Here is a 62,018-nt window from a genome sequence, read left to right on the forward strand (position 1 = left end):
CATATACACCATGGAATACTATGCAGCCATAAAACAGGATGAGTTCATGTCCTTTGCAGGGACATGGATGAAGCTGGAGACCATCATTCTCAGCAAACTATCACAAGGACAGAAAACCAAACATCACATGTTCTCACTCATAGATGGGAATTGAACAATGAGAACACTTGGACATAAGGTGGGTAACGTCACACTGGGGCTTTTCAGGGAATGGGGGGCTAGGGGAGGGATAGCATTAGGAGAAATACCTAATGTAAATGACGAGTTGATGGGTGCAGCAAACCAACATGGCACATGTATACCTATGTAACAAACCTGCACGTTGTGCACATGTACCCTAGAACTTAAAGTATAATTTAAAAAAATAAATAAAGAGGTTTTATTTTCGTAAGAAAGCTTAAATAGAAATAATTTCATATGAGAAAGAATCTTGTATGGTAAATTCAGTCCTAGAGTGAAATGAATGGTTCTTTAAGAAAGATGGATGCTCGGGACCAACCAGAAAGTCCAAGCATATCATGAATGGTCTGCATAAGCCACAATAGGATGATTTATTAAAGAAACAAACAAAACAACTTGTACATGACCAAGTAAAGGGAAATTAGAATAGCCTTTCTAGAGATTGGGTTTGATGTTAAAAAAAAAAAAGCACTTATGCACTAAAGAATTGGTCAGAGTAATGAAATTTTTAAGGGGTTGATTTTATTCTTAATAAATTATAAGAGATATTAAGTTTTTTTTATTTTAACCTCAAGTTTAAATTTTATTGCATCTCACTAGTTTTGGTTTTCTCCCCCCTTTTAAAGTTGCAAAACACTAACACTCCCCATCAACTCATCTTCAGCTCATATAAATTTTTTATTTTTTCTTCCTCCTCAGGTTCTATTTTTGTGGGTGTGTGTGGCCTGATGCTACCAATGTTTTCTTAAAGTTCTACAGGAAATATTTTCTTCCAACATTATATTCTGTGCACTGCAGAATGTATTTTCTTTTGCCTTTTGGTAACTGGCCTAACAGATTTTACATTTTATTGAAACAATTCCTATGACATCATTATTAAGTTTGGTATGCTTAGGAAAAACTAATATTTAAAAATTTTTAATTAAGGTTATTACATCCTTGTATCTTCCTGTATGTGCTTTTAAAGTGCTTGTGACATTGAGTTACAGGGCTTGGACTCCTGGGTATAAAAAGTACACCAAGACCTACTAAACTTTAAACACTGACAGCAATTGAAGCCTCATCTTTAGGCCTGGAAGAAGCAAAATAAGCTGTCTTCATGAGACACAGGGCAACCAATTAAAGCAATCTTACCCTTCAAGGCCCAGGGACTATCACAGAAGAGGTGGGCATGTGAGATGGTAAGGGCTGATTTTGGGAGATAAAATAAGTTCAGTTTCTCTATAAATTAAACATTAATGTCAAAGGCACACAGATGCAAGACCAGCATATGGGCCCTGTGTCAGATTGACAAGGTTTTCCTGAAGCTTTAACTGACTCCTTAATTAAAGTTATAAAGGTTATAAAGTCTGGCTGGGTACGGTGGCTCATGCCTGTAATCCCAGCACTTTGGGAGGCTGAGGTGGGTGGATCACAAGGTCAGGAGATTGAGACCTTCCTGGCTAACACAGTGAAACCCCCATCTCTACTAAAAATATAAAAAATTAGCCAGGCGTGGTGGTGGTCGCCTGTAGTCCCAGCTACTCGGGAGGGTGAGGCAGGAGAATGGTGTGAACCCAGGAGGCAGAGGTTGCAGCGAGCTGAGATCACACCACTGCACTCCAGGCTGGGTGACAGAGCAAGACTCCATCTAAAAAAAAAAAAAAAAAACAAAAAAAAAAAAACAGAAACAAGGTTATAAAGGCTTATATCTTATGATTAAGATAAAAACTTTTTACATTGTTTATAAAATGTTGGAAAACAAATTTAATTGGCTTTATGCTGTTTTTAGTAGGGCTCACTGTTTGTAAAATTAAGTCTCCTCTCTCAAAAAATGAAGGTTTTTACCTTTTTAAAAAAATCCTTGAGTTATAACTTTGATTAAATGAATGACTTATTTTACAATGACCTGTAATTCTATTTTGTAACATCAAGTAATATCAAGTGCTTTAAATACTTGATATTTGACAAACTTTCCAAAATGAAATTATAAATTATATCTTTTTCTGACCTAATTAATCTTTTAAGATACTATTAATAGGTTCCCTAAAGTCCAAATAATAACATATTGGCTTATTTTGTATAAAAATTATACAGGAAGCCTTGTCAAATATCATATGGTGTTTGGTTTTCTTTGGGCTGTATTTGTATAAATGTGTTATTGGTATGTGTTCCAAAATTATGAGAAACTCCTATAATTCTGATATGACTTACTATACATTATCAATAATAATTATAAGTGTTATGTTAAATTATTGTGTGCCACAGAGGTGACAAATTTCCTTGTTAATTGTGTCTTTGACTATGGCTTCCCTAAAACTTTTTGTCATCCAAGGACAATTGTTGTCTTGTTTCAGTCCTCTTTAGAAGGTGGTTTTATAATCAGCTATAAAATTCTAACAGGTGTTCTTGAATGCACGCTTCTGATTGTGAATATCAAGCAGAATAGGAATTAACTGCATGTACTGAACTAATAGAACTGTGTTCTATATTTTTGCTTAAAACGTTGCTGATCCTTTGTTTTGTTTTTCAGAGTCAAGAAACTTTCCTTTTAAGCTAATTACAGCTTTTAACAGTTGAGTAAAGTATACTCCTATGAACAAAATTTGGAGCATATTTGTTTCTGTCTGCCTGATTTCTACAGAATTTGGAAACTATTTGTGAGGATTTATAACTTATGACAATATAGTTATTTGCAAAATTACAATAAGAATCTGTTTTCATTTGTAACAGGACACAATTGGAGAAACTGGTTATTTTACCAATGCTTTGACTGAAATGGAGTGCTTTCCTTTAAGAAATCTAACTTGATTTATGGAGCCAATAAAAGCCCCTTGGAAAAACTAACTTCATACCTTTGTCTACACAGTCCTTGTACAGGTTTTCTGACGTATGGTAAGTAAAGAAGATCACTTTCTGACAGGCCCAGAAGCCCCAAGTTTATCTTGGAACCTCAAGAGGAGAGGAATTCATTAAACTCATGGGTATTTCATGGTATAAATTCATGGCTGGGTATGGATTTAAAAAGGTCTTATCTGAGATTCCTTCTGTGGAACAAAGTTCAATCAAAGCCACTTTAAAAGCCTATGTAAGAAATAACTATTCCTGCTGCACTGTGTACAAATAATTAGGCCAAGTATAATAAAGCAAACCGGTCCTACCATGATTTGTCTTTAGTAAAAATGGGAAACTGGAGAAAGAAAAATTATGTTTCAAAAACTATAGTACACCTGTTGTTAGATTCTAGTCTTGTCTGATGTTTTTTGATTTTTATTATTTCCTACAGTTTGGACCAAACTCTAATTTTTCTTGGCTATGAGTCTTCAAAATAATGTTTTCAATTTTTTCTTTCTTTTTTCCCCATTTTTCCTAATTTGGAGTAACTGGAAACTAAGCTGGGCATTCTTAAAGCCCTGTGAACTGAAGCCAGACAACTTAAACTTTAGTAGAAAATAACAGCAACCCATTTACATAGACAAGCCACTTTCATACTGGCCTACTGATGTATGGACTTCAGAAGAATGTGGCCTATATTGATTTTCCAGGATTGTTCTTCTGTTTGCTGTTGTTTTTCTCACTTCTTCCCCCTATTTTCTCTTCACAGGACATGAGACTTCACAACCTTCTAAAAATGAGTGTTACTAATAACTCAGGACCTACCTGTCTTGGCTGGAGAGGAGACCCAAGGGGAAGGGTGGAAGGGTACCTGCAGGAGATAGGGTACAGAGAAGAAGTTTATAGAGTGAACAAATTACTGCAGTTTGGCCCAAAAAGCATTAGTCTAGGCCCTGTTCTGCCACCAACTTGCTGTGTGATTGAGCTCAGGCCAACCCTTTTCCCTGTTATGCACTGAGAAGCCCCCTCAGCTTTTACCATCCATGGTTTAAGAATTCTTGCCCAAGTCAAAGCAGTAACATCTGGCAAGTTTCAAGGCAAGCAAAGAACAGACAGCCAAGAAGAGAAACAGAGAGCTCAGAGGCATAATACTCAAACATGCTAGGGCAGGTGTAGCTGCAGATCAGGTTAGTTTCCTTTTCAACATCTGTTTTAATAATGAAAACAACAGCAGTAGGTGACATTTATTGTACATTAAGAGTCAGGCTGTATTCTAAGTTCTTTATAGATATTATCTCATTTGATCCTTACAAACCCATGAGGAAGGGTGCTATTATGATTCCCATTTTAGAGATGAGAAAAAACTGAGGCTGAGAAAGGTTAGTTCAAGTCACCCTACTAAGAGACAGTAAGGACTCCTGGAGATCTAGCTCCAGAAAACATTCATCTTAACCAGACACTTGAGGTTAGGACTATGATGAAAAATTGTTAGAATAAACAGCATGAATGTGCAAGCCAAGTGTAGAATAGGTATATCAGGTGACCAAAAAGTGGAACGTTTTAATGTGCTTACAATCCCACCAATCAATAACAGGAAGATGTGGAGAAGTTTGGAACTTCCTAGAGATTTGTTGAGTGGCTTTGACCAAAATGCTGATAGTGATATGGACAATAAAGTCTCAGTTGAGGTGGTCTCACATGGAGATGAGGTACTTGTTGGGAACTGGAGCAAATGTGACTCTTGCTATGTTTTAGCAAAGAAACTGGTGACATTTTGCCCCTGCCCTAGAGATTTGTGGAAGTTTGAACTTGAGAGAGATGATTTAGGGTATCTGGTAAAATAAATTTCTAAGCAGTAAAGCATTCAAGAGGAAGCAGAGCATAGAACTTTGGAAAATTCACAGCCTGGCAATCAATAGAAAAGAAAAATCCATTTTCTGGGGAGAAATACAAACCTTTTTGCAGAAATTTCCATAAGTAACAAGGAGCCAAATGTTAATTGCCAAGACAATAAAGAAAATGTCTCCAGGGCATGTCAGAGACCTTTCCTACAGCTGCTCTCATCAGAGGACTGTAGGCCTAGGAGGAAAAAATGGCTTCCTGGGTCGGGCCTGGGAGCCCCCTCCTGTGTGTGGCCTAGAGACCTGGTGCTCTGCATCCCAGCCACTCCAGCTGTAGCTAAAAGGGGCCAAGGTACAGCTTGGGCCGTGGCTTTGGAGGGCACAAGCTCCAAGCCTTGGCAGCTTCCATGTGGTGTTGAGCCTGTGGGTGCACAGAAGTCAAGAATTGAGGTTTGGGAACCTCTGCCTAGATTTCAGAGGATGTATGGAAACACCTGGGTGTCCAGGCAGAAGTTTCCTACGGGGATGGAGCCCACATGGAGAACCTCTGCTAGGGCACTGCAGAAGGAAAATGTGGGGTTGGATCCCCCAAAAAGAGTCCCCACTGGAGCACTGCCTAGTGGAGCTGAGAAGAGGGCCACCATCCTCCAGACCCTAGAATGGTAGATCTACAGACAGCTTGCACTGTGTACCTGGAAAAGCTGCAGCCACTCAACACCAGCCCATGAAAGCAGCCAAGAGGGAGGCTGCACCTTGCAAAGCCACAGGGACAGAGCTGCTGGAGTCCATGGGAGCCCACCTCTTGCATCAGCATGACCTAGATGTGAGACATTGAGTCAAAGATCATTTTGGAGCTTTAAGATTGGACTGCCCCACTGGAGTTCGGACTTGTGTGGGTCCTGTAGCCCCATTGTTTTCACCAATTTCTCCCATTTGGAACAGGTATATTTACCCAATGACTGTACCTCCATTGTATTTAGGAAGTAACTAACTTGCTTTTGATTTTATAGGCTCATAGGTGGAAGGGACTTGCCTTATCTCAGATGAGACTTTGGACTGTGGACTTTTGAGTTAATGCTGAAATGAGTTAAGACTTTGGGGGACTGTTGCAAAGGCATAATTGATTTTGAAATGTAAGAATATGAGATTTGGGATGGACTGTGGGTGGAATGATATGGTTTGGCTGTGTCCCCATCGAAATCTCATCTTGAATTGTAGCTCCCATAATTACCATGTGTCATGGGAGGGACCTGGTGGGAGGTAATTGAATAACAAGGGATTGGTTCTTCCCATGCTTTTCTCATGATAGTGAGTAAGTAAGTCCCATGAAATCTGATGGTTTTATAAAGAGGAGTTCCTCTAAACAAGCTCTCTCTTACCTGCCACCATGTAAGATATGACTTTGTTCCTCATTTGCCTTTCACCATGATTGTGAGGCCTCCTCAGCCACATGGAACTGTGAGTCCATTAAACCTATTTCCTTTATAAATTACCCAGTCTTTGGTTTGTCTTTATTAGCAGCATGAGAACAGGCTAATATAATCTGTCAGCAAGATTTGTGAGATGGGAGGGGATTTCTGTGGATAACTCAGACTCTCAACTCAGTCTACTTTCAGATGGGATCAACAAGGGAAAGTTCATGCACTCTCTACCTGTAATTTTTTTGTCCTGGGGTCAAAGGGTAATAGCTAATTCGACAGTATTAAAATCCAAAACCAGAAAAAGTGTCTACATTGGTTAGGGAGAAGTGAACGGCTGCTGCTGGCTTTTGACATAAAATAGAATGTGCCAGGCAGTGGGATCAAGATAAAAAGGAACCTGTCTGAATTTTCAAAACTCTGATGAGTGAAGATTTTCATTTAATAGAGATAAGCAGCAACCATTCACTGTAGGTATCATTCTTCGCATCATTGTGTTTCCAAGGCAACTGGATTACCAGGGAGACCTGGGGAGTGTGTATTGCTCAGAAACTGTGTTATCAGGAGTGGCTCCGGCCCTTGCATGGCCTTTGAAACCATAAAGAATATGGAATAGGTTTGTATTTTCCTGAAGGCCTTCAACCAAGGTCTGTATTCTCCAGTGCTCTGACTCAAATGGTTGGTCAGAAATAAATCAGCCTGGATAATGTTGTCCCCTTACTTAGAGCTACAACTTGCATTGGCACAAGAAGTTACTATTTTGGCTCAGGCTAATCTCCAGCACTGACACTGGGCAAATAAATGTCAGACTAGATGAGAAGAGATCAGATGCTCCCAGATGGACCAGGACATCATCATTCATTGTCAGACCACCTTTTTCTTCCCCTTCTCTCCTCACACAACTTCAGGTCAAGAATTTCTGTTGTTGGATGCTTGACTGACTGGAGTCGGGGTGGAGATTGAGAAATTCTGCCTATCTCATGCTTTGGACCTGTCTCTTCCAAAACCAGTATTCCTTCCTGAGCAGTAGAGGAAGTAGGGAGACACAGCAGGACATTAGACAGAGTGAACCAAGTATGTGAAGACACAGATTTCACAAAAATATTCTAAAATAATAGTGTGGCAGGAGAATACAGTAGAAGCAAAGAGACAGGTGTGAAATGAAGCTGGAAAGGTAGGCATTGGAGCTAGCCATTGGAGGGCTTTATGTATGGGAAGGAAATGATCTAATTTGTTCTTTAAAAAGGTGTCTTTGCTAGATGGAGAATGGATTGCATTAGGTAGAAGAGTGGAAGCTGGGAGACCAATTAGAAGTCATTTGCAGAAGTCTAGGCAGCAATTAACAGTGGCCTGGAAAGGGATGGTGTCAGTTGGCATGGTAAGAAGTGGGTGCATCAGAGAGATGTTTAAGGGGTACAATTGATAGGACTTGGTGATATATTAGACGTACTAAGCAAAAGAGGGTGGAAAGTCTAGAATAACTGCTATCTTTCTGGCCTAAGGAACTGGGTGGAAGGTAGTGCAGCTTACTGAGATGGCCAAAACTTGGTAAGGGGTTTGCTGAGTTGTTTGGTATATCGGGAATGAACTTACAACTAACCCAAGTCTTTCATGTTTGTATTATCATCAACAAGAAACATGTGGTCAATGTCCATGCAAAATGACTTTCTGAAATCACTTTGAAACATTTCTTCTGAGTCAATTATTACTAAAAACAGCAAACCGGCCAGGCACGGTGGCTCACACCTGTAATCCCAGCACTTTGGGAGGCCGAGGCGGGCGGATCATGAGGTCAGGAGATTGAGACCATCCTGGCTAACACGGTGAAACCCTGTCTTTACTAAAAAATACAAAAACTTAGCCAGGCGTGGTGGCAGGTGCCTGTAGTCCCAGCTACTTGGGAGGCTGAGGCAGGAGAATGGTGTGAACCCAGGAGGCTGAGCTTGCAGTGAGCAGAGATGGTGTCACTGCACTCCAGCCTGGGTGACAGAGCAAGACTCCACTTAAAAAAAAAAAAAAAAAAAAAAAGCAAACCTGTTTTCTTCAAGTGAGGCCCACCTTGCCTACATATTCTTCCCAAGTCCTTGTTCTGCAATTTTCTCTACCTAAAGTTTATAACCCTTTCACCACTAAAACAACAGGACCCAATATTTCTCATTCTGGAGATAAACTGACTTTGACTTATCAGCACAATCCTTCATCCATTCAGTCAATATTTGAAAACCTGCTTTGTGTCAGGATATCTCCTGGGCATTAGGGATATATAAAGATGATATGGGCCATCATAACCATCCATCTAGCTATCCATCAGTCCATCCATTTCTTCCTTCAGTCACTCTTACTCCTCCATTCTATCATGTTCTATTGCCCAGACCCACCAAGGCAGAGAAGCTGTGGCTCACAGGCAGAAGTGGTTAATGAATGCGGTGAGGGAAAATTGGAGAATGAGGCAGGAGAATGGAAGATTATCAAAACAAAATTAATTGCTTAGTAAAAAGCCATAACCTAAGGGGTTCATTCAACTCCAGTGAACTAATAACATCTTGTGTTTAGACCATTGTGACAGCCACCCCATGTGTACTCTCAGCCCTTCCAATCCATTATCCCCACAGCAGCCAGAGGGATCTTTTAAATAGCTAAACCAACTTTTTCTCTCATGCTTAAAAGCTTCCAGTGATTTCCCATCACACCGCAAATAAAATCCACATACCTTTTCATGGTCTTGCCAGGCCCTTATTACCTCTATGGTTTCTCCTATCACCAAAATTCTCCTAGGTCACTCTGCTGAAGCCTTCAGGCCTTTTTTGTGCTCTAAGAAACCAAGATTTTCCCTAGTGATTGATCATGCTGGTTTTTTTTTTTTTTTTTTTTTTTCTGCTTCAAATCTGTTCCTCCTGATTTTTGCAGGCCTGGCTCTTTCTCATCACTTAGGTTTCAACTCAGATGCCACCTCCCTAGGGAGATCTTCTGTGATGACATTATGTATTTGTTCATTGTCTCCTCTAACAGAAAGTCCAGCATGATATCTATTCTTTTCACTACTGTAGTCCACATTCCTCCACAGGACCTGACCCAGAGTAGGTACTCAATACGTATTTGTTAAATGAATGAAGACGTGAATGAATGGATGCCCCCCATCCCCACCCATCCATAGTTCCATCTAAGAGGTAGTTGTTAATACTACACCTCCACTTCACTGATGTAAAGCCTAAAGAAGTGAAACAACTTGCCCATAATTGGAACCTAGGTGTAAAGCTAATGGCAGGCAGAAGGTCTGCTTCCCCAGTCCTTCATGTCTGACAGAAAGGTTTTCAGTCAGGCTCCACCAAGCTCCCTTCTTCCCTTTCTCCGGCCAGCTCTGCCATTCCTCATGAGGCACAGAAGTTAGTAGCCAAATTCCACAGGACACTATGGACAAATTACCCAGACCCAGTAAAGAATCCAGAGGGTGTTAGCCAACATCCTCACAGTCATTTAGAATGAGAGGTTAGAATAAGAAGCTCATCACTTGCCTGCTCACTTCTGATCATGTAGGACGGCTGCATTATGCCCAGAGAAATTGGACAATCATGGAGAACTTAATCAAGTCAGTTATTCAGCCTCATGCAGCCAGTGGAAAAAAGGGTATTCGACCAAACGCAACTAAATCCAATAAAGTTAGTTTGTAAGTAAGGATGGAATCTTTCATCCTGGTGGGTAATTTTATTGTTGGGGTGAAACTGAATGGAAGTGACAAAATATTCAGTGCTTATGGCTGGACCATTCAGGCCAGCTCAGCCTCACACCCATACTTCATATACTCATGCTCCAGATGGTTAAATTCCCCAGAACAGGGCCTGATTATAGGCTTAAAAGGGCCTAAACTAGAAAAAGGTTATGCCACTCTCTCATATGCAATTAAAATTAATGGTTTTGCTATTGTATAAACCATAAATTGAGCATAATAATGTTCCACACAGTTCTGGTTTTGCCTATGGTGATAGCTACCTATGTGCTTTGTCTTTTAAATGTCTTTTTTAAATTTAATTTTTAAATGTCATTTTTCTTTTTATTTCCTTTCTTCTCCCTTCCCTTCCTTCCTTCCTCCATTTCTCCCTCTATCTCTGTGTCTCCCTATCTCTATGTATCTGTCTCTGTCTCTCTCTCTTTATCTTTCCCCCTGCTGTCCTTACCCTGCTAAACTAGAGAAGCCTAACAGATTTCAGTCCCCTCATTGTACCGATGGTACTTAGCTGTGCTATGATGGCAGTCAGTGGGAAACAGAGCCTGTATAAATTTGTTAAAGGCCCAATTATATACAGTCTTTAAAGAAAAGTAGACAATTTATTTTCATTACATAAAGCACATGGATTCTCACAGCAAATTAGACACAAAGTAGTAGCCTAGAGCCTTGATACTGACTCTGATGCACAAATAAGTCCCGTTAGTAATTAGCACATTAATTTGGTTCCAATGATGGCTGTCAAAAGGCTTTGCCCCTTTGCAGGCTCTGTCAACGCTTTCCTCCAAGGGGAGGCCTAGCCCAGTCTAGGAGGCAGGAGCGTTTGTGGAGGTGCCATAGGAAGTTACTGTTATTCTGAGATATCTGCCTGCCCAGTCCACCTGCCTGACCTTTTGTTTAGCTGATAAGTGTAAACAGGCAAAGAAGTTTGCTGAGCAGCTTCTTAGCAGAGTAAACAAGGCCTTTGTGACCTTTTCTCTCACTTAAAACTTAGCTGGTGAGCCTCAACTACTGCCACTCTTCACCACTGCTCACCTGGGACTCTGGTGACTTTGGACTTATTGCCATTGCTCAAACATGCTGCACATTTCTAGGCCTTTGTACAAGCTTCTCCCTTTGCTGGAAAAGTCTCTGCATCTCTTTGCCTGGTGCCCTCCAACTCAGGTTTCAAGACCCATCTCAATGTCACTTCCTCTGTGAATTCTTCTGAAAAATCTTAGCAGATTATTTTCTTCTCTGTGTTCTCCCAATCCCCTGTCTATCTTTCTTTTTCTCTTTTTCTTTTTGAGGTGGAGTCTCACTCTGTCACCCAGGCTGGAGTGCAGTGGCATGATATCAGCTCACCACAACCTCCGCTTCCCAGTTTCAAGCTATTTTCCTGCCTCAGCCTCCTGAGTAGCTGGAATTACAGGCATGCACCACCATGCCCGGCTAATTTTTGCATTTTTAGTAGAGACGAGGTTTCACCATGTTGGCCAGGCTGGTCTCGAACTCCTGACCTCAGGTGATCCACCTGCCTCGGCTTCCCAAAGTGCTGGGATTACAGGCATGAGTACAGTATCATCACCTATTCTGTTTTGGGCAGGAACTGTGTCTTGTTCCTTATGTATTCTCTTTATCTTCTTCTTATCCCCTCCACCCCAGACCCCAGTGCTAGCACAGTGATTGGTGCACGGGAGATTTTCAGTAAATGCCCACTGACAAGGTGAGTAGGGAATGCTCTCTTGGGGAAAGTCCTGGTTGACAGCCTTGCTTCTCAAAGTGTAGCCCCCAGACCATCAGCATCAGGATACTTTGCAACATCTCAGATCCCAACCCAGACCTACTGAGTCAAAATCTGCATTGAATAAGATCCCCAGGTGTTTCTTATGATGATTAAAATGTGAGAAGCACTGTGAGATTTGATAGAAGGAGAGTAATAACTAAAAGAAAACAGTGCGTTCGTGATCTTCTATTACAGGAACGAGCCTAAAGGTCAGAACAGGTTCAAATGCTCACAAACGAATGGGATATTCAGACTGTTCAGAGCAGCCTAGGAGAGCAGCTGGCTGACTGATTCTGCATGGTCTCCAGATCATGTGTGTCCCATCAGGACCAAGCAGCGGGTGCCATGGCTGTGGGGTTTCACAGCCAATATAAAGCCAAGTGCCCTCAGAGCTGACTCCTTGGCTGAAGTCGGCCAGCCAGTGACCAAAGCCAGCTTGTTACATCATCAAGCCAGTCTGTCCTAGAACTTTGCATCTGACTTGTTTGATCCAACTCTGATCCAAGTTCATAAAGAACACAAATCATTTCCACTAAATCCTCAGGTTTCTGTTAATTTGGCCAATTTCTTTTCTTATTGTATTCATATATTTTTAGAGAATGGAAGCAATTTTAGCTTAATTAATGCCATTATACATATGAAAAGCCACAGCCATTTCCAAGAGATTGAAAAAGTCACTATGCTCGAAATCACACGCATTTCTCAGTTGGTCCAGGAGACAAAAAAAGTCTTCTTTCTAATTAGTCATTTGTGGTGCCTTTTCCATTTGAAAATATTATTTCCATTTAGTTCTCCTGGGTCCAAAGTGTTAGCACCCCTTGTCCATCTCAAAAAGAATTGGAATTTTCCAAGTCCACTCATTCACTCTCTGCTGCCAAATTTTCCTGAGGCCAATGTCAATGAGCAGACAGATGCGGAGCATTATCCAAAAGCTCAGATGCTGAAACCCCAGCTAAGTTACCCCCACCAGACCTCAGATCACATCCCCTGATCGTGTGCCCCTATCCTTTGAACTCAATCCCACTGAAGTCACTTCTCTTTGACCTCAGACAGGTCTTCAACCATGGAGTGCAACCCTTTAATCCCAGTGCAGCAGTTTCCTTCAAGCCTCTCTTCCTTTCATCCCAAGCCAGTCCCCCATACATGATGGATCAGTGGAACAACTCTGTCCCCAGAACTCTTGATCCTTGTACATTGATCTCTTTCTCCTGCATCCACTCAACAAAATCATATCCCTGGATGAACTAATAATCCACAATCCTATTTCTTTGCTTTTAGACCCAGCTCTGAGGCTAGCGGGGACAAATCACACAACCATGATTAGCCTCATTATAAATCAGGGTTTGTCCTCAACTGAGCAATCACTGCTGCAAGGGAATATTTTTCCATGGCCATAGTGACCTTCTCCTCCAGTTTTCATCCAGCAGATAAGGCTGGACAGTTAAGTTGTAAATGAGTGGCAAGCTCAAAAAGTCATGTACGACTGCAAAGAAACTGGCCAGCAAGACTTCTCGAATGTTTACATTCACCAGTCACTAAAATAAACACTTTCTGCTTTCCTCAAGTCTCCTAAATATTGTCATGTTTCTTGCCTATAGAAAACAACTTTGCCCTTACTTCCTTGAAAACATGGAGGCCATCAGAAATTAAATCTCTTAACTCCCTGACTCTGCCCTCCTATCGATGTATGAGTCTTCTCTGACCACTTCACCTCCAGCCTCAGAGGTGTGTCAACTTCTGTTAAAGGTAAGCATTTCTCCCACACTCATACCCCTAAGTCCTTAATATGTCCCCTTCTGTCTCCTCATCGCTTTTTCCTTTTCTCTCCTGCTCCTTTATGCTCCTTTTCTCTAAGGTCTTCTCCAAACTTGAAAATACACTCAAATTGCTGCAATATAAAAGAAAAAAGATTCTCATAATTATTTTTTAAAACTCATAAATCTATGGCCTATAGTTTTCCTTTTTAAATCCAGCTTTATTGATGTATAATTAGTGTACAGAAAAACTGCACGTCATTAATGCATACAATTTGGTGAGTTTGGATATGCATATACACTCATGTTATCTTCCAACCACCATATCTTTCCCTCACTCCCTCCACCACTGTCAAACTCTTGGAAAGAGATATGTATGCTTATTGTTTCTACCCCTTACCAACCTCCCGCTTGCTTATTAATCTACTCTGCTGCTCTGGCCTCTACTCACTACTCCACAGAAAACCACTCATGTCAAGGTCAGCAATGACATCCAGATTGCTAAATCCATTGTTAAGTCTCAGTCCTCTTTTTGCTTGACCCCTTTGTAACACTGAAGACTTTTGGCCATGCCTTTCTGGAAACACTGTACTTCTTTGACTAATGATTTCTCTCCTCATTCTCTTTGGGGTTGCCACTTCTTTAACTATCTGTCAAATATTACACAACCCAGGGTTCCTTTCTTAAGGCTGTAACTTTTTTCCTGGACAGTCTGCTCCACTATCAAGGTTCCAACCACCACCTCTAAGCTCAAGACACTTCTCCCCACAAAAACTTTTACTTGCAGCTCATAGCTCTCCTGACCTCGTAATGCATATAACAAACTATCCACACAACATCTCTAACTGCACATCCCACAGGCATTTCAAAGGCAGCAGAGCCAAACTGAACTCACCACCTCATCCTTACTCTACCCCAGGCAACTTAACTCCTTCCCTGTGTTTCCTATTTCAGTGAATGATTGCATCATCCTCACAGTCACCGATGTAGTGACTTTGGGAGTTATCCAACTAATCTCCATATCCTGCTGATTTTTCTTTGATTTACATTTCTCAAGTCGATCCCTAGCTTTTCATCCCCATTGCCATTATATTAGTCTAGGTTCTCATTATTTTTTCTCTTAACTATTGCAACTACACCACAAGAAGCAGCCTACCAAGGTATGGGTTATTGATTGTAACATACTCATTTTAGTATCAGCGGCACTTTGGAGTCTGTAGGTAACTTAAAAGTAGAAAATACAACTCTGACTCACAGATTTGTTGGCCATGTTATTGATTTCACTTTCTCTGGATGAATGTCATGGGAGCTTGGGCAATGTCTCCGATCTATCTCCAAAAGAGAAATTCTGTAAATAACCCATATAAGAAAGAGAAAACTTCCTTTCCCCATCATAACATTTTATAGCCCTTTCCAGGTTTAACCTCATGCCAACACTGTAATAACTCGCATTACATTTCTAGGAGAGAAGAGAAAAATCAACTGCTGTCAGAGTGAACTTTACCTTTACATTGCATATGTGATTCCTGGGGTGTCCCCTCTATCTTCTTGTGAATTCTCAACAGTTTCTGACATTTTTTAGAAAAGCACTGAAGGTACAAATCTTTACTGTACACCTTTGCACATTCGGTGTCTCTAGGTCACCCTTTCATCTCTGGCCACACTACTAATTCATTCAAAGTTATTAATTGATTGACTTACAAAGGTCCTGCATAATCTGGCCCCTGACTACCTCCCCATTTGCATCTCTTACCATTTTTCTTGCTTTACTCCTTTCCAGTTATACTGACCTATTTCCTGTTCTTTGAATAAGCTGCTTTCAACCTCAAGGCCTTTACACTGATGGTCTCATTTTCTTCAATTACTTTCATCCAAGAACTTTGTATGGTTTCTTCCTTCACATTATTCAAGTATGAGCTCAACTTTTAACCCTGGAGAAAGTCCTTTCCTAACCATCTTATACAAATTAGCATCCCCCTACCCCAAACATTATCCCATTACTGTGTTTTATTTCCTGCAAGCCATCATCATTATCAATATTTTTGTTTACTTTACTTATTTGTTGGCTTATTTATCATCTGTCTCCACACACTACATTTTCAATTTCATAGTGGCAGAAGCTGTATCAATCCTCTTCACCACTGTAGTACCGGAGTTCAGTAGGTTATCCATAAGTGGTTGCTGGATGGATTAGTAAATGTCCACATGACATAGACCTGGTATATTAATCAAGGGAGAGGCAAAGGTAAAAGAATTCTAGGTCATCACAAGTTCAGTAAGTATTATAGTACAGGAGTCTGAGGAAACAATGGCAAAAATAATACAAAGCAGATAAAATGTAACTTCGGATCCTCTTCTCCCCAACAGCACATACACTTAAACCATGAACCCAGGGAAATGTTCTCTAATTCTGACAGAAGCCTGCTTTAGAACTTCTAAAATGTTGTTGAGGATGTTGTTCATTAAGTCCATCTTGTCCTCTTTATGAAGATCCCTAGAAGCAATTTCTTTCTCATATATTATGTGAAATAGTTTTGCTTCTATGAGCCAGTGGTTGGTTTTTGTCTTTCGAACCCTGAGGATCATGTAAAGGAGAGTTTTTCTCCTAGAACTGGCTGCTAAAAAATTCCAAGCTAAGCCAAAAGTACAGAATCCCACAGCATGCGTGGTTTGTACAAACTTACCCCTGGCTCCATCTTTTTTTTTTCTAATTTTTATTTTCCTTGAGCCCTGACACCCTGATCTTTAAAAAATCCAATTGTATCAAAGCTCTTTAAAAATTTTTACAAATTCAATTTTTAAGCCAGGAGGACTATGTAAAGGAAATACTCTCCTGAGCTTATTTGACAGGTATACTTTGGTCATCTGTTGTGACAGGAATGTCTTGTAAATGTAGCAAGTGGATGAAGCAGGAGCTTCCAATTGGTTGGTCTGTATCAATCAGGGGGTCTTGAAATCTTTATTACTCACCAAGGCTATTTTTGAGAGCTCACCTTCCCTTCTGTGAGGAGGGAATCTGAAACCGAGTCTGTAGCTAAGGGAAATCCCACACTTGCTGCCCTGGCCCCTATCTGGTAACCAAACACTGGCAACGGTCTCCTCTCCCACCCATCCCACCATTAGACTGCAAACCAAGGTAAGGACTACATCTTCTAGGCAATGGGGAGCTCTTGAAGAGTTTTATGAAAGGTTATCGTAAGGCATATTCCTCCGTCTGCAGGGTTAGGAGAAAATTAGAGAGAAATAAGACTAGAATCAGGATGATTTACTAAAAAGCTGTTACAATAAGCTAGACTAGAAGTAATAAGGGCTATATCAGTCAGGATTCAACCAGGGAAAGAGAAGCCATTCCAATTTTTTTGTAGAGGATAAATGTAATGCAGGGAACTAGTTACATAGGAGATGGAATTACTGATGAGCCAAATTGCATAAGATGAGTCAACCCAGAGATAAGTAACAGCAGGAAATCACTACCAGCCCTTGTCTGGAGAGACAAAGAATGGAGCCAGGGTTTCCAGAATCCTGGGACAGGGTCACCTGGTGGAAACTGGAATCATGGAGTGTCTGTTGGTGGGAAATGGAATCACAGGGGAGGCGGATGCAGTTTAAGGCAGAGAGAGGAACAAAATATATACCCTCCTGGTTTCCCCCTTCCTCTCACCCTCCAATCTCCCTCCAGGAGGCACAAGAGATTAGAAAATGCAGCCCGAAAAACAGAGTTGAGCAGAGGAAGGGTGATGAATAGCTCCGAGGGCAAATGGACCAGCATAAGGGCCTATATCAAGATGGTGGCAGTGGAGATGGAGATGAGAAGATGGTATTAGAAGTTATTTAGAAGTGAAATAGGTGGAGTGGTGACCACTTATTTCCAATTCTGATGACTGCTGGATTAATCATGGTACTCTTGTGTGGGAGGGTAGGAGATGAGGCTGGTTTAGGTCTTATTGAGGCTGAGATGCCTGTTAGGCCTCCAGGTAGAGGGACCTGGGAAACAACCATATACTCAGCTCAGAAGCTCAGGAGAGAGACGAGGCTGGAGAGAGAGAATGAATAATATTAGCCAGGGAGTATATGATGACAGAGAGGAGAAGCTGGGAGGGTTTGGGGCACAGTCCTGAGGAGCACCCACACTTAATGGTTGGACAGAGAAAACTGAGGGGGATCATCCAGTAATGAGAAGAGAGTCAGAAGAAAGTGATCTGTGAGAACATAGAGAAAAGAGTATTTCATGAAGGAAGGTTCTAGGTCTTCTATCTCAGTGATTTTGGACAAACCCAGTGCTCTCTTCTCCTATATTCCCTTTCTCCCTACCACCAGCCTCTGCTTGTCTCTACCCTGGCAGTGCCAGGCTTTACAAAGCCTTCAGTTTAAGAGCTTGTAAGCCTTGCTGCCACTATGGACAGCGTCAAACAGCAAAAACTGAGCACCACTCCTCCTCTGTGCCAAGCAGCATGCTGGGTAACGTCAGGGGCCACCAAAATGGTTCGGAAGCGGTCATAGCCTTCTGAGATCCTGTCTGGTGGGCTAAGTGAAGTATCCGCATGCTGAGAGCTATTCTAACACAGAATCACATCCTGTAGGCCATTTATTTTTAGATTGCTATAGTTACAGTATATTTACAGTCTTACAATTGGCCTTTTCACTTACCATTGAATTTATAAGCCTTTTCTATGTCACAACATTGTTTTCATAATAATGATTTTTAATGGCTGCATAATATTCCTTGGAGATAATGTGCAACAATTTTCTTAACCCTGTTCATATTGCCTAACATCTAGATTGTGTCCAATTTTTTGCTGTTACAGATAATGTGACAACAAATTACTTTGTGTCTGGGTTCTAATTTGGCTGACCCTAACTTACTCTGAAGTAAAGGACTGCCCTAGTGCTCTCCTCTTAAAAGGAAGCATTATGCAAGCATGGTTTCCTGCTGAGGGGCCAGAACAACCTACTAGATCCCCATGCAGCTTGGACTTCCATTTTCTAAGGAAAGATGAGTCTGAGAGAGGAGGATGGAAGTATTACAAAGAAAGCCCCGGAGGCATGGATGACAGGGAGAAATAGGGCCTGACTTGGAGCTGGAGCAAGGGATTCAAGCCAGGGCAAGTTGAAGACCAGGAAGTAGGAGCAGATGGCTAGGACTGAGAATGGGATATGAATATCTGAAGGTAAGAGGCCAACTGGCCTGCCCTTCTTGCATTATGGCCTGATGTGCTGAGCATTTCCACATGTGCTATTCTGCTAGAGCCACATCCCAACCCTAAGCTCCTAGCATCCTAGCTAAAGCAGCGCCCCACCCCCAGCACTTCCCACCGCTTTTCCTAGTGAATCTCCTTTGTAGCACTCAGCAAGCAATGAATAATCTACTTTGGTCATTTATTTATGTATTCTCCACCCTCAATAGACTATGAGCTCCTTGAGATTTTATGTAACTGTCCCCTAGTGCCTGGAACAATCTAGCACAAAATCGGTGTGCACTAAACATATGTTGACTGACCGAAGTTTAGAAAGGATTTGCAGGGTAGTCCACACTATATAGCTGGGAAACCAAGGCCTAGAAAGATGAGGTGGCTATGGCAAGGCTGCATAGGCAGCAAGGGGCCAAGCTGGAACTGGAATCAATCGAGATATTCTGATTACCATTTTGCCCCATCACCATGATGCCACAATTGCTTCTTCACTCCTAGCAGGAGACTCCAGGCCACCTAGAGAGGGAGGCTCATGTGCAGTGGCAGGAGCCCAGGCTTTGAAATCCAAGTTATGGTTCCAATCCTGGCTTTACTTCTTAGTGTCTGTGTGACTTGCAGCAAGTTACTTCACTTTTCTGAGCCTCCATTCCTGAGCATGGTAACCTGGACCTCTCAAAACTTTTGGAAAGACTCATGAAGTCCACAGAAACATAGTGAGAAGAGGGCCCAGCCTCCCTGCTTGTGGCTTTTGGTGGTAAGGAAAGATGAGTCTGAGAGAGGAGGATGGAAGTGCTATGAATAAATCCCCAGAGGCATAGAAGGCAGGGAAAACAGGGCCTGGGCTGGAGCAGGAGTGACGGATTCAAGCCAAGTCAGTGAGAGGTCAGAGGCAAGAGAAGCGATGAGTGGGGCTCTCCATCAGGAAGACAAAGGCTGATCCTGGGACTTCTCAGGGTATTCCCCCTCCAGTCATCTGGGGGTCTGTGAGACCACAAGGTCCTCTGCCTGGCCACTGAACTGTAGTAACCAGTGGCACTGACCCTGCAGGGGTGGAGAGAGGCTGGCAGGACAATCCACATGGCCTATGCAGACAGAGGGAGGGGCAATGAAAGAATAGTGGCACACTCTCGGAGGCACACATAGGCAGGTGAAACCACAGAGAACAGCCACATTTTCCCTGGATGATCCCAAGCCTGCCAGGCAATAGCAGCTCAGCTCTGCCATTGATGAATTTGCTTGTGATCTTGGACAAGATCCTGTTGTCTCTGGTCTTCGGTTTCCTCCACAGAATGAGGACCTCAAAGGTTCTTGCTGGTTCTGCCAGCTATTCTACTTGGCAGTAACAGATATTCCTTGCTCTGTACAGTGTTCTTTGTAAAGAACACGGGATACTCACAGCTGCTCAGGAGCAGGGCTCTGGCTGGCCCAACTGGGCCACTATGCCAGTTGTGGAAAAGGTTTCACAGGGCAGTGGAAACATCAAAAGCCACTTACCCTGGGCAAGACACTTTACCAAGTAGAACTCCAGGATTTTGACTTCCAAAAATGGAAATAGGAGCCTCCTTTTGCCTTTCTTCCAATACTATATATTAAAGAGCTTGGGAAACTGTAACACGTTAGCTTCAATGTCTTAGTCCCTCCTTGGAGACTCAGTTTTTAGCAGAAAAATGGGAATAGAGCAAGCTGTTAGACTGTCATCTATAAGTGCCTCACCATATTGTGTTCCTAATCCCCATGGTGCCGAGAGGATCACTGTGGCTGAGCTGCAATGTGGCAGAGCATGAGACTCTTGCATTTGGCAGTGGGCTTAGGAGCTGCTGGAAAAGAGAGTGCCAGAGAAACTAGTGGAAAAATATCTTCCTCACCAGGCTTACCAAGAGTTTTGTCTGCAACACCCCAGTGCTCAGAGTGTGACTACAAGATGTCAAACAGCCTGTCACTTGTGGTTCCCATGTGGCACTTGGGTGAGGAAATAAAAGGTTACTGCCTTTGCTCTTGATGTGCCTTCCTCAGGAAACCTTTAGGACCAAAGTCCAGATGTCTGGTATGTAAAGCAGACTAGATATTCTGCCTTAGTCAGGAAGCAGTACTTGGGTCATGCTAAGGAAGCAGCTGGGAGTTGGGCAAGGTTGAAATTCCTGGATCATAACTGCAGAAGGGATGAGTCACTCATCTGAGCCAGGGAGGCCAGGAAGGCAGAGCCAGACCTGGAGGCAGGCAGTGCACAACAAAGGGAGGGACGTCCTGTGACCAGGCCAGCAAGCTGGCCTTCTATGACACTACCGATCTGGTTTTCTTTCTGGATACTGCCTGTGTGTGAGAGTAACTGCCCCTCTCTGTGCCTACCTGCCTCTGTTGTAAGGGAAAGTGTTCATGGTTGGCAGATGCTCACTTCAGCTCAACGCGGGTCACTTTTACTGAAGGGATGGTTTGACAGCAAAATAATAGGAATAAACTTTTGGGGATGATGAATATATTTTGCACCTTCACTGTGGTTGTGGTTTCTTAGGACTACATATTTTTCAAAACTCTGCATTGTTTCTCAGTATTTCAGAGAAAAAGTAAGCAGAAAACCAGGAAGGATATACATGACCTGAACAGCACCATTAACTACTCTGACCTAATTAAAATTAAAAAAAAAAAAAAACGCATCCAACAATAGCAGAATAAGCATTCCTCTTCAGTGTGCATGAAATATTTACCAAGGTATATGGTATTCTAGGCCATCAAACAAACCTTACAAATTGAAAAGAATAGAAATAATATAAAGCATCTTCTTAGACCATAATGTAATTAAGCTCAAAATCAAACACCATGATGTCTGAAAAATGCCCAAATATTGGAAATTTTAAAATATGCTCCTAAATGCCCTATGAGCCAAAGAGGGAGTCTTAGGAGAATTTTAAAAATACATTAAGTCGAATGAAAATAAAATTACATGTACAGAAATTTGTGGGATTCAGCTAAAGTATTTCCTTGAGGGAAATTTATAGCATATTTTAAATGTTTATATTAGAAAATAATATCTAAAATCAATAACCAAAACTTCCACCCTAGGAAACCAAAGAAAGAAAAGCAAGTTGAATTTAAAGAAGGACCCCACCCCCATCCCTTCCCAAACTCCCACCTCTTCCCTCCTTCCTCCCTCCCCACCATCAGAGAGCACACAGACCCACACATCATTTTACAACAGGTTTATTTTATTTTGATCACCATGGGGTATACCCTGTTGGGTATAAAATGTACTCTAGACCCTGTTGGCTATTTATCTGGGGTTAGACCTCTGGAGACCTCTCAGCTTGCCCTGAAATTACTGACTGCTCAGGGAGACACTGAAGAAGGTGGAGGTCTCCTCACTGTTTTGGTCCAGCTGTGGCTCATTTTGATGGAGTTCCTCGTTCAGCTGGTCACAATGGCAGGATACTGTTGGCCCACTCCCTTCCTCAGGTTTTCCTGAAGCAGTGGTCTTTTTGGGAGAGACGTTTTTCCTGGAACTTCCTTGAAGGGTTCTTTTTCCCTTCCTAGTTGTCTTGGGAATCTGGAACGACAACAGGGAGATCTCAGAAGGGCATTGGTTTGGGGAAAGAGGATGGAGGAGGGGCGGGAACAGGGGCTTCATGAGAAAGGCATGGGCTGAGGTGACGGTTGTGCTAGGTGAGGACAGGGTAGGAGTCTTGGGAGGGAAGAGTCAGGGTCAAGAAAGGGAGGAGGCTAGGTGGTTCATTTATCTTGATAGGGCTTCTGGATCTAGGTTGAGAGGGGGCCTTCCTCTTCCTCGCCATTTTGGTGATGGCCGGTGATTGTTCCAAAACTGGGCTGGAGGCTCGTCGTTTCCTGGTCATCTTCGCCAGCGTCTCTCAATTGTCTATTCCAGGCTGCCTGGTCTCCCTATACATACCCCTCCCAGGATAATGACGAACGAGACCCCTGAGCTTTGATTGGTCAGCAAGCTACTACCTAGCCAATGGTTGCCCTGTCGTGGAGAAGGTCTTAGATATCACAAACCACCTTCAGGACACTGTCATGAGAGGGAGGGGCGAGGAGAGAGAGGAGGAGAGGAGGAAAGATGAGGAGGGGATGAGAGGATGAGGAGGAAGCCAGAGTGGTCTGGTTGAAGAAAAGAGGGGCATTTCTTTAGAACTGCTAAAGAGCTTTCCCAAACAGATGATGCTGCTCCTTTCCTCCCATGTTCTACTGGGGTGGGTCACATGGCAGGGAGAGAGTATTTCCTCCAAGCTTTTCCCCCAAGCTTTTCCCCCAGGTCACTCCATTTCAATGCTTCTTTCTGTTTTCACCTGCCATTCACCATTATCTAGTTTTTAAAAAATTATTATTATTATTGTATTTTACCAGAAATCTCTCCAAGATAATCTGGCTGTATTTAAGTCTATGTGTAAATGTGAATCACCCTACTTCCCTCCTAAAAATTTCTCTTATACATCTTGAAGACCACTTACTTGGCTACTACCAGGGAACTTTTCCATCTTACTTCCTTTTCCCAGTGTCCACAGAAGTCTCCTGGGGTTTCAGTTTTCCCCAATCTGAAATCACTGCTTTCAGGCTGGCAAACTTCAATGAATACACTTCCTCCACTGGATATCTTATGAATCTTGTTTCAACTGTGGGGTCATGCTCATCTCAGCAGGTGTAGTACCCATGCTTGGATTTTAACAGTGTAGGGTGAATGAGGCAGATTTTCACATGTCAGAAATCATGCAGGATGTTTGCATTCTAGAAAAATACAACCTAAGACTGATGAGTTCATGGAACAGGGTAGTGTTGAGTAGAATAGATCAACACTGTGCCTGTGGTTCTGTCCAGTGTAATAACTTTTTTTTTTCAAAAGAGGCCTTCAGATTGGAAAAAGGCAAGTAGAACTGTCTTTATTTACAGAAAATAAGAGCATATGCAGACAATTCTATTAATCTTAAAAATGCTTCTAGAACTAATAAGAGTTTAGCAATGGCACTGGATATAGATCATTATACCTGTATTTTTATACTAGCAATGAGCAATTGGCAGTTGAGACAAAACAATGCAATTTAAAATAAACATTAAACGGATAAATATGACAGAAGATGTATAAGGTCTGTCCACTGAAAACTATAAAACATTACAGAGATAAATTTAATGAGAAACTAAGTAAATAGAGATATAAACTTTATTCATTAGTCAAAAGACTGAATATTCAGATATCATTTTCCCTCAAAGTTTTTGGAAGATTCAGTGCAATCCAAATCCAAATTCCAGAAATGTTTAAATAGAAATTAGGAGGCTGACTCTAACATTCATATAGAAGTGCAAAGGCCCTAGAATAGCCAAAGAAAACTTTAAAAAATAGAACAAAGTTGGAGGGGTTACCCTACTTCATTTCAAGGCTTATAAACTAACAATGATCAGTATAGTGTGGAACTGTCATAATTACAGCAATATATCAACAGAAGAGAATAAACTCCAGGAATGAATCCACATGTATATGCATCTATAGATAACCATTTATTGATAAAGATGCAAATGAAGATTAGAGGGGAGAAATGATAGTGTATTCAACAATTGGGTCTGGAACAATTGGATATCCATCTGCAAAACTAAATTTCAATCCATACTTTATCTATCTATCTATCTGTCTATCTATCTCTATCTATCTATCTACCTAAAAAGGAAGAGAGAAAGATAAAGGTATTTTAAGGAATTGTCTCAGGTGATTATGAGGTCTGATACATCCAAAATCTATAGGACAGGCCAGCAGGCTAGAAACTGACACAGTGTTTTTATGTTCCAATCTTGTGGTAGAATTCCTTCTCCAGGAAACCTTGGTCTTTTAAGACCTTCAACTGATTGTATGAGGCACACCCACATTATGGAGGTAAACTGCTTTATTTAAAATCAACTGATTTTAAATGCTGATCACATCTACAAAATACCTTCACAGATACATCTAGACTAGTGTTTGACCACACAACTGAGTACTATAGTCTAGACAAGTTGACCCATAAAACTAACCATTGCACATGCCTTGCCCCATATAAAAGTGTAACTCAAAATGAATCATAGCCCTAAATGTCAAAAATACTTTTTTTTCTAGAAGAAAACAGAAGAAAAACTTGTTACCTCAGGTTATGTCTTAGTTAGCTTTGACTTCCATAACAAAATGCCATGGATTGTGTAGCTGAAACAACAGAAATTTATTTTTTTTCACAGTTTTGGAGACTAAAAGTCACAGAAAAGGACTGGAGGCTGTAATTTCTTATTCCTGGCTTGTAGATGGCCCTTTCTCATTATGTCCATTCTTGGCATTTCTTCTGTGTATGTGCATGGAGAGAGGGAGGGAGGAAGGGTGAGAGAGAGAGAGAGTTCTCATTTAAGCACAAGAGTGCTTTCTTGTGTCCCTTCTCATAAGCACACTAATCCTATGGGATCAAGGCCCCACCCTTATGACCTCTTTTAACATTAATTACTTCCTTAGAGGCTCCACCTCCAAATACAGACATACTGGGGCCGAAAGCTTCAAAATATGAATTTGGCAGAGGACATAAGCATTAGCAAAGAATAGACACATAGATTAATAAAACAGGATAGGGCTCAGAAATAGACCTGCACACATATAGTCAGGTGATTTACAACAAAGGCAATAATGGTAAAAGTATAGTTTTTCCAACAAATGGTGCCTGAACAATTGGACATCTATACACACATAATAATAACCTAGACATATCCTTACATATTTCAAAAAAAAATTAACTCATAACACATCATAGACCTAATGCAAAATGCAAAATCCATACAACTTGTATAAGAAAACATAAGAGTAAATCTACATAATTTTCAGTTTGGTGGTGAGTTTTTAAATTCAACACCAAAAGCATCATCAATGAAAGAAAAATTTGCCAAGTTGGACTTTATTAAAATAAAAATAGTATGCTCTTCAAAAGACAGTGTGAATAGAATAAAAACAGAAGCTACAGACTAGGAGAAAACATCTGTAGTATACATATGTGATAAAGAACTTGTCTCTACAATATACACAAATTCTTAAAACTCGATGATAGAAATAAATGAAAATAGTCAAAGATCTGAACAGACACTACACCAAAGAAGATATACAGATGGCAAATAAGCATAATAAAAAGTGCTGAACGTCCTTTGTCATTAGAGAAGTGTGTACTAAAATGAGGTACAACTACACACCTAATTAGAATGTCTACAATAATAATAAAAAAAGACCATGAAGATATGGAGCAAAAGAAACTCTCATTCATTGATGGTGAAAATGCAAAATGGTACAGGCACTTTGGAAGACAGTTTGGCATTTTCTTTTTTTTTTTTTTTTTCTTTCTTTCTTTCTTTATTTATTTGTTTATTTTTTTCTCCCCCCTCCCCCCCACCCCACAACAGTCCCCGAAGTGTGATGTTCCCCTTCCTGTGTCCATGTGTTCTCATTGTTCAATTCCCACCTATGAGTGAGAATATGCGGTGTTTGACTGAACATAGTCTTACGATAAGATTCAGCAATCCTACTCCTAGGTATTTACCCAACTAATTTGGAAACTTACATCTACATAAGAAATTGTATATTAATGTATACAATAGCTTATTTCATAATCACCAAAAACAGAGGCATCCAAGATGTATTTCATTTGGTGAATGGATTAAAAAACACATAGATTAAAAAAACAGAATAGAGCCCCAGAATAGACCTGCACACATATAATCAAGTGATTTATACCAAAGGCAATAAAGGTGAAAGTATAGTTGTTCCAACAAATGGTACATGAACAACTGGGTATCTAAACAAAAATAATAATAATAACCTAGACAAATCCTTAGGTATTTCATGAAATTAACTCAAAATACATCATAGACCTAATGCAAAATGCAAAAACTATACAACTTCTATAAGAAAACATGAGAGAAAATTTACATAACTTTGTTTGTTAAAGAGCTTTTAAACATCAAAAGCAAAAGTAGCAATGAGCACACCTAGCACCCAGAAGTAGATTTCTAGAACCATTTCCCATTAAAAGGAACCAGATATTTGGAGAAATGGCTTATCTACGACTGGAGCAGGGCATAAACCTGATGAGTCTGGGCCATTTTGTAGCCCTAGAAATTAAGGGCTAGAGAATATGATAAAGGACATCACAGTGTTGCAAATCCAAACTATGGAAAACTGGAAAGAACATAAGATATATTTCTTTCCAACAACAACGAAGCAATGGCAGGAAAACAGATCATGTGGAGGGGACCTACAGGTGAGAGAAGATTTAATTACAAAAAATCAGTATGTAATACTATTTTTGGGTACTCATCCAAATAAACAAATTTTTATAAAGTATAAGTCTTCTAGATAAGTGCATAAAACAGTTGAACATTTCAGAATCATTTATTTATTTTTTTATAAATGAGAATTGTATTGGGTTTTTATTTGTAGTGATTGTGACCCAGAGGTCACTACAATCACGGGTGCTGCAGCCACCCAGGGAACACCTCACCTGGTACCTGCAGCCATTCTCTGAGAGGGGTACAGCTGGGTACAATCTCCTTGCCTTTTAAAAATGAATATTGAATTATTTCAAGATGAAATGGTATGCTGTCTTTGATTTGATCCACATTATTCCAGCAGCTGAGATGCAGGTAGGTGAGTGTCTAACTGGAACCAGATTTGCCGTGTATTTAAGGTTGTTGATGCTGAGTGTCAGGTATGCTGGGTTCATTATGTTAGTCTCTCTATTATTCTATATGTGTGAGGCTTCCCTGATAAAAAAACGTTTTTTATCATAAATATCATGCCATTAAAAATTAAATCCTAAATGAAACTATTTTGTAGAAATAAAATAAATAAATGACCAAATTGATCCAAAAAGAAAACTTCAATTAAACAACACAAACTGAAACTATACAATATTCAAAGCTCAAGCCACCCTCAAACGTCCCAGGTTAGTCAGTTTTGGAGGCTGATTCCACCAAATGATCAAGGAAAACTAACCATCATCTTATCTCAACTCTTCAAAGCACGCAAAATATAGACAATTCTTCAATTCAATCTCCCAGATTAACCCTCCTGGATTCAAAAATCAGATGAGGACCACCCCCAACTCCCGATGGAAAAAACACAAAAACAAGCTCTCTTACATAGCAGCAAATATCTTATGTAAATTAGTAGAATATTAAATAAACAAACAAGCTCTGCCCAAGGAAAGAAAATATGATTTAACATTAGAAAAAAAAGTTTCATTGTAATTTTTTACATACAAAATAGAGGAGAAAAAATGTATCACATCAATGGGTACAGAAAAAGCTTTTGGAAGAAATTCAATATGAGTTCATGGTAAAAATATTTAGTTAACCTATATTGAAAGAGAGCATACATTTCCTAAAATCAATAGCAAACAAATTTGAAAAGTTCAAAAAATTATCATTAAAGGCAGGAACAAGAAGTAGATGTAGGCTATTATCTCCACGTTTTAAATCATCATTGAGACACAAAGTCAGAGCTATAAGTATCATAATAAATAAGGGGCGTGAATATAGGAAAAATACATAATGTTTAGTGATAATACCCTTATCATTCTTGAAAATTCAAAGAAAAAGGCATGTGGAATATTCAAGTCAATGGGTTTTCAGAATGAGGTGTACAACAGATTACTATAGCAAAATCAAACTCTCTGCCACACAATAGCAATAACTATTAGAGTTAATTAATTTCCATTAATTAGAACAATTAATAGAAAATATGCCATTTGCAATAGCAACAAAATCCAAGAATTACCAAAAAAGAAGCCTAAGAAAAATGTTTAAGGTCTTTCTAGAGGAAACTATCAAAGTATACTGATAGATTCAGTAAAAGGAGTTTGAAATAAGTAAAGGAGCATAACATATTCATTGATCAGGAGCAGAACATTGTAAAAATGTCAATTCTGCTTAAATTATTTACAATTTAGTGTCTTACCTGTAGCTGCCAAAATTACAGTCAAACTTAGGCTGCTGTTCTCTGGTTCCCAAATCAACTCTGGAAAATTATAGAAGAGAAAAAGAAAGAAAGAAAAAGCAACAATATCAGCAACAAAATCTAAGCAACAAAACGCAGAAAGTCCTGGGTGAGACTGAGGGCTGTGTTGAACTGGTACTTATGTTTGGAGCGGTGTCAGTTGGAGGGGGGTTGGCTGCAGGGATGTTGAAGTCTATAGCCTGCCTAGACGTCAGATGACAGAACGAATAGGATGAACATTTTAAAATTTCCACCTCACCACACTGCACAATCTGAGGCAGCACCTCAAAACACGATTCCAGTAACCCTAGGGTAATAGCATGACAGCAGGAAAATTGGGTTGGTTAAGGCAGTATGGTTCCGGAGATCTGCTAATTACAACCTGAAACCAACTTAGTGGGTGAGGATTGGAATTATTATTGTTATTATTGTTTTGAGACTGTCGCCGGGGCTGCAGTGCAATGATTCGATCTTGGCTCACTGCAACCTCTGCCTACCAGGTTCAAGCGATTCTCCTGCCTCAGCCTCCCAAGTAGCTGGGATTACAGGCGCCCACCACCACACCCAGCTAATTTTTTAATTTTTTTGTATTTTTAGTGAAGACAGTGTTTCACCCTGTTGGCCAGGCTGGTCTCGAAAAGAATTATTTTAACAGAACATAAACAATGGAATAGAAGTTGAATAGGGTATCAGAGTGAGTCATCCAAACTAAGGGTAGGTATTCTTTCATAGAAATAAATATATATGTTGCTACCTACATATATCCTTGGAAGATATGTAAAATATATTTCTTTGAGGAAAAAAGGTTTCCAAAGTCCAGCTCCGGCTGGGGAGGAGCCCCTGTGGGAAGGCGTGCATCTTCTCACAGAGGTCACTACAATAACGGGTGCTGCAGCCACCCAGGGAACACCTCACCTGGTACCCGCAGCCATTTTCTGCAAGGGGTACAGCTGGGCAAACGCTCAGAGGTGAGAGAAACAGAGCATCTCCAACCCATCACTTCAACAAAGAGCCAGGACCCAGGAAGAGGACCCTCCTGAGTGAAGACTGAGGGTCCACCCCCGCACAAAGAGGAGCCACAGAATCCAGTTTAGTCCCTCCTGTCAGCCTTGGAAGACCCCAGCAGCTTTGTCGCCCAAGGACACCTCTCCCCCCACTGTGACCTCAGGGGACTCGGAGTCAGAACATTGGTCTGAGGGGAGCAGACACCATCCGCAGAGAACAGGGGTCCAGGCTATGCCAGGAATCAAGGGAGGACTGAGGGGCACGCCTACCTCAACCCCTAACCCCAGGACCTCTCGCCTCCTCCTCCACCCCAACTCCCACCCTGGCCGAATCCGGTTCCGCCCCTGCTGTCAACCCAGGTGGCCCGGATGTGACATCTCTGACTTGTGCATTGTGGGTCAGAGAGAAGCGAGGCTGTCAGTCTGACCAGCAACTCAAGATCCACGGAGGGAAGCAGGTGCAAGCTCTGTGAGGAGGCAAGGTGGGGGCACGCTGTGCCAGGCATCAAAGTCAGGACCCTAAGAGAGAGCTGAGGGTTCCCCACCCCCACTCCTATCCCCCACCCCATTCCCATTCCCTTCCACACTCCTAACCCAATCCACACCCTCATCCCCTACCAGCACCCCATCATCCCCAACCCCGCGCCACCCTCATACCCCCATCCCCAATTCAACCCCCGCACCCTCATCCCCCACCCCACACCTGCACCCCCACCCCCCAACACCCATACCCCCATCCAGGCAGGATCCCCGGTTCCACCCCCGCTTTCAACCAAGGAAAGCCCCAGCTGCCTGGATGTGATGCCACTGAATTGCGCACTGGGGGTTAGAGAGAAGCGAGCTTCTGCGTCTGACTCGGAGCTTGAGATTGGTGGAGAGAAGCCTGCCCAGGCTCTATAAGGAGGCAAGGTGAGATGCTGAGGGAGGACCCAGGAGGACCCCCACCCCACATAGACGACCACGAAAACTCCAACACCACCCCTGCTGCCAGCCCTGGGCCACTCCTGGGAAGACTTCTGTCTGGGGGGGGGGGGCCACCACCCCACTGCCACTTAAGCCTCAGGGGACTCTGAAGTCAGAGCGTGGGGTGATCAGTACAAGACTGGTGGGGGCAGGCTCTGCCAGGCATCAACCTCAGGACCCTAAAAGCCAGCTGAGCGTACCACACCCCTATTCCCATCCCGCAACCCCATTCCCATCCCCTACCACCTTCCCATTCCCACTCACAAACCCATCCACACTCCCATCCTCCACCAGCTCCCCATCCTCCCAAACACCCCACCACCCTCATATCGCCATCTCCCACCCCCAAAAACCTGCCCCCGCCACCGAGCTCACCCCTCCCACCCCCATCCACACTGAATTGGGTTGCACTTCCGCTTTCAACACAAGAAAGCCACAGGTGCCCGGATGTGATGCCACTGACTTGAGAATTGGGGGTTAGAGAGAAGCAAACTCCTCTGTCTGACCAGCAGCTTGGGATTGGCGGAGGGAAGCGGGCCAGGCTGTGTGAGGAGTCAAGGGGAGACGCTGAGGGAGGACTCAGGAGGCCCCCACCACAGATAGACGATGCCAAATAATCCTGCACCACTCTTGCTGCCAGCCCTGGGCCGCCCTTGGGTGGACTTCTGAGTCTGGGGCGCCCTCCACCCCACTGCCTCTGAAGTCGCAGGGGACTCTGGAGTCAGAGATTGGGGTGATCAGTGCAAGACTGGTGAGAGCAGGCTCTGCCAGGTATCAACCTCAGGCCCGTAAAAGCCAGCTGAGCATTACCACACCCCTATTCCCATCCCCCAACCCCATTCCATTCTCCTACCCCACTCCCATTCCCATTCACACTCACAAACCCAACCACACTCCCATCCTCCACCAGCTTCCCATACTCCCAAACCCCCCACGACCCTCATACCGCCATCTCCCACCCCCCAAAACCCGCCCCCTCCACCGACCTCGCCCCTCCCACCGACCTCGCCCCTCCCACCCCCATCCACGCTGAATCGGGTTCTGCTTCCGCTTTCAACCCAAGAAAGCGCCAGGTGCCCGGATGTGATGCCACTGACTTGCACATTAGGAGTTAGAAAGAAGTGAGCTGCTGTGTCTGACCAGCAGCTTGGGATTGGCGGAGGGAAGCGGGCCAGGCCCTATGAGGAGTCAAGGTGAGACGCTGAGGGAGGACTCAGGAGGCCCCCACCCCAGATAGAGGACCCCAAGTAATCCCGCACCACTCCTGCTAGCAGCCGTGGGCCACCCGTGGGCGGAATTCTGAGTCTGGGGCGCCCACCACCTCACTGCCTCTGGAGTCGCAGGGGACTCTGGAATCAGAGCTTGGGGTGGTTAGTGTAAGACTAGTGAGGGCAGGCTGTGCCAGGCATCAATCTCAGGACCCTAAGAGAGGGCTAAGCCTACCCCAGCCCTATTCCCATCCCCAACCCCGTCCCCTTTCCCATTACCATTTGCACTCCCAAACCCATCCGCGCCCCCATCCCCCACCAGCACTACTATCCTCCTCAACCCCCCACCTCTCTCACACCGCCATCTCCCACCCCAAAAACCCGGGCCCCTCCACCAACCTCACCCCTCCCACCCCCAGCCATGCTGACTCGGGTTCCGCTTCCCCTTTCAATCCACCCCCAATAACCCGCCCCCTCCACCGACCTCCCCCCACCGCCCCCCTCCCACCCCCATCCACGCCGAATCGGGTTTCCGCTTCCGCTTGCAACCCAAAAAAGTCCCAGGTGCCCGGATGTGATGCCACTGACTTGCGCATTGGGGGTTAGAGAGAAGCGAGCTGCTCCGTCTGACGAGCAGCTTGGGATTGGTGGAGAGAAGCGGGCCAGGCCCTGTGAGGAGTCAAGGTGAGACGCTGAGGGAGGACTCAGGAGGCCCCCACCCCAGATAGAGGACCCCAAGTAATCCCGCACCACTCCTGCTAGCAGCCGTGGGCCACCCGTGGGCGGAATTCTGAGTCTGGGGCGCCCACCACCTCACTGCCTCTGGAGTCGCAGGGGACTCTGGAATCAGAGCTTGGGGTGGTTAGTGTAAGACTAGTGAGGGCAGGCTGTGCCAGGCATCAATCTCAGGACCCTAAGAGAGGGCTAAGCGTGCCCCAGCCCTATTCCCATCCCCCACCCCATCCACTTTCCCATTACCATTTGCACTCCCAAACCCATCCGCGCCCCCATCCCCCACCAGCACTACTATCCTCCTCAACCCCACACCTCTCTCACACCGCCATCTCCCACCCCAAAAACCCGGGCCCCTCCACCAACCTCACCCCTCCCACCCCCAGCCATGCTGAATCGGGTTCCACTTCCCCTTTCAATCCACCCCCAATAACCCGCCCCCTCCACCGACCTCCCCCCACCGCCCCCCTCCCACCCCCATCCACGCCGAATCGGGTTTCCGCTTCCGCTTTCAACCCAAGAAAGTCCCAGGTGCCCGGATGTGATGCCACTGACTTGCGCATTGGGGGTTAGAGAGAAGCGAGCTGCTCCGTCTGACGAGCAGCTTGGGATTGGTGGAGGGAAGCGGGCCAGGCCCTGTGAGGAGTCAAGGTGAGACGCTGAGGGAGGACTCAGGAGGCCCCCACCCCAGATAGAGGACCCCAAGTAATCCCGCACCACTCCTGATACCAGTCTTGGGCCACCCGTGGGCGGACTTCTGAGTCTGGGGCGCCCACCACCTCACTGCGTCTGAAGTCCCAGGTGACTCTGTAGTCAGAGCTTGGGGTGGTTAGTGTAAGACTAATGAGGGCAGGCTCTGCCAGGCATCAATCTCCGGACGCTAAGAGAGGGCTAAGCGTACCCCACCCCTCTTCCCGTCCCCTTCCCCATTATCATTTGCACTCCCAAACCGATCCGCGCCCCCATCCCCCACCAGCACTCGTATCCTCCTCAACCCCCCACCTCTCTCACACCGCCATCTCCCACCCCAAAAACCGGGGCCCCTCCACCAACCTCACCCCTCCCACCCCCAGCCATGCTGAATCGGGTTCCGCTTCCGCTTTCAACCCACCCCCAAAAACCCACCCCCTCCACCGACCTCCCACCCCCATCCACGCCGAATCGGGTTTCCGCTTCCGCTTGCAACCCAAGAAAGTCCCAGGTGCCCGGATGTGATGCCACTGACTTGCGCATTGGGAGTTGGAGAGAAGCGAGCTGCTCTTTCTGACGAGCAGCTTGGGATTGGTGGAGGGAGGCGGGCCAGGCCCTGTGAGGAGTCAAGGTGAGACGCTGAGGGAGGACTCAGGAGGCCCCCACCCCAGATAGAGGACCCCAAGTAATCCGGCACCACTCCTGCTGCCAGCCGTGGGCTACCCGTGGGCAGACTTCTGAGTCTGGGGCGCCCACCACCTCACTGCCTCTGAAGTCGCAGGGGACTCTGGAGTCAGAGCTTGGGGTGGTTAGTGTAAGACTAGTGAGGGCAGGCTGTGCCAGGCATCAATCTCAGGACCCTAAGAGAGGGCTAAGCCTACCCCAGCTCTGGTCCCATCCCCCACCCCGTCCCCTTTCCCATTATCATTTGCACTCCCAAACCCATCCGCGCCCCCATCCCCCACCAGCACTCCTATCCTCCTCAACCCCCCACCTCTCTCACACCGCCATCTCCCACCCCAAAAACCAGGGCCCCTCCACCAACCTCACCCCTCCCACCCCCAGCCATGCTGAATCGGGTTCCGCTTCCGCTTTCAACCCACCCCCAAAAACCCGCCCCCTCCACGGACCTCCCCCCTCCCACCCCCTTCCACGCCGAATAGGGTTTCCGCTTCCGCTTTCAAGCCAAGAAAGTCCCAGGTGCCCGGATGTGATGCCACTGACTTGCGCATTGAGGGTTAGAGAGAAGCGAGCTGCTCTGACCAGCAGCTTGGGATTGGCGGAGGGAAGCGGGCCAGGCCCTGTGAGGAGTCAAGGTGAGACGCTGAGGGAGGACTCAGGAGGTCCCCCACCCCAGATAGGGGACCCCAAGTAATCCCGCACCACTCCTGCTAGCAGCCGTGGGCCACCCGTGGGCGGAATTCTGAGTCTGGGGCGCCCACCACCTCAACTGCCTCTGAAGTCGCAGGGGACTCTGGAATCAGAGCTTGGGGTGGTTAGTGTAAGACTAGTGAGGGCAGGCTGGGCCAGGCATTAATCTCAGGACCCTAAGAGAGGACTAAGTGTACCCCAGCCCTATTCCCATCCCCCACCCCTTCCCCTTTCCCAGTATCATTTGCACTCCCAAACCCATCCGCGCCGCCATCCCCCACCAGCTCTCATATCCTCCTCAACCCCCCACCTCTCTCACACCGCTGTCTCCCACCCCAAAAACTGGGGCCCCTCCACCAACCTCCCCCCTCCCACCCCCATCCACGCCGAATCGGGTTTCCGCTTCCGCTTGCAACCCAAAAAAGTCCCAGGTGCCCGGATGTGATGCCACTGACCTGCGCATTGGGGGTTAGAGAGAAGCGAGCTGCTCTGTCTGACGAGCAGCTTGGGATTGGCGGAGGGAAGTGTGCCAGGCTCTGTGAGGAGTCAAGGTGAGACGCTGAGGGAGGACTCAGGAGGCCCCCCCCATCCCAGATAGGGGACCCCAAATAATCCCGCACCACTCCTGCTAGCAGCCGTGGGCCACCCATGGGCAGACTTCTGAGCCTGGGGCGCCCACCACCTCACTGCCTCTGAAGTCGCAGGGGACTCTGGAGTCAGAGCTTGGGGTGGTTAGTGTAAGACTAGTGAGGGCAGGCTCTGCCAGGCATCAATCTCAGGACCCTGAGAGAGGGCTAAGCGTACCCCAGCCCTATTCCCATCCCCCACCCCGTCCCCTTTCCCGTTATCATTTGCACTCCCAAACCCATCCGCGCCCCCATCCCCCACCAGCACTCCTATCCTCCTCAACCCCCCACCTCTCTCACACCGCCATCTCCCACCCCAAAAACCCGGGCCCCTCCACCAACCTCACCCCTCCCACCCCCAGCCATGCTGAATCGGGTTCCGCTTCCGCTTTCAACCCACCCCCAAAAACCCGCCCCCTCCACGGACCTCCCCCCTCCCACCCCCTTCCACGCCGAATAGGGTTTCCGCTTCCGCTTTCAACCCAAGAAAGTCCCAGGTGCCCGGATGTGATGCCCCTGACTTGCGCATTGGGGGTTAGAGAGAAGCGAGCTGCTCTGTCTGACGAGCAGCTTGGGATTGGTGGAGGGAAGCGGGCCAGGCCCTGTGAGGAGTCAAGGTGAGACGCTGAGGGAGGACTCAGGAGGTCCCCCACCCCAGATAGAGGACCCCAAATAATCCCGAAGCACTCCTGCTACCAGCCGTGGGCCACCCGTGGGTGGAATTCTGAGTCTGGGGCGCCCACCACCTCACTGCCTCTGAAGTCGCAGGGGACTCTGGAGTCAGAGCTTGGGGTGGTTAGTGTAAGACTAGTGAGGGCAGGCTGTGCCAGGCATCAATTTCCGGACGCTAAGAGAGGGCTAAGCGTACCCCACCCTTCTTCACGTCCCCTTTCCCATTACCATTTGCACTCCAAACCGATCCGCGCCCCCATCCCCCACCAGCACTCGTATCCTCCTCAACCCCCCACCTCTCTCACACTGCTATCTCCCACCCCAAAAACCGGGGCCCCTCCACCAACCTCACTCCTCCCACCCCCAGCCATGCTGAATCGGGTTCCGCTTCCCCTTTCAACCCACCCCCAAAAACCCGCCCCCTCCACCGACCTCCCCCCTCCCACCCCCATCCACGCCGAATCGGGTTTCCGCTTCCGCTTGCAACCCAAAAAAGTCCCAGGTGCCCGGATGTGATGCCACTGACCTGCGCATTGGGGGTTAGAGAGAAGCGAGCTGCTCTGTCTGACGAGTAGCTTGGGATTGGCGGAGGGAAGTGTGCCAGGCCCTGTGAGGAGTCAAGGTGAGACGCTGAGGGAGGACTCAGGAGGCCCCCCCCACCCCAGATAGGGGACCCCAAATAATCCCGCACCACTCCTGCTAGCAGCCGTGGGCCACCCGTGGGCGGACTTCTGAGCCTGGGGCGCCCACCACCACACTGCCTCTGAAGTCGCAGGGGACTCTGGAGTCAGAGCTTAGGGTGGTTAGTGTAAGACTAGTGAGGGCAGGCTTTGCCAGGCATCAACCTCAGGACCCTAAGAGAGGGCTAAGTGTACCCCACCCCTATTCCCATCCTCCATCCCGTCCCCTTTCCCATCACCATTTGTACTCCCAAACCCATCCGCGCCCCCATCACCCACCAGCACTCCTATCCTCCTCGACCCCCCACCTCTGTCATACTGCCATCTCCCACCCCAAAAACCGGGGTCCCTCCACCAACCTCACCCTTCCCACCCCCATCCACGCTGAATGGGATTCCGCTTCTGCTTTCAACCCACCCCCAAAAACCCACCCCCTCCACCGACCTCTCCCCTCCCACCGACGTCACCCGTCCCACCCCCATGCACGCTGAATCGGGTTCTGTTTCCACTTTCAACCCAAGAAAGCCGCAGGTGTTCGAATGTGATGCCACTGACTTGCACATTGGCGGTTAGAGAGAAGTGAGCTGCTCTGTCTGACCAGCAGCTTCGGATTGGCGAAGGGAAGCGGGCCGGGCCCTGTGAGGAGTCAAGGTGAGACGCTGAGAGAGGACTCAGGAGGCCCCCACTCCAGATAGACGATGCCAGATAATCCCGCACCACTCCTGCTGCCAGCTGTGGGCCACCCGTGGGCGGACTTCTGAGTCTGGGGCGCCCACCACCCCACTGCCTCTGAAGTCGCAGGGGACTCTGGAGTCAGAGCTTTGGGTGATCAGTGCAAGACTGGTGAGGGCAGGCTCTGCCAGGCATCAACCTCAGGACCGTAAAGGCTGGCTTAGCTTACCGCACCCCTATTCCCATCCCCCAACCCCATTCCCATCCCCCAACCCCATTCCCATTCGCACTCACAAACCCATCCACACTCCCATCGTCCACCAGCTCCCCATCCTCCCAAACCCCCCACCACCCTCATACCGCCATGTCCCACCCCCAAAAACCCGCCTCCTCCACCGACCTCACCCCTCCCACCACCATCCATGCTGAATCGGGTTGCGCTTTTGCTTTCAACCCAAGAAAGCCCCAGGTGGCCGAATATGATGCCACTGACTTGCAAATTGGGGATTAGAGAGAAGCGAGCTCCTCTGTCTGACCAGCAGCTTGGGATTGGTGGAGGGAAGCGGGCCAGGCCCTGTGAGGAGTCAAGGTGAGACGCTGAGGGAGGACTCAGGAGACCCCCACCCCAGATAGATGACCCCAAATAATCCGGCACCACTCCTGCTGCCAGCCGTGGGCCACCCGTGGGCGGACTTGTGAGTTTGGGGCGCCCACCACCCCACTGTCTCTGAAGTCGCAGGGGACTCTGAAGTCAGAGCTTGGGGTGATCAGTGCAAGACTGGTGAGGGCAGGCTCTGCCAGGCATCAACCTCAGGACTGTAAGAGAGGGCTGAGGGTTCCCCACCCCCATTCCCATCCACACTCCCAACCCCATCTACACTCCATCCCCCACCAGCACCCCTATCCTCCCCAAACCCCCACTACCCTTATGTCCTCATCCCCCACCCCAACAGCACTACCCCCAGCCAGGCTGAATCGAGTTCTGCTTCTGCTTTCAACCCAGGGAAGCTCCAGGTGCCTGGATGTGATGCCAGTGGCTTGTGCACTGGGGGTTGGAGAGAAGCTAGCTTCTCAGTCTGAGAGGCAGCTTGGGATTGGCAGAGAAAAGCCGGTCCAGGCTCTGTGAGGTGGCATAGTGAGAAGCTGAGGGAGAAGTCGGGAGACCCTCTCCACCCCAGATAGACGACCCCAAATAATCTAGCACCCCTCCTGCTTCCAGTCCTGGGCCACTCGTGGGCGGACGTCTGTCTGAGGTCTGGGACGCCCACCACCCCACTGCCGCTTAAGCCACAGGGGCTATGGAGTCAGAGCTTGGTGTGATCAGTGCAGGACTGGTGGGGGTAGGCTCTGCCAGGCATCAACGTCAGGACCCTAGGAGAGGACTGAGTGTCCCCCACCCCCATTCCTATCCCCTACCCCGTTCCCATTCCCATCTGCACTCCCTATCCCTTCTGTACCCCCATTCCCCACCTGTGCCCCTATTCTCCCCAACCCCCCTACTAGTCTCATACCCCCCTTCCCCACCCCTACCTTCATCCCCATCAGTGCAGCATCCGGTTCCACCCCTGCTTTCAATCCAGGCAAGCCCTGGGTGGCCAGATGTGGTGTCACTGACTTGTGCCTTAAGGGTTAGAGGGAAGTGAGGTTCTGGGTCTGAAGGGCGGCTTGAGATTGGCAGAGGGAAGGTGGCCCAGGCTTTGTGAGGAGGCAAAGTGAGACTCTGAGAGAGGATTCAGGACACCCCTATCCCTGATAGAGGGTCCCAGCCCTGGACTACTCCGCCGAGGCTGACTTCTCAGGCTGGGCTGCTCCCCATCTCCGCCCCCTTCGCAACGCGTTTGTTTAATCCACAGGGGACTCTGGAGTCAAAGTTTGGTGTGATCAGGGAAGGGCTGGTTAGGAGAGGGCATGGCCCAGGCCCTGCCTGGAATCAAAGTCAGAAACCTGAGAGGGAACTGAGGTCCCCCAAGATCCCAGTCTAACCCCCACTCCCACAAATCCGCTGCCATTTCGCTGCCCCATCTCCCATTCCTTGCCCTGCACCCTCGCCAGGCAGAATCCAGTTCCTCTTCTGCTATCAATCCAGGGAAACCCCAGGCTTGGTGCTGGGATGTTTTGGGGGTCAGAGAATCAAGGGCATAGTCCTGAGGGGCCAACTGAGATCGGCTGAGGGGAGCAGGCCCAAGCTCTGTGGCAAGGCAAGGTGAGACTCTGAGGAAGGACTGAGGAGGCCCCCACCCAAGATAGAGGAACCCAAATAATCCAGCGCAGCTCCTGCTGCCAGTCCTGGACCACCTGGGGGAAGACTTCTCAGGCTAGGCCATCCCAGCTCCCACTGCCACTAAAACTACAGGGGACTCTAGAGTCAAGAGCTTGGTGTGCCCAAGGCAGGGCCCAGGCTCTGCCTGGCATCGGGGTCGGGACCTTGAGAGGGAACTGAGGGCCCTACACCCCCACCCCATCTGTATTCCAACATGCCCAGCCCCATCCCCAACTTCGTTCTGCAGAATCCATTGTTTCCCCTGCAGTCAACCCCAGGAAGACCTGGGAATGGTCAGGCACTCGGATCTTGACATCCACATCGAGGGCTGAAGGAGGGAAAGGGTTTGGTATCATGAGCAGAGCCTCAGGGTAGCAGAGGGAGGACCCTGGCCCTCCTGGGAGATGAGGAAGGCCTCAGGAGACCCAGCACCCCAAGGCAGGGAGCCCACCCCACCCCTCTCTGAGAATGAGATGCCTCCTCTTTTAGCCTCGAGAATCCAAGGGATGGCGACTCAGGTCATCAGAGGGGTGGGTTCCAAGCCCTTCCGGGATCAAGGAAAGGAAGACGAGGGAGGACTCAGGGGGCCTTGCATTCCAGATCAGTGGAGATCTGGGCCCTGGGAGGTCCTGGGCAAGGTAGCCACCTGTAGCTCATACTTCCTGCATCTTCGAGGTCACAGAGAAGAGAGGGCTATGGTCTGAGGAGTGGTACTTCAGGTCAGCAGAGGGAGGAGTCCCAGGATCTACAGGACCCAAGGTGTGCCACACTTCATGAGGAATCGGGATACCTGTGGCTCGGAAAGACAGGACCCCACAGAGTCTGGCTGTCCCCTGTACTTAGCTCAGGGGGGACCAGAAGAGGGATGGCCCTGTGTGCCAATCTCACTTGTACCACAGGCAGGAAGTTGGGGAACCTTCAGGGAGATGAGGTCTTGGAGTAAAGAGGCAATGTCTCCTCGTCTCAGGGGGTTGGGGGTTGAGGAAGGGCAGGCCCTGTCAGGAGCAAACATGAGTAACCCACAGGAGGCCATCAGAACCCTCACCCCAGAACAAAAGGGGTCAGCCCTGGGCACCCCACACAGGGGTGACAGGATGTGGCTCCTTCTCATTTCTGATTCCAGATCTCATTGAGGTGAGGACCTTGTTCTCAGAGGGTGACTCAGGTCACCACAGGGACCCCCATCTGGTCTACAGACACAGTGGTCCCAGGATCTGCCAAGAGTCCTGGTAAGGAATGTGAGGGAGGATTGAGGGTACCACAGGGCCAGAACGCAGATGATGACCCCACAGAAATCAGCCCTGCTCCTGTTGTCACCCCAGAGAGCTTGGGCTTGGCTGTCTGCTGAGGTCCCTCTCTTATCCTGGGATCACTGGTGTCACGGAGGGGGAGGCCTTGGTCTGAGGGTGCTGTACCCAGGTCAGTAGAGGGAGGGTCCCAGGCTCTGCCAGGAGTTGAGGTGAGGACCAAGCAGGCTCCTCACCCAGGACACATGGGTTCCAATGAATTTCGACATTTTTTGCTGCTGTTCTTCGGAAGACCTAGGCACATGTGGCCAGATGTGGGGCTTCTTATGTCCTGTTTCCTCTCAGGCATGTGAGCTCTTGATCTGAGTTTCTCAGGCCAGCAAAAGAGTGGGATCCAGACCCTGCCTGGAGAAATGTGAGGGCCCTGAGTGAACACAGTGAGGATCATCCACTCCATGAGAGTGGGGACCTCACAGAGTCCAGCCTACCCTCTTGATAGCACTGAGGGACCGGGGCTGTGCTTACAGTCTGCACCCTAAGGGCCCATGGATTCCTCTCCTAGGAGCTCTAGGAACAAGGCAGTGAGGCTTTGGTCTGAGACAGTGTCCTCAGGTTACAGAACAGAGGATGCATAGGCTGTGCCAGCAGTGAATGTTCGCCCTGAATGCACACCAAGGGCCCCACCTGCCACAGGACACATGGGACTCCAGAGAGTCTGGCCTCACCTCCCTACCATCAGTCCTGCAGAATCGACCTCTGCTGGCCGGCTATACCCTGAGGTGCTCTCTCGCTTCCTCCTTCAGGTTCTGAGGGGACAGGCCAACCCGGAGGACAGGATTCCCTGGAGGCCACAGAGGAGCAACAAGGAGAAGATCTGTAAGTAAGCCTTTGTTAGAGCCTCGAAGATTTTGTCCTCAGCTGAGGCCTCTCACATGCTCTCTCTCTCCCTAGGCCTGTGGGTCCCCATTGCCCAGCTTTTGCCTGCACTCCCGCCTGCTGCCCTGACCAGAGTCATCATGTCTTCTGAGCAGAAGAGTCAGCACTGCAAGCCTGAGGAAGGCGTTGAGGTCCAAGAAGAGGCCCTGGGTCTGGTGGGTGCGCAGGCTCCTACTACTGAGGAGCAGGAGGCTGCTGTCTCCTCCTCCTCTCCTCTGGTCCCTGGCACCCTGGAGGAAGTGCCTGCTGCTGGGTCAACAGGTCCTCCCCAGAGTCCTCAGGGAGCCTCTGCCTTACCCACTACCGTCAGCTTCACTTGCTGGAGACAACCCAATGAGGGTTCCAGCGGCCAAGAAGAGGAGGGGCCAAGCACCTCGCCTGATGCAGAGTCCTTGTTCCGAGAAGCACTCAGTAAGAAGGTGGATGAGTTGGTTCGTTTTCTGCTCCTCAAGTATCGAGCCAAGGAGCTGGTCACAAAGGCAGAAATGCTGGAGAGAGTCATCAAAAATTACAAGCGCTGCTTTCCTGTGATCTTCGGCAAAGCCTCCGAGTCCCTGAAGATGATCTTTGGCATTGACGTGAAGGAAGTGGACCCCACCAGCAACACCTACACCCTTGTCACCTGCCTGGGCCTTTCCTACGATGGCCTGCTGGGTAATAATCAGATCTTTCCCAAGACAGGCCTCCTGATAATCGTCCTGGGCACAATCGCAATGGAGGGCGACAGCGCCTCTGAGGAGGAAATCTGGGAGGAGCTGAGTGTGATGGAAGTGTATGATGGGAGGGAGCACAGTGTCTTTGGGGAGCCCAGGAAACTGCTCACCCAAGATTGGGTGCAGGAAAACTACCTGGAGTACCGGCAGGTACCTGGCAGTGATCCTGCATGCTATGAGTTCCTGTGGGGTCCGAGGGCTCTGGCTGAAACCAGCTATGTGAAAGTCCTGGAGCATGTGGTCAGGGTCAATGCAAGAGTTCGCATTTCCTACCCATCCCTGCGTGAAGCAGCTTTGTTAGAGGAGGGAGAGGGAGTCTGAGCATGAGTTGCAGCCAGGGCCATGGGGAAGGGGCAGGGCTGGGCCAGTGCATCTAACGGCCCTGTGCAGCAGCTTCCCTTGCCTCGTGTAACATGAGGCCCATTCTTCACTCTGTTTGAAGAAAGTAGTCAGCGTTCTTAGTAGTGGGTTTCTGTTTTATTGGATGACTTGGAGATTTATCTCTGTTTCCTTTTACAGTTGTTCAAATGTTCCTTTTAATGGATGGTTGAATGAACTTCAGCATCCAAGTTTATGAATCGTAGTTACATATATTGCTGTTGATATAGTTTAGGAGTAAGAGTCTTGTTTTTTATTCAGATTGGGAAATCCATTCTATTTTGTGAATTTGGGACATAATAACAGCAGTGGAGTATTTGTTTAGAAGTGTGAATTCACCGTTAAATACGTGAGGTAAAGAAATTAAAAGATACTTAATTCCTGCCTTATGCCTCAGTCTATTCTGTAAAACTTAAAAAATATATATGCATACCTGGATTTCCTTGGCTTCTTCGTGAATGTAAAAGAAGTTAAATCTGAATAAATAATTCTTTCTGTTAACTGGCTCATTTCTTCTCTATGCGCTGAGCATCTGCTCTGTAGAAGGCCCAGGATTAGTAGTGGAGATACTAGGGTAAGCCAGACACACGCCTACTGATAGGGTACTAAGAGTCTAGGAGCTGCGGTCATATAATTAAGGTGACAAGATGTCCTCTAAGATGTAGGGGAAAAGTACGGAGTGTGGGTGTGGGGCTCCAGGTGAGAGTGGTCGAGTGTAAATTCCCTGTGTGGGGCCTTTTGGGCTTTGGGAAACTGCATTTTCTTCTGAGGGATCTGATTCTAATGAAGCTTGGTGGGTCCAGGGCCAGATTCTCAGAGGCAGAGGGAAAAGCCCAGATTGGAAAAGTGCTCTGAGCAGTTCCTTTTTGACAGTGGATGAACAGAGAGGAGCCTCTATCTGTGGCAGGAATGGAAGGTGTCTTGCGCTTTTGTCCCAGTGTTGTTGAATGCAGTGCATGAGCTAGGTGATGGACACCCATTATTTGCAAGGGTTTCCTGTGAGATAAGTGTATGTCTCCCCCAAAAGGGAGACCCAGAAGCCACTGGCCAGGTGCTTTTTTACCTGGCTGGGAGAACCAGAACTGACTATTAAAAAGGCATTCTAATTAGGTTATCTCAAGTTCAATTTGACCAGTTGTAAGCAGGGGCTAGATTTTGGGTGGTAACAAAATGAAAATAGTGGTATGGATGGAAAAGCAGCTGGGAGCGAGGGAAAGAATTGGTTTTTGACTCAAATTCTAGGAGCTTTGGGCTGCATCTGGCTGGGGAAAACTCGCACACACTCAAATTTTGAGGCACATTCTCTAAGTGGTAATTCTTACTGAATTTTATGGACGAAACTTCCTTTTTTGGCTAATTATTCCATGCCCTATTGAGCTGTATATTCTCTGATCAACAGCAGCAACAGAATCCCAGAATGCTAGGGTCTGGGGTCAAATAATATGAGAAATAACAGCCATCTGCCATTCCTTAAACTTCTAATTTAATTCCAGGCCCTGAGCCAGGTGCTTCACGTACATTGCACATACTCCAACAGTCTTACTAGACAGGGCTTATCAAATCTGCTTACAGATGAATTCAAGGCTCACAGGGCTTGTGAACTGGGACATAATAACAGAGTGTTTCCGGGGTATCCCCAGGATCATGTGGCTAGTAAGGAACAGGGCTGGAACCAGACCCCTGCTCTGAATTCATTTAGAGCCCATGCTGTTCCCATTCCCCCCAGCCTGAGGTTGACCTCCCAACTGGTACTTTATTTCTCTTCTCAGCACTGCACCATGTCTCTCAGGTGACAAAAGAACCTTGAGGTCAACATTACTAAAAGCAGGCTTGGAGAAGGTGGCAATGAGAATCAAACACCATTTGGGGCTGGTTTGCGCTGGGTTCCTTCAGAGCTGAATCTGCCCAGGTGTGGGCATTTCTGTCCAGTCTCAGCACTTTCTGGAACTACAGCGCATTTCCTCTGGTCACTTCCATGTGGTCCTGACTCTGGAACCTTCCCTGCTGACCACCTTGTCACTGGTCCCCCCAGACCAGCCCAAAATCACTTGCTGGCCTCTTGACAGGGAGCATTCTGGGACAGTAGAAGTCTGGCTGTCCCAACTCTCACCCAGGAAGCCATGTGATATAAGCAAACTTTCTGATATAAAATTCACATAGGGACAGTGGCTTTTAGACAACTGGGTACCACTCTGGTTATCTTCAACACAGTCTCCAAGTGTTTTCCAAATGGGTTGAGTAGAGTCTGATTTGCCATACTATCCATCAGTTTTTGGCATGTCACCCCGAAGTTAATAGGGGTTTGGAACCACCTTGATACTTGAAATCGGACTTTAACAGGGTGTTTTATTTGCAATCCAGCTCTGAACACATACACAGATGAATGCTTTAAAACCAAAGCCTCCCTCATGAGTATTAGGTGGGGAAAAACTTTGAAAATCCTAGTGGAACAAACATCTACATACTGAGGTTGAATTCCTAAATCCCTATAGTCTCCCAGGAGGTGAAAAATGATTGCTTGGAATACATGTCAGCTCTGATAAAAAAGGAATAATTAAGCAGCCTTCTACGGCCTCTTGTCTGCTTAACTGCCCCAACAGGTGTTCAGGCATGTAGAGGGTAGCAGAGACTGAAAGATTAAGATTTTAGGCAGGAATCAAATGGAAGAAAATATTCTCGGCGTACTTAGAGGGAGCTAAATGCGAAGAACTTACGAACACAAAGAAGGAAATAACAGACACTGAAGTCTACTTGAGGTAGGGAGGGTGGCAGGAGGGAGAGGATCAGAAAACATATCTATTGGGTACTGGGCTTAATACCTAGATGATGAAAGAATATATACAACAAACTCCTGTGACTCTTATTTATGTATGTGACAAACCTTCACATGTACCCCCAAACCTAAAATAAAAGTTAAAAAAATAAACGGCATTGCAAAGGGAGGCTTTCCTGCTGAGACTTTCAAGATTCTTGGACAGTTGTGATCCTACATTTGAAAGCATCAGTCACATATTAGGCACTTGAACAATCTGGAGAACTTCAAGGCAAATTTGACCTTCTCAGAAGCTCCTCCTAGAAATGAGATGGATCGTGTAACATCAAATTATAATATTAATAGTTGCCTTTTATTGAGCACTTACTCTGTAACAGTTTATTGGGGAGACTATAGTATTCACCCACACCTTGACTTCCTCTCTTTCCTTGACTCAGGAACAGCACAGTTCACCTGCAGTTAGGAAGAGTAGTGTGACGACCCCTTGCCACTGAAACATGAGCAGAAGCGTTGTTTGTCACATCCAGGCATGTGAGAGCCAATGTGCCATTTCCATGCCTTCTCCCTCCTTTTGATGGCAAACATGGCAGCTTCAGCTTGAGATGATGGAATCACGAGATGGAAGTCATATGGATCCCCAGGTCATGTGGAGAACCTCTGCCAAGCCACATCAGAACTTAGGTGTGCATAAAATAAACTTCTGTTGTGTCAAGCCATTGAAATGTCAGGGTTTGTCTGTTGCATCAGCTAGCAGTACTTTAACTGACACAGCTGCTATTTCTGTTGTTACATGTAAATATTTTTTATTTAAAAGGTAATAGTTTGTATATTCTTATTGCAAAAATTATAGAAATGTAGATAATTTACAATTTTAAACTTTGCAAAGCTCTTCCACGGTTTAGCCCCCTCCTCAGAGGTCCCACAATTAACCGTCTGGTGTGTATTATTTTAAAGCTGACTCTAGGCTCTTCACTGACACATAAACTATAACAATATGTTATTTTTATTTAATATAAGAGAATAATGATGTACATATTTATCTGCCACTAGTGTTTGTCCCTTCATAAAATGGATATGGAATCTTCCCACAACAGCACATATATACATCTATCTCTCTTTTAATACTTTCTATAATTCTAAAGTAGGCATGCACCATAATTAATTAAACTCTTTCTTCCTAGTAAAGACATTATTTACCATTTGCTGTATGATAAACCGAATAAAATCAATATCTTTGAATATGAATTATTGAGCAAAAATGAATGTTTTCTTATAAGAAATGTATTAACATGGACATTGGGTTAAAATGAAAAGGTTGTAAATAGTTTAACATTTTATAAATACTTTTTAATTTCATTACAAAAAATGCTGTACCAATTCACATTCTAATAAAAACCACAGATTATTTAAAATTCTGAAATGTAGACAGGACAATTCTACTTTGCTTTGAGAAGGATTTGGTCAGACTCAGCAGGAGCCAGGGAAGTGGAGCAGAGAGAACACCTTCAGCCCATGAGGGTCATTGGGAGGATCCAGGGGAGAGCAATTGCCAGGGTCTATGAGAGAGACCACATGCGAAACCAAGTCCACAGAGCCCCAGGCAGGCTGGCATTCAGTGCTCTGAATCCAGAGTTCAGCCCAGTGGGGTCAGGAACCTGAGGAAGAAAAGTGGGAAGGGAAGAGGGAGAACAGGACAACAAACAGGAATAGATTTGGGAAATCGGGCACCATCATCACCAGTTGGACTGGGCCCTGTGATCTGAATGTGCAGGCCTTTTGGCTGAATGCATCAGCTGCGTGCAGGACACCACACCCTCCCTCAGAATTTCCTTCCGTCTGTCAGGAAGCGTATGGCTGGCTTCCTGCATCTTTCTGGGCAAGCTGCCTCTCTTGACAATTCCAGTGGTCCTGTGCAACGTCTTCAGCATTCCAGGGCTGGGAGCTGTCTTCATGCCTGCTGGGGGCTGGTGTTTTATCCCCTGGGGACCCTTCACCGAAGCTGGGCTATGTGAATGGGTTGGTGACTGATGACCGAAGGCCAAGATGGGCCAGGAATGCAGTTGAAGGTGGCAGTGTGGTTGCATGGAGGGAAAATTGGAGGAAGAGTGCCGTGGGACTAATCTGCTCAGACTCCGCACATGAAGCACTGTGTGTGGACGTGCAGTGAAAGTGATCCAGGTGGTAAACATGTCTCAGATGGCTTCCTGTGTCTTCTGAGCTCTTGGACCACAAGGGGCAGGTGTCCTGAAGCTGTGACTGCTTGTCTATTTTGCCTCCAGACACTGTCTAGGGTAGAGGGCTGGCCCAAGGTGTGGACATGGGCAGATTGGATGGAAACCCAGTAGAGACTGCACAATACCTTGTTAAACTGACAGGGATGTACAGGGTCCAATGCATGAAGCATCATGCACCGTCCTGTTGGGAGCATCCTCATCTCCATGATGGTGTTTGGGCCTGGGGAGGAGGCATCCACAGTGACCCTCTCAGTGGTAGTTTCCATGGAAATTTTGAACTCAAGTGATCATAGGTGAGGGAAGTGTAGGTTTCTTCATGGAGGCAGGAGGCCTAGGTGGGGGCAGGCTCTGAAATTTAAATCAGTGATTTCATTGATGCCTTGCCTGGTAATTTCATTCGTTCATTCATTTGTTCATCCAGCAAACATTTATTGAACACATGCTGAGGACACACCAAGTCAACAATACAAAAGAAAGTGGCAAGCCCCTTAATTCATTCTGTGAGGGGTGTGGAGAAGATGGTGAGGTGGAAAGACATGTGAGCGTTTTAGGAAGTGAGGGACTGTGAACTGATGGAGAGAATTGCTATTGATCTGACTTCTGAGGTTGTGCCTAGGTGATGCTGTTCCTAGGTGCAGGAGGAAGAGTATGGAGATGAGGTCCATGTGCACTATGTAGTCAGGGAGGTACTGTAGCCTGTCCGGGTGGTGCTGTCAAGTAGGCAGTAGAGAAAGGGGTCTGTCTATCTGGTTGGGGCCAAGACTAGATATTAGGTTGGCTGCATCACGAGAAGTAATTTGAGGCTATAGGCTTAGGTAAAATCAAGCGATTATTGTGTAGATACTAGCTTACATGCTACATGATGCCATTCCATTTCTTGCAAACACATTTATTTGGTAACCAAAGTTACACAAAGTTTAATAAAGGAAGGAAGCATACAGGAGGCTTGAAAGGGAGAGAGAACACTTTCAGAAATCCAAATGGGGAAAGTTTCCTATATATGTGTGTATACGTTTGTGTATATACATATTTGTGTATGTATACATATATACAAAGATATATGTGTATCTTCATGTATACATGTGTGCATATGTACAAATATGTGTATATATTTGTATATACACATATTAACATGTGTATTTGTTATATATGCATATACAAACATATATACATATATGTATATTTGCATATATAAACATATATACATATGTGTATATTTGTTATATACATGTATAAACGTGTATGTAAACATGTATATTTGTACACATATAAACATGTATATTTGTATAAAACATGTATATTTGTATAAAACTACATATGTGTATATGCATTTGTGTGAATATATATAGTTGCATATGTGTATATGCAACTATTTATGTGTATATGCCCATGTGGGTGTATATGCCCAAATACACATATGCATTTGTGTCAATATATAGTTGTATATATGTTTCAGCTGTCTCATGTTGCATATAGATTTATATATCATCCTTTTTTTTGAGACACAGTTTCTCTTGTCCAGACTCAATGGCATGATCTCAGCCCTCTGCAACCTCCTCCTCCCAGGTTCAAGAGATTCTCATGCCTCAGCCTCCTGAGTAGCTGGGATTACAGGCATGTGCCACCATGCCCAGCTAATTTTTGTATTTTTAGTAGAGACGGGATTTTGCCATGTTCTCCAGGCTGGTTTCAAACTCCCGACCTCAGGTGATCTGCCCACCTTAGCCTCCCAAAATGCCTGGATTATAGGCATGAGCCACTGTGCCTGACCAGATTTATATATCATCCATTTTCAATGTCATATATGCTATATTATGTTACTTTTAGTGCTCTTGGCATCTGTTGTCCAAGATTAAGTGTATAACTACTAATACCCAGACACTTATCTCCTATAACAGTGTGCTGTTTTCTGCAGCTGACAGCTCTACCGTAACTAAATAAAGATTATCATGACAAACAGAACAAGGGGCAAGAAGCAATCTGGAGTCGAAGTACCTGGGGGTCAGTACTTCATGATGTATTTTGTATCTAGTTGGTGGAAAGTGGTTGTCAAAATTTTAGATGTGGAAACTCTTACTCCAACAGAAGCCTTCCACAGAACTCCAGTCCATGAACACGGGGAAGACAGAGCAGTGTGGATGAAGCGAGGACTCATCCCATAGTCCTGTCCACCCAGCACCTTTTTTTCCCTCAGAGCACTGGGCCCTGACACCCCTGAGCACTACTGGGGCAGCTCTGTGCAAAAGGCCCTTCCCAGACATGGACTTTCTCATGCCCTCCAACAGGCATCTATCTGTGTGGACACCATACTGTCTACCACACAGAATCTCAACTTCGTTGCCAGGCACTGCCAAAAACTTGTGACCTCCCAAACTCTCCATTCTCTGTATATGCTACAATTCCATTTCTGGTTTCCCAAGCTCCTCATTGTGTCCCCCCACCCCATCCCCTGACCTAAATCCACATAGATATACACTGTCCTCCTGCTCACTCATGTATTTTTTATTACAGCATGGGACTCACTCCCCTCCCTCCAACCCACCATTCCCCTTTGGAATTTGCATGGGCTCTTCCTTCCTGTTGACCTCAATTCCTATCTTCACCTTCATTCCTAGCCCTGCTTCAAACTCTCTGGGAAGGGGGCTCCTAGTACTGCACCAAATAACATGATGGGCATTTTTACTTTTCTTTTTTTTTGAGACGGAGTCTTGCTCTGTCGCCCAGGCTGGAGTGCAGTGATGTGATCTCAGCTCACTGCAAGCTCTGCCTCCCGGGTTCACGCCATTCTCCTGCTTCAGCCTCCCGAGTAGCTGGGACTACAGGCGCCCACCACCACGCCTAGCTAATTTTTTTTTTTTTTTGTATTTTTAGTAGAGACGGGTTTCACCATGTTAGCCAGGATGGTCTCGATCTCCTGACCTCGTGATCCGCCTGCCTTGGCCTCCCAAAGTGCTGGGATTACAGGCGTGATCCATCACACCCAGCCGGGCATTTTTACTTTCTTTTGAAAGTATTCTCAGATCACGTTCAACCATCCTAAACAAGAGCAAAGAGCTTTTTTTACTTATGTTTACTTATGTATGTTACATTTTACTTATGTATGTTGCTTCTGCTCTCCCAACACAGCACATAATCACCTTTACTGATATTCAGATTGCCTAATCTCAACTAAAGTCTATTAAAGATGTATAGCTTAATTCCCTTTAAGAACACAAGGTGAAGTGATTCCTATGAGTTCCTTATTTAACAGAGGAGAGTAATTTGGGTGTGGAGTTCACAGATTCCCTCCAGTGACACTGTGTTCACACTTTAAATGATGAGTGGTATTTAAATGCCTGACATATATAGGCCCACCTAGCTACTGTGCTAGGGCTTTGGGTACAAAAAGGAAGCGAGCTGGCCATTGGAACTCAGAATAGTCAAACACGTGAAAACCAACAATTTACTTCCATTTCTCCCTTCTTAGCTTTTCATCTACCGTTGAGACACATTTTATTCCTACATGTGTTATATACTTCACAATACAGTACATTTTTTGCTTTAAACAGTCATTTTAAAGACATTTACATAATAGAGAAATTATATTTATCCATGAAGTTGCAAATCTTGATGTTCTTCATTCCTTTGTGTTAGTCCAGATTTCTATTGGTATCGTTTTCTGCCTACCTGGAGGGCTTTCTTTAACATTTTCTGTACTGCACTTCTGTTGGTGATTGATTCTGAAAAATACTTTATTTCACCTTTGATTTGAAACGTATTTTCCCTGGGATGCCAGTGAATGTCAGACATTGTAGATTTTAGGTTCACTATTTTTCTTTCAGTGCTTTAAGGATATTGTTCTGCTCTTCTCTGGCTTTCATTGTTTTTGACAAGAAATATGCTGTTGTCTTTATCTTCATCCATATGTAGGTGAAATACCTTTTTTGCCTCTTTCTACTGTTAAGATTTTCCCTTTATCACTGGTTTTAAGCAATTTTATTATGAGGTGCTGTAGAGTTTTCTTCATATTTCCTGTTCTTGGGATTCTTTTATTTTCTTGGATCTGTAGATGTATGGTTTTCATCAAATTTGGATAATTTTCATTATTTCTTCAAATGATTTTTATCCTCCGTATTTCCTCTCCTTTGGGAGGTCTCCCAGTGCATCCATATTAGGCCATTTGAAGTTACCTCATAGCTCACTGATGGTCTACTCATTATTTCCTGTGTTTTTTCTTTCTGTTTATATTCTAGAGAGTTTCTATCACTATATCTTCAAGTTCACTAATCTTTTCTTCTTTTATGACTCAACCCCTATTAATCCACACTGTTATATTTTTTTCAACTCAGACATTATAGTGTTCATATATCAAAGATGATTTAGTTTTTAAAATATTGTCTATGTCTCTATTTTACCTGTTTAATTTTTCCTCTAATTTCTTGAACATATATAATTCAGTTTTAATAAGTGTTTTTATTATCCTTATCTACTATGTTATCTGTCTCATTTGTATGTTAGTATTATCAATTGATTTTTCTTGATATCATTCATCCTACTATCCTTTTTTTTGAATGCCTGGTAATTTTGATTGGATGCTAGACATTGTGAAATTTACCTTGATGTGTGCTGGGTATTTTTGTGTGTCTATAAATAAATATTCTTGAGATTTGTTCTGGGCCATAGTTAAGTTTCTTGGAAATAGTATGATTCTTTTGGGCCATGCTTTAATGTATGTGAGATCACAGCAGTGTTTTGTCTATGGTCGGTATTTCTTCATTACTAAGACAAAACCATTCTGAGTGCTCTAACCAATGCCCTATCAATTGTGAGATGCTGTACTTTACCTGTTGGGAATGGGAATTATGTCAAGCTTTCTGTGAGTTCAGGGGATCTCCCTGCATACCTTTCTGTTTTCCAATATTTTGCACTGAAACCTCCAGCCACTTTGGCCTTTCTGGACTGCCTGCTCCAGATCCTCAGCTCAAGGATACAATCAGCCTCCTGCTCTGTGCACTGCCATTTGCAATCTCTCTTCAGGCAATACGCCGGGTACAATTGTAGGACTTCCCTTTTTTGTTTTTCATCTATCAGAAATAACTATCCTTTGTTGCCTATGTCCAATAAATTGAAAAGTGTTGTTTCATATATTTTGTCTGGGTTCTAGTTGTTGTAAGCATATGTATAATTTTGGTCCTTATTACTTAATCTTGGCCAGAAGCAGAAGCTCTGTGCTCCAAATTTAAAACCTATCTATGCATGACAGAAATGCCAATATTTCAAACTTACTTAAATTACAAAGCAGGATTGGAAGACTATGGGACACCCATATGTGTTCTTATAGACTTATGTGGAACTGGGAGGATATATAGCAAAATAGCAACAATGTTCTTTTTTTCTAGGGGAAATGTAATTGATTTATTTATTTTCTTATTTATGCTTTCAATATTTTCTAACACATCTGAAACACATGAATTACCTTGATAATTATAAAATATTATAAATATTTTAAAAGGTGATTTAGACTACCAAAAGTAAACATGTATTCTTTAGTTGGCTTGTTTCCAATATTGATTAACCTCTTGCTTGATTCTTTTATTCAGCTTCTGATGTGCTTACCATTTTTGTAACCAGAAAGAAACAAATACTTTGAAATAAAATTAGTAGGCTATGTGTTGTCACCCAGTTTCTTTCACACTTTCAAATACAATGCTAAAGAGATAAGAAACTACCTTGTTTTTAAAGTCCTCCCTCTAGAAAAATTAACTTATATTTTGAAGGAAAATTATATTTATATTTAAACCATATTCTACATGACATGATTGAATCCAATATTTATATAAAGGACTGTGTATAGACAATCTTGGCAGAAGGAATTATTATGGTTATATTCATTATTATGAATGTTATTCATGTCTCTTCTCTAAGCTCACAATAAACAAATTATGTTTTTTAAAAAGTGCTTCAGTCATTATTGTCACTAATTCCAAGCAGTCTGAAAATGCACTTTTCTTTAAACACTTCTTTATTTTAATAAGAATGATGCAACATTTCTTTATTTTAATAAGAATGATGCAAAATTTTCAGAATAATGATCAACAATTTTCTCCACAGATGATTGTACATCACGGCTTCTTCAGTTAACACATGATTGTCTTTCACAAAGTCAATACCATGTAAATTAACTGTAATTTATGATTTTATTAATATTTCTTCTGTACTGGAAGTGTTATGTGCTCATCCCACATATTTATTTTCTGTAATCACAGTTTCTCCATTTTAATGTTTTCATGCCCACACTGTCCTAACCAAGCCATTAGTGGTCTCTCACACTGATATGATTCTGTATCGTTTTGGGGCCTCAGAATTTTCTCAGCGCCATATTGTTTGTTCCTTTTTTTCCCTTGTAGAAGAAATACACACCCTTTTTCTTCCTGTGAGTACTTCCTTTACTTCTTGTTCCATAGCTTTTTTCCTAAAACTCATAAATCTCTGAATTTTACCGAATTATTTTGATCCAAATGTATGTCTATAGATTTTCAGATATAAAATATATGCACATAATTTATTTCTTTGCAATGGAATAATCTCATAGTATTTTTATTTTTTCTTCTTTTAAAATATGAGTTCACATTCTCAAAAAAAAAAAAATGAAATGAGTAAACACCAGTATCTTTGCTAATACCTTTTCTTGCTAACACCATTTTATATTCAGGCAGTATTTTTCCCCTTGCAATATAAAAATTATTTTTCCGTGTTCTCACCTTGTTTTCTTTATATGCTTTTGCTGTATATTTAAATGATTTGTGGGCTACTCCACACTTTTAAACAATTAAACATTACTACTAGATCATAAGAGATTTGTTAATTTTAAGGTCATTTTTGCCCTTTCTTAAAACTCTTGTATATCATATATCCCTCACTCTATATGTAGAATTTCCTAGACTTTTAGCTGTGCTCTTTAGCCATGGCTTCTCAACAATCCTGTTTTAAATATTTATCATTCTGACATTGGGTATTTCAGCTTCTCTGGTCTTTTCAAAGAGTCAGAATTTGGTTACATTGATATTAGTCATTGTTTTTCCAATTTTAATTTTATTAGTATCTGCTCTTATCTATATTATCCCCATCTCTCTCCTTGCCTTAGATTTGTTTTACTTTTCTTTATATAATTTCTTAAGGGAGAAAGCTTAGATTATTGCTTAGATCCCTTTCTTTCTCTCTAATATGAACATGTAATGATATAAAGTTCCCTTTAAGCATGAGTTTGGCTGAATCTCACAAATTCTCATGTTGCAATTTTAACTTAATTGAAAATATTTTCTGATTTCCCTGAATTGTTTCTTCTGAAACATGGGTTATAAAAATGTGTTATATAATTTGCAAATATTTGAGGACTTTACAGATATTTCTTTTGTTATATTCTTTAGTTTTATTTCATTATAATTAAAGAACATACTGTCCTAGCCTCTTTTGTGCTACTATAACAGAGTACCACAGACTGGGTACTTTATAATGAACAGAAATTATTGGATCACAGTTCTGGAGGCTGGAAAGTCCAGGATTGAGGAGTCCAACATCTGGTGAAGGCCTTCCTATTGTGTCATCCCATGGCAGAAGGACGAAAAGAAAGGGCGAGAGAGAACAAGGGATTAAACTCACAGCCTCAAGGTCTTTCATAATCTGCATTAATCCGTTCATGAGAGTGGAGACCTCATGACCTAAACACTCCAATTAGGTCCCATATCCCCACATTTTTACATTGGGGATTAAGTTTCCAACAAATGCTTTTGGGGGACACATTCAAAATATAATACATACTTTGCATGATTTCAATTCTTTCAAATTTTTAAGAGGTGTCTTATGGCTCCTCTTGGTGAATATTCCATGTGTACTTGAGTGTAATTTATATTTCCATGTTGTGTGTGGTGGTTTGTATGTGCAAATTAGATTGTTTGTTAATAGTGTCATTAGAGTTCTTTTGTACTTAGAAATGTTCTGTTTACTTTATTATTTACTCAATGATGAGTATAAAAATCCCCAAATATAATTGTAGATTTGGCTATCATTTTAGTCCTATCAGTTTTTGTTTCATTTATCTGGAGGCTCTGCTTTTAGGTTCACACCTTTAGTATTGCTATATTCTTGGTGAATTGAATCTTTTATCATTATGTAATGTCCCTGTTTATTCAAAGTAATTTTCCTTCTTATGAAAGCAAGAATTTCTGATGTTAATATTGTTAACTACAGTTTTCTCATTTTCTTATTTAATTTTTTTAAATTGTCAAATGATAAAACTCTTTTTTCCCCTTTCGATGTATGTACAGTTTTAGGCTTTAACACATGTATAGATTTGTGTAACCACAACCACAAGGAGAATATGGAACTGTTTCATCGCCCTCTGCAAAAAAATTTCACGTGCTATTCATTTATAAAAGAAAAAAAGATAAATTAGACTTCCTCAAAATGAAAAACTCCTTTCCCTTCACACATAACCTTGACAACCACTCATCTGTTCTCCATCACTATAGTTTCGCTTTTTGGACAAAGTCACATAAATGGGAGAATAGAGAATGTAACTTGCTGAGACTGGTGTCTTTCACTTAGCACATTATATTTGAGGTTTATCCAGGTTGTTGTGTATATCAGCAGTTCATTCCTTCTTCTTATTCAATAGTAATCCGTTGTATGGATGCAACACAGATTATCCATCACTGTGGAAGGACATTTGCGTTGTTTCCACATTTTGGCAAATACGAATGCAGCTTATATAAAAATTGATGTGTAGGATTTTGTGTGAACATATGTTTTTATTTCTCTCAGGTGTGGCATTTCTGAGTCATACAGTAAGTGTATGTTTATGAGTAATTACCCAATCATGTTCCACATCTGCTGTACCATTTTACATTCCCACTAATAATGTATAAGAGTCAAAGTTGTTCATTATTGCTATCATTTTGTAATGCTATTTTTAACTTAAAAAATTGTTTGAATTTTATTCTCTCTCAAAAGTATGCATTTAATTTGCATTTCACTATTGCTAAAGATGTAGAACAATTTTCCATGTGCTTACTGGCCATCCACATGTCTGCTTTGGGTGAAGTATGTATCGTTAACTTTTGGCATTAAAATATTGTGTTGTTTATTTTATCATATTGGAGTTTTGAGAGCTCTTCATGTAATTTGCGTGTAAGACTTTTTTATTTTATTTATTTTTTTTTTATTTTTGAGACAGAGTCTCGCTCTGTCGCCCAGGCTGGAGTACAGTGGCACCATCTCAGCTCACTGCAAGCTCTGCCTCCTGGGTTCACGCCATTCTCCTGACTCACCCTCCGGAGTAGCTGAGGCTACAGGTGCCCGCCACCACGCCCGGCTAATTTTTTTGTATTTTTAGTAGAGACGGAGTTTCAGTGTGTTAGCCAGGATGGTGTCCATCTCCTGACCTCGTGATCCACCCGCCTCGGCCTCCCAAAGTGCTGGGATTACAGGCGTGAGCCACTGCACCCGGCCGTGTGTAAGACCATTATTAGATATATGATTGGCAAAAATTTTTCCAGTTTGTAGCTTGACTTTTTATTCTTTCTCAAAGCAAAAGTTTTTCATTTCGAGGAAGTTTAATTTATCTTTTTTTCTTTTATGAATCATTCTTTTGGTGTCATGTTTAAGACCTTTTTGCCTAACTCTAGGTCATGAAAACTTGACTCCATGTTTTCTTTTAAAACTTTTATAGTTTTTCATTTAACATCTAGATAATGCATTTTGAGTTAATTTTTGTATAAAGTGTGAGGCTTAGGTAAAGATTCAATTTTTAACAAAAGGATGTCTAATCATTCCAATAGCACTTATTGAAAAGCCAATATTTCTCAATTGAATAGCCTTAGTCTTTTGTAAAAACCGCTGGGCTGTATTTGTGTGAGTCTGGTTCTGAACTCTATTTGGTTTTATTAATCTATGTCTCTATCTCTTAGCCAAAACCACACCATCTTGATCACTATAGCTTTGTACACTATTGGCAGAAATGTAAATTTGTATAGCATTATTAAAAACAGTATGGAAATTCCATTAAAAAAATTAAAAATAGAACAAACATGATCTGACAATCCTGCACTGGGTATAGATCTAAAGGAAATAAAATCACTATCTCAAAGAGATATCTGCACTTCTATGTTCATTGCAGCATTATCTTGGCTACTGTGGTAGCCAAGATATGGAAACAACTTAGGTATCAATCAACAAATGGATAAATAAAGAAAATGTGATACGCACACGTACACACGTGCAATGGAATATTACTCATCTTCTTTATTGAAGCGTATTTTTTTCTGGGTATAGAATTCTAAATCAGCAGCTATATTTTTTCTGTGCTTTGAACACATCATACTATTGTATTGTGTCTTCTATAGTTTCTGTTGAGAATTGAGCTATCCATCTAATTATTTCTTTTTTGAAGGATAGTAGGCTGAGTAATAGCCTCCCCAAAAGATGTCCACCTCCTAATCCCTGTAACCTGTGAATATTACCTTATATGACAATTTACTTTATAGGTCTGTATGAGAGAGTGGCAGAAAGAGATTTGACATAGACAAAAGAGAAAAAAGCAATGTGATCATGGAGGCAGAGATTGGAGTGATACAGCTACATGCCAAGGAATGCTGGTTGCCAGGAGGAAGAGGCAAAGAACAGCCTCTGGAGAGAGCACAACCCCTGCTAGATTTTGGCTCAGTGATGCTGATTTCAGACTTCTAACCTCCAGAACTGTGAGAGAATAAATTTCTTCTAAGCTACCAAAGTTGTGGTAGCTTGTTAAAGTAGGCATAGGAAAACTAATACCTGATGATAATCTATGGACTATTTGTAGATGATTTGAATAGGTATTTATTCAATTGCCGCCCATCCTTATCACCATTTATAGAGACTTTAAAAGGTTGTTTTTAAATAGTTTTTACTAGTTTCACTTGGCAGTGGGTCTACAGAGTTCCTCATACTGTCATGCAGGAAGAAGTTTTCTCCTCTTCAGTTTTTAATTAGCAAAACTCTGCAGAGTCCTAAGGCCAGAACCCTTTTCCCAGACTTCCCCAAAACTTACGCGCATGATTACTCTTCCTTCTATGAAATTTTTTCTTTAACTTTTATTTTAGATTCAGGGATACACATGCAGGTTTGTTATATAGGTAAATTGCATGTCACAGGAGTTTAGTGTACAGATTATTTTCTCGCCCAGGATATAAGCATAGTACCTGATAGGTAGTTTTTCCATCCTCACCCTCTTCCACCCTCCACCCTCAAGCAGGTCCTGGTGTCTGTTGTTCCCTTCTTTGCGTCCATATATACACGATGTTTAGCTCTCACTTATAAGTGAGAACATGAAGTATTTGGTTTTCTGTTCCTGTGTTAGTTTGCTTAGGATGATGGCCCCTAGCTGCATCCATGTTGCTGCAAAGGACATGATCTCCTTCTTTTTTAGGGCTACATAGTATTCCATGGTGTATATCTACCACATTTTCTTTATCCAGTCTACTATTGATAGACAGGTTGATTCCATATCTTTGCTACTGTGAATAGTGTTTCTATGAACATGCACATATATGTGTCTTTATGGCAGAATAATTTCTGTTCCTTTAGGTACATAACCAATAATGAGATTGCCGGGTTGAATGGCAATTCTGCTTTAAGTTATTTCAGAAATTACCAAACTGCTTTCCACAGCAGCTTGACTAATTTATATTCCCACCAACAGTATAAGTGTTCCCTTTTCCCTGAAATCTTACCATAACTGTTATTTTTTGATTTTTTATTAATAACCATTCTGACCGGTATGAGAAGGTATCTCATTGTGGTTTTGATTTGCATTTCTCTAATGATGAGTGATGTTGAACATTTTTTCATATTCTTGTTGGCTGCATGTATGTCTTCTTTTGAAAAGAGTCTGTTAATGACTTTTGCCCACTTTTTAATGGGGCTGTTCGCTTTTGCTTGTAAATTTAAGTTCTTTATAGGTTCTGGATATTTGACCTTTGTTGGATGCATATTTTGCAAATATTTTTCCCATTCTGTAGGTTATCTGTTTACTCTGTTGATAGTTTCATTTGCTGTGTACAAGCTCTTTAGTTTAGTTAGGTCCCATTTGTTAATTTTTGTTTTGGTTACAATTGCTTTTGGTGTCTTTGTCAAGAAGTCTTTGCACATTTCTATGTTGATAATGCTATTTTCCAGGTTTTCTTCCAGGGATTTTATAGTTTTAGGTTTTACACTGAAGTCTTTAATCCGTCTTGAGTTGATTTTTGAATATGGTGTAAGGAACTGGTCAAGTTTCAATCTTCTGCATATGGCTATCCAGTTATCCCAGTACCATCTTATTGAAAAGGAATTCCTTTCCCGATTGCTTGTTTTTGTCATCTTTGTTGAAGATCAGATGGTTGTAGGTATGTGGCATTATTTCTGGGCTCTCTCTTATGTTCCATTTTTCTACATGTCTGTTTTTGTACCAGTACCATAATGTTTTGGTTACGGTGGCCTTGTGTATTTTGAAGTTGAGTACTATGATGTGCTCAGCTTTGTTCTTTTTGCTGAGGATTGCCTTGGCTATTTGAGCTCATTTTTTGGTTCCATATGAATTTTAAGAGTTTTTTTTTTCTAATTCTGTGAAGAACACCATTGATAGTTTGATAGGAATAACATTGAATCTGTAAATTGCTTTGGGCAGTATGGCCATTTTAATAATATTGATTCTTTCTATCTGTGAGCATTGAATGTTTTTCCATTTGTTTGTATCATCTTTAATTTCTATGGGCTACTACCTAAAGTGTTTGCCTCTTTTCTTACATTCTCTTGAACTGGGATCTAATCTAAGTATAAAAATAGAACATAATTGCTTTTCTCATGAAGGGCCAGTATTTCCTGGCATGGCATTAATACTGTATTGCCCCTAACAGACTGGATTTAAATTTTGACTACCACATGGATGGCTGCTAGTATTTCCCTTGTTGTCAGTCAGACTTGGTGATAAAAATAAGAAACACCTAACTGACCTTCCTGTAGGCTGCTATTATTCAGTTATTAAAATATAAAACAGATTTGAAATACACACCACACTGGGTCTCCAATTTTGAGGCAATTATTTTACTTTTAGACTAGCTCATAAAGCTTTTAGAAGTCCATCCTTTTGGCTAACAAAGCATCTACTGTGTTACTACCACCGTGCTGGGGTCCATGCTGGACTGATTACAACTTTTTTGAAATGCTACATGGGACTATCATGTGCTTCAGACCATATTTTTTGTCCCTTTTATGAATTTTTCCCCCAATTTCAAGTGCTTTACTTGAGACATGTATATTTGACCTTGGGGAAGTCATAATGCTGCATTTTCCCTCATGAGTTTGTATTTACTCTAGTGGGAGTTAGAGTAATCCTCTGTCTGAGGATTTTACTTGTCTGACCTTACTTCAGGTCTCTATCAGCTTCACTGGAGCCAAGGCAAAACTGCATTTATCAAAGAATTAAACATGCCACATGGTTACTGAACTCAAACTAAGAGTGTGTAAGCTGCACTAGATTGAATGTGCCCCACAAGATAAAGCAAACATCAGTTTCAGTATCCATTCTTAGATCTTATGTTTTCAAATTTTTAAATCAAGAGGCACAGGACCCCTTGGATTCCCTTTCTGACTTGGAACTCCAGGTGTGCTCCTTCGTGCAAAGACTGAGAATTGAAACAATTCACTGGAGGGAGAGAAAAGTCTCACTTGCAAGAATTGTATCCACTTCATACAGGAATATTATTCACTAAACCCTAACAATATTCCCATTATTTTTCTTCTTTACCCTGGTCTCAGCCATCATGAACTCTCACCTAGACTCTTGCAGTAGTTTTATAGATAATATCATAGACTAATTTTAACAGTGTAGCTTGGGTGATCCTTTTAAAAACTAAGTCAGATTAGAACATTTCTCTGATCAGGAGCCTTCACACTCAGAGGAATAGTCAAAGTACTTACAAATGACCAACAGATTGTGATAGTTAATTGTATGTGTCAACTTGACTGGGCTAAGGGATATCCAGATAGATGGTAAAATGTTATTTCTGGGTGTGTCTGTGAGGGTTTTTCCAGAAAAGGTTAGCATATGAATAGGTAGACTGAATAAAGAAGATCACCCTCTCCAATGAGGGCTGGCATTTTCCAATCTGGCTAAGACCTCAAATAGAACAAAAAAG

General features: G+C 44.0%; 1 protein-coding gene and 1 pseudogene across 5 annotated transcripts; one reads left to right on the forward strand and one right to left on the reverse strand.

Moving 5' to 3' along the window:
* Positions 1–21,861: 21,861 nt before the first annotated feature.
* Positions 21,862–24,541, reverse strand: LOC129053096 (chondrosarcoma-associated gene 2/3 protein-like; annotated as a pseudogene). Its single transcript, XR_008518212.1, has 4 exons — positions 24,421–24,541; positions 23,337–23,362; positions 22,417–22,570; positions 21,862–22,226 (listed from the first exon to the last, which is right to left on the reverse strand). The product of XR_008518212.1 is annotated as a chondrosarcoma-associated gene 2/3 protein-like (transcript).
* Positions 24,542–33,150: 8,609 nt separating this feature from the next.
* MAGEA4 (MAGE family member A4) lies at positions 33,151–43,334 on the forward strand. Of its 4 annotated transcripts, XM_054545201.2 has the most exons (4): positions 33,151–33,228; positions 37,138–37,267; positions 41,599–41,671; positions 41,747–43,334. In XM_054545201.2, exon 4 carries the CDS (start codon positions 41,812–41,814, stop codon positions 42,763–42,765), a length of 954 nt encoding a protein of 317 aa, XP_054401176.1. In that variant the 5' UTR covers positions 33,151–33,228; positions 37,138–37,267; positions 41,599–41,671; positions 41,747–41,811; the 3' UTR covers positions 42,766–43,334. The 4 variants fall into 4 exon arrangements, with proteins under 4 accessions (XP_054401176.1, XP_054401177.1, XP_024096443.1 ...); XM_054545202.2 differs by lacking the exons at positions 33,151–33,228; positions 37,138–37,267 and adding an exon at positions 36,479–36,558; XM_024240675.3 differs by lacking the exon at positions 33,151–33,228 and having other exon boundaries at positions 37,131–37,267.
* Positions 43,335–62,018: the final 18,684 nt, after the last annotated feature.

Source organism: Pongo abelii, chromosome X, assembly GCF_028885655.2.
Source record: "Pongo abelii isolate AG06213 chromosome X, NHGRI_mPonAbe1-v2.0_pri, whole genome shotgun sequence".
Lineage (NCBI taxonomy): Eukaryota > Metazoa > Chordata > Mammalia > Primates > Hominidae > Pongo > Pongo abelii.

What these genes read in the sequence shown, in the direction of transcription:
- MAGEA4 (XM_054545201.2), top strand. Translation starts at nt 41,812, where the DNA reads ATGTCTTCTGAGCAGAAGAGTCAGCACTGCAAGCCTGAGGAAGGCGTT.